The following is a 72,089-nucleotide window of genomic DNA, read 5'->3' as shown; positions in this document are numbered from 1 at the left end:
ATTCGTTCCGGGACCGTGCTTGTAATCCAAATCCACTCTTAAATCAAAGCAAATTTTCCCATAAGAAATCATAGAAATGCAGACAATTGGTTCCATGCTCCAAAATAATGATTTATTATTCTGAATAACATGTAGAACAGATGAAACAAACATTCAGAAACAGCAGAATATGTGATATTATAAGTTACTGTACAGTAATGAAGAGGATGGGAAACACAAGGGCTGACAGAGACTGCAGGGAGCAGGAAGGAATGAGCAGGGCAGATGTGGGCACATACATGCAGCACTCTCTGTCCGTGGGAGAAAGGGGTTACAGCTATGAAGAGATTACCTCCACAATCCTGTCCCCTGATGTAAGCCCCAGCCTGAAGTAGATCTGCTATGATTTGGAAGGTGAGGGAGACTTCCTGGGTCAGAGTACAGTGCTGTAGACCCCGCTATGCAGACCATGCCCCTCCCCCACTCCCCCTCCCACCCAGTACAGGGAGCTCTTACACCAAAGCAATGCTCTTAAACCAAGTCAAAATTTTGAAAAACTGTGAGCTCTTAAACCAAGACGCTCTTAAACCAAGTTACTCTTAAACCAAGGTACCACTGTACTTGCCATGTGTGCACAGGTGCTTCCTACTAATTGGGGTCACATGGGTCTTAGAAAGAGGAGTGCCAACTGCTCAGAAAAGGGAGAAAAGTAAAATACGACATGGAGAGAAAGGAGATGTTGCACATCACATCTATGGCTGACACTAATGCCTCTCGGCTACATTTAAAAACAAACGCCAGGATGTTGGTATATAATTTTATCAAACCATATTGCCCCATGTACCGCGTGCAGGTCTCCTGGTTCACATGAGTCCCTACACTAACTCCACACTGTGTCAGTCAGCAACCGCCAGCCCCGCAAAGCGTGCATTCTATGGCCTCCCTTCCCTGCTTGTGCACGCTTTGCGGGGTTGGCGGTTGCTGACTGACACAGTGTGGAGTTAGTGTAGGGAGTCTTGTGAACTAGGAGACCAGCGACTAGGCTATACACAAGCATATGCACACTCCGGAATACAAGAACGAACAAATATTTTATTAGAAAACCAACATCAACATAAATTGTTGTTAAAACCATTTAAAAAGCCTGAAAAGGCCAAGATGTCACTACACAGGTGCCCCCACAATGAATGGGGCAACAAGTAATGTGACAGGTAGGGTGAAACCCTTACAATACAACAGATCTTGCCGATAAAGCACTATAACATGAAGCAGAAATAAGGAATAAATGAACTAATAATGTTGAATCAAATAATAAAGACAATATCATACAACATCAATAAAGTGCTCCATAATGTAAACAAATGACTGCAAATGCAAGACCACCCTGGCACACAGCACCCACACCCCACGTGTTCCGTTATAGCATCATAACTTCATCAGGAGTTTTCTCCATCTCCATTCTAAATGTGTAGTTTAATCGTTTATTACTATGTGCAATATCATTATCATTGAACCATTAGGAAATGTGTGCGTTAGAAAGTTAATCTTCTGTCATTTATTCCCATATCTTCTGGTCTCTAGGTCATAAATGATAGGTCAACCTTCACCAAATGCACATTTTGCTTTTTTGCCTCTATTAACATAAATCATTTTGCTAACTACCGTAAAAAAAACTATTTTATGCTATTTTCACACAACTATGTTCCATACCAAATCCCCCATGCTACCACTCTGGTTAGCCTTTATCTATGCTCCATGCAAGCCTCTATCTACTACCCCTTGGCTCCACCCATGCTCAATTCTAGGCTGAGTTCTGTCAAATTTTGCACTCCTCTGTGCTGTGCCACTGCAGATGGGCCCTATGAGAACTTCTTCTGGCCACAGTATCTGTATCTGGTTTGGTTTTTCGGTTGTAAATAATGTGCATGTTCATTTTTTGAACAGTGATAATTACGGACATTATAACTTATCAGTATTTTTTATGGATTTGCGGATTTAACAGATATTAATTCTTAAAAAAATTGCGTATCTGGAAAAATTACGGACGCTCCAACAGACTTCTTTGGGGCATAAAACTGCGGACAGTGTGAACAGCCCAATTGAAATCAATGGGCCCTAAATTTGTCCGTAATTGCCAATCCCCAATTACAGACAGCCTTACAGAACCTGTAAATGTAGTATAACCCTGTTGGTAAATAATTTTTATTTTTTTTTTTTTTCCAATCAAATTTTTATTGAAGAAGATGAAACATAGAACAACAAAGAGCGAGTTGAAACATAAAGGTCTCGCAGGACCTTGCAAGTGAAAAAGGCATAATAACAAGCTCTATGGGTCATATATATTTTTTAACAAATTTTGTGCAGATAACTGCTAGAGAAGACAGTTGCTCAGTGTGGGGTAGGAACTATACATAATAGTAAATTCCTATAACAATAACATCATATTGTATGAAGGAAACAATATGTAAAACATAGGAAAACTAAACATAATGAGACGGAACAAAATAACACTGTAGATTAATAAGACGCTATTGTGGAATGTTGCTAAGGGTAACAGAACAAGGTTGTAGATATATTTGTGACATACTTGTATTAGGATTATGGCAACTTCTAAGATTCGGTAGAGGGAGAGGCCAGATAGCCGTTATAGAAGGTAAGCCAAGGGGTCCAAATGGAAAGGAATTTATCATGGGTACCATTTTCCCAACTGCATAGCTCTTCTAAGCGAGCTATTTGTTGAGTCTTTTCAATCCATTCTTTAAATGTTGGGGGTGATTCATCTCTCCAATGGAGAGGGACTAGCAATTTAGCTGCTGTTAGTAAAAATGTAGGGAGATGGTTACGGGCTGGAGTAAATGTAGGTGATGGAACCCATAAGAGTATAAGGGTAGGATCTAAAGGGATATCACAACCACATATGTTGCGTATATGTTGAGTAACTATAGACCAATAATTTTTTAATTTAGGACAAGTGAGCCAAATATGAGAAAGTGTCCCTGTATGGGTTTTACATCTCCAACAATGGTCATTATCTAAAATGTTCATTTTTCTCAAGAGATGGGGTGTTCTATACCATCTAGTGGTCAGTTTGTACGAATTTTCTTGTATTTTCACACATCTTGAAAAGCCATGTTGGTAAATAATTAAGCTTTAGAGGAAAATCCAGGGCATGTTAGCCTGAAGACGGGTGTAGAAAAGCATTTGTGCAGTCACACACTAATTATTGGAAAATATCTAACTGTAAATCCTTTTCTACAATTAAAGAGAACATTTCTCTTCCTTTTAGCAATTAAAACGTGTTCAATGTGAGGATCCTTTCCTACCATCACTAACTGATGGCCCCCTCCTCATGTAGGTAATCGATAACACCCTCAATCATGTGTCAAGAACAGTGCAAAACCCTCAATTTATTGAAAAGGGTTTATAAAATAAATGAAGGTCAGAGCGACACAATGGAAAATGCTCAGCTGCCCACCTTTGTTATGCTTCCAAGATTGGAAATAGAATTTTATCCCCCTAAAAACTAATCAGTATGCTATAGAACAGCACCAAGCCGGCGGGCACCATTCCTATTTTCTGAGCCATTCTAGGTGTAAAATCACAAGATGTGGCAATAGTGCAAGATTTCTATCTTAGCTCCATCATTCCATCATAGCTATCTGCAGAAGACCATTTATAGTGCCAGTTAATGGTGTAACTTTTTTCTTTTTTTTTTTCATGGTAACACAATAGCTTTTGTCTTAGTGCTGGCAGAATGTGAGGAGCAGGAAAACCACAGGTCTGAGTATACTAAACCTCTATGTAAATGTTGGAGATATAAATGTCTACAGGATAGAGACGTTCCTTACATACCACATACCTGAGGAGAATACTACACATGGCTCTTTTATTAATTACATTTACACAGTGACTTCATATATTTGAGTTATGAACTGCGTATACTAGGGTCACTGTGTAGACTAAAGCTGGCTGTATGCACATGGCTTGTATAATTTGCACTAGAGACTCCTTTCAAAGATTCTATCAGTACTTATGTCAGATGTGAGAGTATGAACAGCGCTGTATGATACACCATGCCATGAAAATAGCGGAAACCACAAAAAAAAACTTATACAGACCTCATTCATTTAGTGGAATTAGAGATTAGAGTAAAAGCCCTATGTTATTATACCAAGCGACTATCTCTGGATTTTGCCAACTATTGGCCATTGTGGATAGCGATGGTCTGCTGGCCATTGCTCTGTGTAATGGGAGTGGCAGCTACAGTGGGGGAAAAAAGTATTTAGTCAGTCACCAATAGTGCAAGTTCTCCCACTTAAAAATATGAGAGGCGTCTGTAATTTACATCATAGGTAGACCTCAACTATGAGAGACAAAATGAGAAAACAAATCCCGAAAATCACATTGTCTGATTTTGTAAGAATTTATTTGCAAATTATGGTGGAAAATAAGTATTTGGTGAGTAACAAAATTTCATCTCAATACTTTGTTATATATCCTTTGTTGGCAATGACAGAGGTCAAACGTTTTCTGTAAGTTTTCACAAGGTTGGCACACACTGTTGTTGGTATGTTGGCCCATTCCTCCATGCAGATCTCCTCTAGAGCAGTGATATTTTGAGGCTGTCGCTTGGCAACACGGACTTTCAACTCCTTCCAAAGGTTTTCTATAGGGGTGAGATCTGGAGACTGGCTAGGCCACTCTAGGACCTTGAAATGCTTCCTATGAAGCCACTCCTTCGTTGCCCTGGCGGTGTGCTTTGGATCATTGTCATGTTGAAAGACCCAGCCACGTTTCATCTTCAATGCCCTTGCTGATGGAAGGAGGTTTGCACTCAAAATCTCACGATACATGGCCCCATTCATTCTTTCATGTACCGGGATCAGTCGTCCTGGCCCCTTTGCAGAGAAACAGCCTCAAAGCATGATGATTCCACCCCCATGCTTTACAGTAGGTATGGTGTTTGATAGATGGATTATTTTTCCTCCAAACACAACAAGTTGTGTTTCTACAAAACAGTTCCACTTTGGTTTCATCAGACCATAGGACATTCTCCCAATACTCTTCTGGATCATCCAAATGCTCTCTAGCAAACTTCAGACGGGCCCGGACATGTACTGGCTTAAGCAGTGGGACACGTCTGGCACTGCAGGATCTGAGTCCCTGGCGGCGTAGTGTGTTACTGATGGTAGGCTTTGTTACATTGGTCCCAGCTCTCTGCAGTCCTTTCACTAGTTCCCCCCGCGTGGTTCTGGGACTTTTGCTCACCGTTCTTGTGATCATTTTGACCCCACGGGGTGAGATTTTGTGTGGAGCCCCAGATCGAGGGAGATTATCAGTGGTCTTGTATGTCTTCCATTTTCTAACTATTGCTCCCACAGTTGATTTCTTCACTCCAAGCTTGTTGCCTATTGCAGATTCAGTCTTCCCAGCCTGGTGCAGGGCTACAATTTTGTTTCTGGTGTCCTTTGACCGCTCTTTGGTCTTCACCATAGTGAAGTTTGTAGTCTGACTGTTTGAGGGTGTGCACAGGTGTCTTATTATACTGATAACAAGTTTAAACAGGTGCCATTACTACAGGTAATGCGTGGAGGAAAGAGGAGACTCTTAAAGAAGAAGTTACAGATCTGTGAGAGCCAGAAATCTTGATTGTTTGTAGGTGACCAAATACTTATTTTCCACCATAATTTGCAAATAAATTCTTACAAAATCAGACAATGTGATTTTCGGGATTTGTTTTCTCATTTTGTCTCTCAAAGTTGAGGTCTACCTATGATGTAAATTACAGATTTAGATTGTAGATTACAAGTGGGAGAACTTGCACTATTGGTGACTGACTAAATACTTTTTTTTCCCCACTGTATCTTCTATGGGCTGCCCAGACCATCTAAAGATCGTGTGAGGAGAGCCCCTCCTGCAGCTTCCCGTGGCCCCTCCGCTCGCTGTCGGTCCATGTAATAGTGCTGGTAGCAAGGAAAAATGAGCAAGCGAGCGCTGGTTTGACAGGTCAGCGTTCCCTTTCTCCTCCCAATTAGACAAAAAAAACTTGGACTGAAGCCCAGGGTACTAAACTTCTATTATTACAGTTACCGCATCCCTAAAATATAACTTTTAATAAGTGACTAATAAAAGAAGTATAGACATTCAAAAGCACAATATGAGGTGAGTAGTATCAACAAAAATACAAAAAGTGCAACAGCAATCCACAGTGTATACTCCTCCCAGTGTACACATGATAAAAACCTGCTCTGTAGATATATAAAATGAGGATCTTAGCGAACTATTTGATCAGAGTATACTATGTCACACAGTCGTGTCACAGAATGACCTCTGTCAGTGAAGTTAATCCTCGTGGGTACTGCAGTGCTGGCCGAATGAACTTCATTTCTTTTTAATTGGAATGCATGCTAATTCTGTGCAACAGCCTGGTTAAAACAGAGGTAGGCATAGGGACCACCCAAAAACTCAGCCTGACACAGCATGGCATTGAGAACACAGGGAACCATTAAAACAGAGGTAGCTTTTCATGAACCACCCAAACATTCAGCCTGACACAGCATAGCGGTGAGGACAGAGTGAACAAGGTAGAAGCGGTAGCCAGTCAGCCTTCCAAAAATTATACCAGACCTAGCATGGCAGTGAGCTCACAGAGAAACATTAAAAGTGAGTGAGGAATAAAGTGAGCCTCCCCAAAATTAGGCCAAACACTGCATGGCATTGAGCACACAGAGAACTGCCGGGATCAGCAGTAGCCAACATGGAGGCCAGGCAGGAGCAACAGTTACCAACATGGAGGCCAGGCAGGAGCAACAGTAACCAACATGTAGGCCAGGCAAGAGCAACAGTACTTAACATGGAGGCCAGGCAGGATCAGCAGTAGCCAACATGGAGGCAAGGGCAGGCACACCAGTAGTCAGCAGTAGTCAACATGGATGCCAGTTAATGCCCAGCAGTAGCCAACATGGAAGCAAGGGCAGGCACCACAGTAGTCAGCAGTAGTCAACATGGATTCCAGTAAAGGCCCAGCAGTAGTCAACATGGATGCCAGTTAAGGCCCAGCAGTAGTCAACATGGATGCCAGTTAAGGCCCACCAGTAGTCAACATGGATGCCAGTTAAGGCCCAGCAGTAGCCAACATGGAGGCAAGGGCAGGCACAACAGTAGTCAACATGGATGCCAGTAAAGGCCCAACAGTAGTCTACATGGAGGCCAGTTAAGGCCCAGCAGTAGCCAACATGGAGGCAAGGGCAGGCACACCAGTAGTCAGCAGAAGTCAACATGGATGTCAGTTAAGGCTCAGAAGTAGCCAACATGGAGGCAAGGGCAGGCACCACAGTAGTCAGCAGTAGTCAACATGGATGCCAGTAAAGGCCCAACAGTAGTCTACATGGATGCCAGTTAAGGCCCAGCAGTAGCCAACATGGGGGCAAGGGCAGGCACACCAGTAGTCAGCAGTGGTCAACATGGATGCCAGTTAAGGCCCAGCAGTAGTCAACATGGAGGCAAGGGCAGGCACACCAGTAGTCAGCAGTAGTCAACATGGATGCCAGTTAAGGCCCAGCAGTAGCCAACATTGAGGCAAGGGCAGGCACAACAGTAGTCAACATGGATGCCAATAAAGGCCCAGCAGTAGCCAACATGGAGGCAAGGGCAGCATGGTGGCTCAGTGGTTAGCACTGTAGCCTTGCAGCGCTGGAGTCCTGGGTTCAAAGATGACCAAGGACAACATCTGCAAAAAGTTTGAATGTTCTCTCCATGTTTGTGTGGGTTTCCTCCGGGTACTCCGGTTTCCTCCCACACCCAAAAACATACAGATAGGTGAAGCGCTGCGGAATCTTTGTGCGCTATACAAATAATAAAAAAACAAACAAACAAGGGCAGGCAGAGCAGTAGTCAACATGGATGCCAGTTAAGGCCCAGCAGTAGTCAACATGGATGCCAGTAAAGGCCCAGCAATAGTCAACATGGATGCCAGTTAAGGGCCACCAAAAAGGAGGCAAGGGCAGGCCCAGCAGTAGTCAACATGGATACCAGTAAAGGCCCAGCAGTAGTCAACATGGATGCCAGTAAAGGCCCAGCAGTAGTCAACATAGATGCCAGTTAAGGGCCAGCAAAAAGGAGGCAAGGGTAGGCACACCTAGTGAGGCTCCCCAAAACTAGGCCAGACACTGCAGGGCCTTGAACACACAGAGAGCCATTTCAAGTGAGTGAGGAAGCTAGTGAGGCTCCCCAAAACTAGGCCAGACACAGCATGGCATTTAGCACACAGAGAGCCATTACAAGTGAGTGAGGAAGCTAGTGAGGCTCCCCAAAACTAGGTCAGACAGTGCAGGGCCTTGAACACACAGAGAACCATTACAAGTGAGTGAGGAAGCTAGTGAGCCTCCCAAAAATTAGGCCAGACACTGCATGGCATTCAACACACAGAGAGCCATTACAAGTGAATGAGGAATCAAGTGAGCCCACCCAAAAATTGGAGTGAGTCCAGGGGCTGGGATATGTAGTGGACATGAACCCGGGTGCTGACAGCTAACTGGCTAGACCTGCTCTCACTCACCACTCACCATCAAGAGTACACTTGATGCCTCTTGACCGAGGGTGGTGAGGCCCCCGCCATGGCTAGACAAAAAAAACAACAAAAAAAACAGCTGGCAGGTTGGCGGGGGCGTGATTGGCGGGCCCCTGGCAACCAGTCCCGTTCCTCTGCAGACGTAGTGTGACGTCAGGCAGTGAGGACACATAGAACAATACAGTCTTAAGAGGCCCTGGAATTTGAGAACACGGGGAACCATTAAAACAGAGGTAGCATATCATGAACCACCCAAAAATTCAGCCTGACACAACATGGCAGTGAGAACAGAGCGAACAAGGTAGAAGCGGTAGCCAGTTAGCCTTCCCAAAATTCTACCAGACCTAGCATGGCATTGAGTACACAGAGAATCCTTAAAAGTGAGTGAGGAAGCACGTGAGCCTCCCAAAAATTAGGGCAGAAGCAGCATGGCATTGAGCACCCAGAGAACCATTACAAGTCAGTGAGGAAGCAAGGGAGCCTCCCAAAAATTAGGCCAGACACAGCAGGGCCTTGAACACACAGATAACCATTACAAGTCAGTGAGGAAGCAAGAGACCCTCCCAAAAATTAGGCCAGACACAGCAGGGCCTTGAACACACAGATAACCATTACAAGTCAGTGAGGAAGCAAGTGAGCCTCACAAAAATTAGGCCAGAAGCAGCATGGCATTGAACACCCAAATAACCATTACAAGTCAGTGAGGAAGCAAGTGAGCCTCCCAAAAATTGGAGTGAGTCCAGGGGCTGGGATATGTAGTGGACATGAACCCGGGTGCTGACAGCTAACTGGCTAGGCAAGTTGTCAGTCAGCACTCACCATCAAGGGTACACTTGATGCCTCTCGACCGGGGGTGATGAGGCCCCGGCCACGGCTACACAAAAAACAATAAAAAATAAAACAGCAGGCTGGTTGGCGGGGGCGCGATGGGCGGGCCCCTGTCAACCAGTCCCGCTCCTCCGCAGACGTAGTGTGATGTCAGAGCATGGCAGTGAGGACACAGAGAACCATTAGGAGTGAGGAAGCAATTGAGACTCCCAATAATTAGGCCAGACCCTGCATGGCGGAAGCAGACTTGGCAGCTGGCTGAGAATTGTAGGAAGAGGAGGGGGAGGAGGAGGAGAGGAGATTCCAAGAATCTTCATGTTTAGCTGCTTTCCCCGGGTGGACAGTTGAATTCAGGTGAAATCTAGGCTTTGTTCATTTTTATAAACGTCAGCCTGTCAGCGCTGTCAGTGGACAGGCGGGTGCACTTATCAGTGATGATGGCACCAGCTGCACTGAAGACCCGCTCTGACAACACGCTAGCGGCAGGGCAGCCCAGCACCTCCAAGGCGTAAAGCGCCAGTTGGGGCCATGTATCCAGCTTTGAAAAACAGTAGTTGTAGGTAGCAGAGTGATCGGGAAGGACGGTGGTATGGTCAGCAAGGTACTCCCTCACCATCTTCCTGAAGGCTTCCCCCCTACTCTGTCTAGACTGGGGACGGTTGACATAGTCTTGCTGGGGTGCCATGAAACTGTCAAAGGCCTTGGAGAGTGTTCCCCTGTCCCTTGACAAGCTGCCTGCTCCACTGCTCCTCTCCCCCACTCTTTGGCCCACAGAACTACGTCGGTTGAGTCTAAATCCAAGTGGGCTAAAGGACCTGGTCCCTCTGCCCACTTGGAAATAGCTGACTCTCATGTGAAAATGCTAAATCCAAGTGGGCAGAGGGACCAGGTCCTTTAGCCCACTTGGATTTAGCATTTTCACACAGAGTCAGCTATTTCCAAGTGGGTAGAGGGACCAGGTCCTTTAGCCCACTTGGATTTAGCACACCCACATAGTATAAGCTATTTCCAAGTGGGTAGAGGGACCTTAGCATACCCACATAGTATAAGCTATTTCCAAGTGGGTAGAGGGACCAGGTCCTTTAGCCCACTTGGATTTAGCATTCTCACATAGTATAAGTTATTTCTAAGTGGGTAGAGGGACCTTAGCATTACCACATAGTATAAGCTACTTTGTAGTGGGTAGAGGGACAAGGTCCTTTAGCCCACTTGGATTTAGCATTGTCACATAGTATAAGCTATTTCCAAGTGGGTAGAGGGACCTTAGCATTACCACATAGTATAAGCTATTTCCAAGTGGGCAGAGGGACCTTAGCATACCCGCATAGTATAAGCTATTTCCAAGTGGGTAGAGGGACCAGGTCCTTTAGCCCACTTGGATTTAGCATTCTCACATAGTATAAGCTATTTCCAAGTGGGTAAAGGGCCCTTAGCATACCCGCATAGTATAATCTATTTCCAAGTGGGCAGAGGGACCTTAGCATTGCCACATAGTATAAGCTATTTCCAAGTGGGTAGAGGGACCAGGTCCTTTAGCCAACTTGGATTTAGCATACCCGCATAGTATAAGCTATTTCCAAGTGGGCAGAGGGACCTTAGCATTACCACATAGTATAAGCTATTTCCAAGTGGGTAGAGGGACCAGGTCCTTTAGCCAACTTGGATTTAGCATACCCGCATAGTATAAGCTATTTCCAAGTGGGCAGAGGGACCTTAGCATACCCACATAGTATAAGCTATTTCCAAGTGGGTAGAGGGACCAGGTCCTTTAGCCCACTTGGATTTAGCATTCTCACATAGGATAAGCTATTTCCAAGTGGGTAGAGGGACCTTAGCATTACCACATAGTATAAGCTACTTTGTAGTGGGTAGAGGGACCAGGTTCTTTAGCCCACTTGGATTTAGCATACCCACATAGTATAAGCTATTTCCAAGTGGGTAAAATGCCCTTAGCATACCCGCATAGTATAAGCTATTTCCAAGTGGGTAGAGGGACAAGGTCCTTTAGCCCACTTGGATTTAGCATTCTCACATAGGATAAGTTATTTCCAAGTGGGTAGAGGGACCTTTGCATACCCGCATAGTATAAGCTATTTCCAAGTGGGTAGAGGGACCTTAGCATACCCGCATAGTATAAGCTATTTCCAAGTGGGTAGAGGGTGCTTAGCATTACCACATAGTATAAGCTATTTCCAAGTGGGCAGAGGGACCTTAGCATACCCGCATAGTATAAGCTATTTCCAAGTGGGTAGAGGGACCAGGTCCTTTAGCCCACTTGGATTTAGCATTCTCACATAGTATAAGCTATTTCCAAGTGGGTAAAGGGCCCTTAGCATACCCACATAGTATAAGCTATTTCCAAGTGGGTAGAGGGACCAGGTCCTTTAGCCCACTTGGATTTAGCATTGTCACATAGGATAAGCTATTTCCAAGTGGGTAGAGGGACCAGGTCCTTTAGCCCACTTGGATTTAGCATTCTCACATAGGATAAGCTATTTCCAAGTGGGTAGAGGGACCTTAGAATACCCACATAATATAAGCTACTTTGCAGTGGGTAGAGGGACCAGGTCCTTTAGCCCACTTGGATTTAGCATACCCACATAGTATAAGCTATTTCCAAGTGGGTAGAGGGACCTTAGCATTACCACATAGTATAAGCTATTTCCAAGTGGGCAGATGGACCTTAGCATACCCGCATAGTATAATCTATTTCCAAGTGGGTAGAGGGACCAGGTCCTTTAGCCCACTTGGATTTAGCATTCTCACATAGTATAAGCTATTTCCAAGTGGGTAAAGGGCCCTTAGCATACCCGCATAGTATAATCTATTTCCAAGTGGGTAGAGGGACCAGGTCCTTTAGCCCACTTGGATTTAGCATACCCACATAGTATAAGCTATTTCCAAGTGGGTAGAGGGACCTTTGCATACCCGCATAGTATAAGCTATTTCCAAGTGGGTAGAGGGACCTTTGCATACCCGCATAGTATAAGCTATTTCCAAGTGGGTAGAGGGACAAGGTCCTTTAGCCCACTTGGATTTAGCATTCTCACATAGGATAAGCTATTTCCAAGTGGGTAGAGAGACCTTAGAATACCCACATAATATAAGCTACTTTGTAGTGGGCAGAGGGACCAGGTCCTTTAGCCCACTTGGATTTAGCATACCCGCATAGTATAAGCTATTTCCAAGTGGGCAGAGGGACCTTAGCATTACCACATAGTATAAGCTATTTCCAAGTGGGTAGAGGGACCAGGTCCTTTAGCCCACTTGGATTTAGCATACCCGCATAGTATAAGCTATTTCCAAGTGGGCAGAGGGACCTTAGCATTACCACATAGTATAAGCTATTTCCAAGTGGGTAGAGGGACCAGGTCCTTTAGCCCACTTGGATTTAGCATACCCGCATAGTATAAGCTATTTCCAAGTGGGCAGAGGGACCTTAGCATACCCATAATACATTAAGCTACTTTCTAGCAGATAGAGGGACCAGGTCCTTTAACCCACTTGAATTTAGCATTAAATCCGTACCGTCCATTCCCTCACTTGAAAATAGCTTACTCAATGTGAGCATGCTAAATCCAAGTGAATCTACGTACCTGGTACACTGAGTAAGCCATTTCCAAGTGAGGGGGATGGACAGGGTACATAGATCCACTTTCCAAGAGAGCAGATGTACCTGGTACGTAGATCCACTTGTATTTAGCATTCTCACACTGAATAAGCTATTTCCAAGTGAATCTACGTACCCTGTCCATCCCCTCACTTGGAAATAGCTTACTTAGTGTGAGAATGCTAAATCCAAGTGGATCTATGTACCTGGTACTTCTGCTCTCTTGTAAAGTGGATCTATGTACCAGGTACATAGATTCACTTGTAAATAGCTTATTCAGTGTGAGAATGCTAAATATAAGTGGATCTATGTACCCAGTAGATACCCTTTCCAAGAGAGCAGATGTATCATGTACATAGATCCACTTGGATTTAGCATACTCACACTGAATAAGCTATTTCCAAGTGGATCTACGTACCTGGTACATCTGATTTCTTGGGAAGCGGATCTATATACCTTGTCTATCCCTTACTTGGAAATAGCTTATTCAGTGTGAGGATGCTAAATCCAAGTGATTAAATGTACCTGGTACATACAGTAGATCCACTTTCCAAGACAGCAGATGTTCCAAGTACGTAGATTCACTTGGATTTAGCATCCTCACACTGGGTAAGCTATTTCCAAGTGGATCTATGTACCCAGTACATCTGCTCTCTTGGAAAGTGGATCTGTGTACCCTGTCCATTCCCTCACTTGGAAATAGCTTACCCAGTGTGAGGATGCTAAATCCAAGTGAATCTATGTACCTGGTACATCTGCTCTCTTATATCTATGTACCTGGTACATCTGCTCTCTTATATCTATGTACCCAGTACTTCTGCTCTCTTATAACGTGGATCTATGTACCTGGTACAGCACCTTATAACAGGTGTAATGACTGGGCCTGTACAACACCTTATAGTGGGTGTAATGACTGGGCCTGTACAGCACCTTATAGTGGGTGTAATGACTGGACCTGTACAGGACCCTATAGCGGGTGTAATGACTAGGCCCGTGTGTAAGGATTGGTATAGATTTTATTTTGGATGTTATCTGATCCATGTCTTCTAATGTTCCTTGCATTTACCATAATTCATCCATTCTATGTTCTTTCAGCTACTACTATGCTGTAGTTAGGTGGCTGCTGTTTATGGAAATGGAGGGACCCTACACACCTTTTTTTGTTAAATTAAAATGAAAAGTGTAGGGGCCCCTCCCATTTCCATGACCAGCCAGGTTAAAAAAAAAAAAAAAAAAAAAGCAGCAGCCTAGTTGTACCAGGGTGGGAATGTGCATCTATTTTGGCCCTTCCCACCCTAATAACACCAGCCTGCCACCATCCAGTCCAGGAACACCTTGTCTTATTCTGTGGGACTGCTGGCACCCGATTCTTCACAGGACCAGGTACTGGCCATGGCTTCCACTACTAAGCCTGTAAACGTAGGACCAAAAAAATAAAATCTCTATTTTTAAATTTTTTGGGGGAAGATTCTCGCTTTTTCTCCTTGCAGCGTCAGATACTATTTTAATGACGTGAGAAAGTAACAGTGCTCCCCGTGTCCCCATGTAGTAGACAAGCCTCCTTTGTGCCTTATATCGTATAGGAGATCTTGTTTGTGCCTCCATCAAGGTAGGGTGTAGTAGTGGAGGTATAGTGGTAAGGGGTGTAGTAGTACAGGAACAGATGAGGGGTGCAGTAGTAGTAATAATACAGGAACAGATGAGGGGTGCAGTAGTAGTAATACAGGAACAGATGAGGGGTGTAATAGTAGTACAGGTATAGATGAGGGGTGTAGTAGTAGTAATAATACAGAAACAGATGAGGGGTGTAATAGTAGTACAGGTATAGATGAGGGGTGTAGTAGTAGTAATAATACAGAAACAGATGAGGGGTGTAATAGTAGTACAGGAACAGATGAGGGGTGCAGTAGTAGTAATAATACAGGAACAGATGAGGGGTGTAGTAGTAGTAATAATACAGGAACAGATGAGGGGTGTAATAGTAGTACAGGAAAAGATGAGGGGTGTAATAGTAGTACAGGTATAGATGAGGGGTGTAGTAGTAGTAATAATACAGGAACAGATGAGGGGTGTAATAGTAGTACAGGTATAGATGAGGGGCTGGTGCGTAACTAGGAGTCATGATATCCCATAGCAAACAACTTCATGGGGCCCCATGAAACCTTGAAAAGGGGCAGACTGGGGGAGGAGAGCACACACCTGGTTTACTCCTCCTCTCACTCCGGGCACGCACGTTCCCCTCCCAGGCAAATATGGAGGCCCCAGGCTCTGGAGCAGGCCACAGGATAGGGTCACTGCGGTTACTGGAAGTGTACAGCAGGAGCGGGGGAGCAGTGCATACCCCGATCCTGTACAGCTCCAGTAATCACAGCGACGCTACCATCTCTGCCCCAGTCACCCTATCCTGCAGTACCTGAGGCCGCCTCTTCCAGAGACTGGGGGCGTGTGCGGCTGGGAGTGCATATACTCATCCCGCTATGGGGGCAGGTCAACAGGAGGAACAGAGGACACTGCTGGGCGCTCTCCCTCCCCAGGCTCTGCTTCAGCAGCTGAACCCGCCAACAACGCTCCTCCGTCCAATGATTTATTTATTTTTTTTGAAGATCAGTTTAAAAAAAATTAATTAAAAATCAAATCAATTATCAAATTTTGGGTGAATTAATTTGATTTATCGCCCAGCCCTACTGTAAAGTAAACACAAAAAGACAAGACACAAGTTAAAAATATGTTTTATGCAAATAAAAACACAATGAGCATTTTATTAAACCAAAACATCGATCTAGTCCATGGAATACGGAATGCTCTGGATAAAGAGATCTGAAAAAACAAAAAGGAGAGAAAGATACTAGTCTACTACTACTCCCAATACTGCTCTACTATTCCCCCAATACTAGTCTACTACTCCCCATAGTACTCTACTACAATCTCAATACTGCTCTACTATTCCCCCAATACTGCCCTACTACTCCTCCCAATACTAGTCTACTACTCCCCCCAATACTAGTCTACTACTCCCCCCCCAATACTAGTCTACTACTCCCCCCCAATACTAGTCTACTACTCCCCCCCAATACTGCTCTACTACTCCCCCAATACTAGTCTACTACTCCCCCCAATACTGCTCTACTACTCCCTATACTGCTCTACTACTCCCCCCAATACTAGTCTACTACTCCTCCCAATACTGCCCTACTACTCCTCCCAATACTAGTCTACTACTCCTCCCAATACTAGTCTACTACTCCCCCCAATACTAGTCTACTACTCCCCCCAATACTAGTCTACTACTCCCCCCAATACTGCCCTACTACTCCTCCCAATACTAGTCTACTACTCCCCCCAATACTAGTCTACTACTCCTCCCAATACTAGTCTACTACTCCTCCCAATACTAGTCTACTACTCCCCCCAATACTAGTCTACTACTCCCCCCAATTCTAGTCTACTACTCCCCCCAATACTAGTCTACTACTCCCCCCAATACTGCTCTACTACTCCCCCCAATACTGCTCTACTACTCCCCCCAATACTAGTCTACTACTCCCCCCAATACTAGTCTACTACTCCTCCCAATACTGCTCTACTACTCCCCCCAATACTGCTCTACTACTCCCCCCAATACTAGTCTACTACTCCTCCCAATACTAGTCTACTACTCCTCCCAATACTAGTCTACTACTCCTCCCAATACTAGTCTACTACTCCCCCCAATACTAGTCTACTACTCCCCCCAATACTAGTCTACTACTCCCCCCAATACTGCTCTACTACTCCCCCCAATACTGCTCTACTACTCCCCCCAATACTAGTCTACTACTCCCCCCAATACTAGTCTACTACTCCTCCCAATACTGCTCTACTACTCCCCCCAATACTGCTCTACTACTCCCCCCAATACTAGTCTACTACTCCTCCCAATACTAGTCTACTACTCTCCATAGTACTCTACTACAATCTCAATACTGCTCTACTACTCCCCCAATACTGCTCTACTACAATCTCAATACTGCTCTACTACTCCCCCCAATACTAGTCTACTACTCCTCCCAATACTGCTCTACTACTCCCCCCAATACTGCTCTACTACTCCCCCCAATACTAGTCTACTACTCCCCCCAATACTAGTCTACTACTCCCCCCAATACTAGTCTACTACTCCTCCCAATACTGCTCTACTACTCCCCCCAATACTGCTCTACTACTCCCCCCAATACTAGTCTACTACTCCTCCCAATACTAGTCTACTACTCCTCCCAATACTAGTCTACTACTCCTCCCAATACTAGTCTACTACTCCCCCCAATACTAGTCTACTACTCCCCCCAATACTAGTCTACTACTCCCCCCAATACTGCTCTACTACTCCCCCCAATACTGCTCTACTACTCCCCCCAATACTAGTCTACTACTCCCCCCAATACTAGTCTACTACTCCTCCCAATACTGCTCTACTACTCCCCCCAATACTGCTCTACTACTCCCCCCAATACTAGTCTACTACTCCTCCCAATACTAGTCTACTACTCTCCATAGTACTCTACTACAATCTCAATACTGCTCTACTACTCCCCCAATACTGCTCTACTACAATCTCAATACTGCTCTACTACTCCCCCCAATACTAGTCTACTACTCCTCCCAATACTGCTCTACTACTCCCCCCAATACTGCTCTACTACTCCCCCCAATACTAGTCTACTACTCCCCCCAATACTAGTCTACTACTCCTCCCAATACTGCTCTACTATTCCCCCCAATACTAGTCTACTACTCCCTCCAATACTGCTCTACTACTCCCCCAATACTAGTCTACTACTCCCCCAATACTGCTCTACTACTCCCCCCAATACTAGTCTACTACTCCCTCCAATACTGCTCTACTACTCCCCCAATACTGCTCTACTACAATCTCAATACTGCTCTACTATTCCCCCAATACTGCCCTACTACTCCTCCCAATACTAGTCTACTACTCCCCCCAATACTAGTCTACTACTCCTCCCAATACTGCTCTACTACTCCCCCCAATACTGCTCTACTACTCCCCCCAATACTGCTCTACTACTCCTCCCAATACTAGTCTACTACTCCCCCCAATACTGCTCTACTACTACCAACCCAATACTGCTCTACTACTACCAACCCAATACTGCTCTACTACTCCCCCCAATACTAGTCTACTGCTTGCACTGCCATTGCTGCTACTATTACCCCCCCCCCCACACACACACACACTTCTGATATCACAACTACTACAGCCCTTATCTTCTAGTCTAGTTATCTACAAGTACCCTTGAAACCATACCCCCCCCCCCCCTTGGAGCCATATATGTTTTAGGGGCCTCCCCTCTGTGCCCCCAATGAGTTTTAGGGTCCCCCTATGCCCCCAATCAGTTTTAGCCCCACCCCCTCTGTGCCCCCAGTTTTAGCCCCCACCCCTCTGTGACCCCAATCAGTTTTAGCCCCCTCTCTATGCCCCCAATCAGTTTTAGCCCCCCTTTGTGTCCCTAATCAGTTTTAGCCCCCAATAAGTTTTAGCCCCCCGTGCCCTCAGTTTTAGCCCCCCCAATCAAATTTATGCCCTCCTCTGTTCCAGATATATGCTCCTCTGTGCCCCCAATTAGTTTTAGGCCTTCCTCTGTGTCCCCCAATCAGACTTGTGCCCTCCTTTGTGCCCCAATTAGTTTTTTTATGCACACACACCCTCTCTGTGACCCCCAATCAGTTTTAGGCTTTCCTCTGTACACCCCAGTCAGTTTTAGCCCCCCCAATCACTTTTAGCCCCCCCAGATATATGCCCCTCTGTGCCCCCAATTAGTTGTTTTATGCCCCCCCTCCTGTGCCCCCCATCAGATTTATGCCCTCCTCTGTGCCAGATATATTTTATTGGCCCCTGTGTCCCCAATTAGTTTAAAAAAAACAAAACAAACTTCAACTCACCTGTCACCTGTTCCCTGGCAGCATTCTGATGGCAGCGCGTGTCTCCTCCCCCGGCACCTCCTTCATCCTCTCCGCGCTCTCCTCTCCCGACACCTCCTTCGTCCTCTGCACGCTCTTCTCTCCTGGCACCTCCTTCGTCCTCTGCACACTCTCCTCCTTCTCCTTTCGGTGCAGGCAGCGTTGGACAAGGACATGGCCTGTGCCAAAAGATGAAGGGAGAACGAGGAGAGCGCATCAGCTCATTCAGGAGAACTGGAGAGCGATAGGAGGTGGTGAGGGGGCATCCAGGCCTAGTCGTCTAATGTGGCCCCTATAGCTATGACACTGGCTCTCACAGATGGTGACTGCAGAACATCGCAGAACGCTCCCACACCCCTGACCCTGCAGACCGTCGCATAACACCATTCCTACAGACCCCTGACCCTGCAGACCATAGCATAATACCATTCCTACAGACCCCTGACCCTGCAGACCGTCGCATAACACCATTCCTACAGACACCTGACCCTGCAGACCGTCGCATAACACCATTCCTACAGACCCCTAACCCTTCATAACATCCCATAACAATGCAGCCAAAGACCCCCTGACCCTCCATAACAGTGCAGCCATAGACCCCGACCCTCCATAACAGTGCAGCCACAGACCCCCTGACCCTCCATAACAGTGCAGCCACAGACCCCCTGACCCTCCATAACAGTGCAGCCACAGACCCCCTGACCCTCCATAACAGTGCAGCCACAGACCCCCTGACCCTCCATAACAGTGCAGCCACAGACCCCCTGACCCTCCATAACAGTGCAGCCACAGACCCCCTGACCCTCCATAACAGTGCAGCCACAGACCCCCTGACCCTCCATAACAGTGCAGCCACAGACCCCCTGACCCTCCATAACAGTGCAGCCACAGACCCCCTGACCCTCCATAACATCCCATAACAGTGCAGCCACAGACCCCCTGACCCTCCATAACATTCCATAACAGTGCAGCCACAGACACCATGACCCTCCATAACATCCCATAACAGTGCAGCCACAGACCCCCTGACCCTCCATAACAGTGCAGCCACAGACCCCCTGACCCTCCATAACATCCCATAACAGTGCAGCCACAGACCCCCTGACCCTCCATAACATTCCATAACAGTGCAGCCACAGACCCCCTGACCCTCCATAACATCCCATAACAGTGCAGCCACAGACCCCCTGACCCTCCATAACATCCCATAACAGTGCAGCCACAGACCCCCTGACCCTCCATAACAGTGCAGCCACAGACCCCCTGACCCTCCATAACATCCCATAACAGTGCAGCCACAGACACTCTGACCCTCCATAACATCCCATAACAGTGCAGCCAGAGGGTGCTTACCTCATGTGTATCATATTTCACTGCACAGAAACTGAAAACACCTCATAAACAGCCCCATAGTGTGATAACACAACAGCCAGCCTGACAGGATCCTCTGTAGTGAGAAGAAAGCCCGGGAAGTTACTGCAGACTGAGATTAGCTCCTCCCACACAGGAGTCTGGTCACATGGGCATGATGACATCACAGGGCCTTTAGCCCACTTGGAAATAGCATCTACCGAACTATGTCCTCTGGCGCTAGGGTGTCAGATGGGAAGTATATTTTCAGCTTCTGCACCAGGGCCTGTTGATATTGATTCACTCTCATACTGCGTTCCTCGGCAGGAATGAGAGTGGGAAAGTTCTGTTTGTACCGAGGGTCCAGGGAGGGTGAACACCCAGTAATCTGTGTTGTCAAAAAAATTTTTAACCCGAGGGTCACAGGAAAGACAGCCTAACATAAAGTCAGCCATGTGCGCCAGGGTCCCAACATGCAAGAACTCCCTCTCCTGACTAGCCTCAATTTCCTCCTCCTCCTCCTCCACCAATTAACCCTCTTCAGGCCATACACGCTCAACAAGTAAGGATTGAGCATGGGTACCCTCTTCAGAGGCGGCACCAGTCTGCTCCTCTTCCTCTTCTTCATCCTCCTCATCCTCTACTCGGTGTTGAGAAACTGACGTCAGGGTGGTCTGGCTATCTAGCAGCGGCTGTTCTTCACCCGTCTCCTGAGGCGAAGGCAAAGTGTCAGACTTCAGGTTGGGCAGGGAGGTTTTAAGCAGACACAGCAGCAGGATGGTGAGGCTGATGATGGCGTCATCTCCGCTGACCATCTGTGTTTAATCCTCAAAGGGGCCCAGTACCTGACAGATAGCAGACATCCACGTCCACTCCTCATTGTAGATTTGAGGTAGCTGACTGATCTGACTACCACTTCGCACCGAGGTTGACATCTGGCATTCCACAATGGCTCTGCGTTGCTGGTAAACCTTGGCTACCATCTGGAAGGTGGAATTCCACCTCGTAGGCACGTCACACAGCAGTCTGTGAGCCGGCAGTTGCAAGCGCCTTTGCACTGCCCTAAGGGTGGCAGCATCCGTGGTTGACTTGCGGAAATGCACACAGATGCGCCGCACCTTGGTGAGCAAGTCAGCCAAATTGGGGTAGGTCTTAAGAAACCGCTGCACCACTAGTTTGAACATGTGGGCCAGGCATGGTACATGTGTGAGGCTGCAGAGTTGCAGAAGCGCCACCAGGTTTCGCCCGTTGTCACACACAACCATGCCTGGTTTGAGGCTCCGTGGAGCCAGCCAAAAATCTGACCGTGATGCCCTGCAACAGCTCCTGGGCCGTGTGCCTCTTGTCGCCTAAGCTCAGCAGTTTCAACACCGCCTGTTGGCGCTTACCCACCGCACTGCTGATGCTACGAGATGGAGGAGACCTGCTCGTGGAGGGTAATAGAGAGGAGGAGGAAGAAGAGGAGGAGAAAGAGGTGTACAACTCATGAGAGACCGCAACCAAGGTAGGCCCCACAATCCTCGGAGTGGGCAGCACATGAGCGGAACTAGGGTCAGACTCTTTCCCAGCCTCTACCAAGTTGACCCAATGTGCCGTCCGGGAGATATAGTGTCCCTGCCCGCCAGCACTTGTCCACGTGTCCGTGGTTAGGTGGACCTTGTCGCTGACCGTGTTGGTCAGGGCACGGATGAAGTTATCCAACACGTGCTGGTGTAGGGCTGGGACGGCACACCGTGAAAAGTAGTGGCGGCTGGGGACAGAGTACCGAGGGACAGCCACCTCCATCAGGTTCCTAAAAGCCTCTGTCTCTACCAGCCGATAGGGCAGCATCTCCAAGCTCAGCAGTTTGCCTATGGGCACATTTAGGGCTTGTGCATGCGGGTGAGTGGCAGTGTACTTGCGCTTCCGTGCAAAGGTCTGCTGCAGGGACAGTTGAACGCTGCGCTTGGACACCTTGCTGGAGGGTGTGGAGCATAGTGGAGGTGAAGGGGTGCGTGTAGGGTGGGAGGCGCTCGTGCCTGGGGCCTGGGCGGGGGGACTGACAGAGCCAGCACCTGACACAGGGGAAGGAGCAGGGGTGCGACTTGCAGTCACTGAACGGCCTTGGTTCCACTGAGTGGGGTGTTTAGCACTCATATGCCTGCACATGCTGGTAGTGGTTAGGCTGGTAGTGGTGGCTCCCCTGCTGATCCTGGCGTGGCACACGCTACACACTACAGTCCGTCGGTCATCCGCAGTTTCTTTAAAAAACCTCCAGACTTCGGAACATCTAGCCCTGGCTACGGGAGTTTGACTCCGTGAAACAGTTGCTGATCTACTCGCTCTGCCCCTGCCTCTCCCTCTGCCTACCCCTCTTCCTCTTCCAAGCGGTCGTGCGGGTGAACTTGCCTCCACCTCAGAAGCACGGTCTTCACTAGGCTTATCCACCCAGCTCGGGTCAGTCACCTCGTCCTCATCCACCAGCTCCTCACTCTCCTCCTCACTTTGAGTTACATCCATGACAACAACCTCACTGTCTGACAACCGGGTCTCATCGTCATCATCAGACACCTCTTCCAACCCTGCTGGCAAGTCCCCACTCTCATCACCCACTGACTGCGTGAGCTGCATAGTTTGGGCAACAGGACAGATCGACTGCTCCGGTTGCTCTGACTCAGGGAAGGGTCCAGAAAAGAGTTCCTGGGAGCATGGTGGTGGATCTGAATCCTTTCTTTCCCTGGAGGGGCCAGGCTGTGGGGAAGGAGGCTGAGCTTATGGAGCAAGGGTTCCACTCCCTTGGGTAGCGTGGGCGGACTGCGTTGAAGACTGGGTGGTGGATAAGTTACTGGACACATTATCCTGCGATTTCAATAACGGTCTACCTTGAGACCCTGTAAGTTGGTCAAAGAAGCTAGGGAGTGGACGTCTGTGGTGTGCCACTGCTACCTCCTCAACAGGTGCTGCTGTGTCACCCTGCCCTGAAACCTGCCCCCCAGCAACCACATCACTTGGAACCCCACGCCCACGCCCTCGACCCTTACCCCTGGGCTTCACCATTTTATGGACACTGCACAGTATGGAACTGAGATAGGCCTTGCGCATGAAATACAGATATCTTGAAAAATAGTTGTAGTAACCAATGGTTTGGTGGGGCTCTACGGTGCTATCTGGTATGGGCACCAACTGTACACACTTTGTCACCCCAATACAATGAGCAGTGAAGAAAGTTCTATGCAGGATGCACTACAAATCCCAGCTATACAGTGCAATACACACTATTTTAGGGGGGCTTGTTGGTGCTATCTGGTGTGGGCACCAACTGTACACACTTTGTCACCCCAATACAATGAGCAGTGAAGTAAGTTCTATGCAGGATGCACTACAAATCCCAGCTATACAGTGCAATACACACTATTTTAGGGGGGGCTTGTTGGTGCTATCTGGTGTGGGCACCAACTGTACACACTTTGTCACCCCAATACAATGAGAAGTGAAGTAAGTTCTATGCAGGATGCACTACATATCCCAGCTTTACAGTGCAGTACACACCTGTTTAGGGGGGGCTCGACGGTGCTATCTGGTATGGGCACCAACTGTACACACTTTGTCACCCCAATACAATGAGCAGTGAAGTAAGTTCTATGCAGGATGCACTACAAATCCCAGCTATACAGTGCAGTACACCAGGACCACCAGCCCCAAAATCAAAAAGGAGTACACTGAGCACTTCTTAGGGGTTTGTATGCAACAACTAACGCCCCCTTTCTGCCAGCAGCCGGTCACCACAGTGTGCTGGTTAAATCGCGGTAGCAGCACTGCAACTCCCAGCCAGCAGTCTGTAGTAATAGTATTAATAAAAGCTGTTAAGCCCTGAAAAGGGCTGTTTGTTTGTATTGCTAGTATATACCCTGCCTACTGGAACGCTAAATCCCACACTGACACTCTCCCTGACCAGCAGCAGCTCTGTCCCTAATCTCTCACAGCATGCGTCTGAAGCGAGCACTGCAGGCGCCGAGTTTTATATGGCAGGGTCATCTGATCTGGGCAACCAATCGCTGCTATCGACATGTATGGGTCCCACATCATCGCATGATGTACCAAAGAGTCTCCTGCATGTTTATTGGCTGCGAAAAAGCGCGCAAACTTACAGGAAACGGATGAAGAGATTTCCTTGAGTATCGCGAGATGCTCGTCCGAGTAACGAGTACCATCGAGTACCAAGCTCGGACGAGCATGTTCGCTCATCTCTATATAATAACCGCCGATGTTGCAATCTGCAACAACGGCCATTATTAAATGAAAAAATATGTTGTGCGAACTTTGTGAATTGTGAAATGCAATGGAGATTTTTGCCATGCAGATGTTTCCTGATAACATGAAAAACAGAAGTATATGTGTGACAAATACACCAAACTCAGTTGGTAATAGACTCTAATCAGAAATTGTCCACCCCCCATCCTGCTGGATTTATTGAGAGGTGCACATCCCTCAATAAATCCAGCACATCTAAGTCTTTGGGTATGTTCGCACATGTTGGAGTTTCACTGAAGTAACACAATAAAGGACAGCTATACAGCAATAAAATGATTAAAGGGGTACTTTTTCTTTCAAATCAATCAGTGTCAGAAAGTTATATAGATTTGTAATTTACTTCTATTAAAAAATCTCAAGTCTTCCCATACTTATTAGCTGATGTAAGTCCTGCAGGAAGTAGTGTTTAATTTTCCGTTTCTATGGGAATTCATAGAAAACCGAGGCAAAGTTCCTGTCCCGACCAGAGATGTCAGCAGAGAGCACTGTGTCAGACTGAAAATAAAACAACATTTCCTGCAGGACATACAGCAGCTAATAAGTATGGGAAGACTTGAGATTTTTTTAATAGAAGTAAATTACAAATCTATATAACTTTCTGACACCAGTTGATTTGAAAGAAAAAGATTTTCGCTGGACAACTCTTTTAAGTACCGCAATTAATTGATGCAGTAAGGCTATGTTCACAGCGTTAAGTTAGCGACATTTTTCAGTGAATTGCACAATTGTCTTAAAATAGTACTAAATTTGCCACAATTCTGTCAAAATTGTGGCAAAAGTAGTACTATTTTACAGCGAATTGAACATAGCCTAAAGTGTTTCGGTGTTGATTTAAACAATTTACGCCTGCATGAATAAATTGTAAGAAAACTTGCACACTGGGAGACCATGCCCCTTCACACAATGGATTTCCTTCTTATCACTGATAAAGAAAATTATATTTTTAATGGGTTTGGTCTAGTAAAAGAGATGGCCCTGCAGTGGTTACACCATCTTTCTCTTGGTATACTGCTATACTACAGACATAATGTAATTTTCTAATGTGAACTTAGCCTAATATTTTTCCTTTAATCTCATTTTTGTTTTGTCAGTGTACATAAAGATATTTTCTAATTTCCCTTTTTGGAATGTAATACTTTCATTGGTCTATTATGCATAATATGATTTAGAATAACTGCTGAGCTATGTATAGTGATCTGCATTATTCATGTGACATGGATAATATTAGCTTTCCCAGGTTCCAGGCGTACTTTACTAACATTAAACAAGATGAAATAGATAGTGTAAGAATAGCAGGCTGTTAACCCAATGGAGATATGACTCCATCTGTTTAACACAGTCAGTGCTGATCAGGTGACTGCCATTTCTAGACACAGCATATGGGAATAGCAGGATATAATGGGATTATCAAAAATCCTAGACTATACAGTTAAATAAGGTTGCCTTATCTATTTAAAAGTAAGTCATTGAACTTGAATTCTTCATTAGAGAGATAGATAGATAAATAAATAAATAAATACATTACAAAAAAAAACCCTTCACAACAGTGGTGCACCATGATCAAAGTGAAGAAAACTGTGTTTTTTTCATACAGAAAGCAGGTAATGTGCAACATTCAAGCATGAAAAAGGCTCTAGTTGAGAGCTGAAACGTTGCACATTACCTGCTTTCTGTATGGAATAAACAAACATTTTTTTCACTTTAAATTGGAGTACCATGGACGTTCTGTGTTTTTTTTTTTTTTTTTTTTAATATATACCACTTTCCTTAGGAATCTTCAGTGCAATACAGCTTAAAATGAATGTACCATCAAGTACATTGCTGCTTTTTTACCTTAATTCCTTAATTGATCAGCGCGTGGATGCTGGTGGCAAGGTTTTTTTTTTTTTTAAACACGAGTGGTTTGCGCGCTCAGCTTCATTCTTTTCCAAGCACCCGCCCACCCTGGAGCATTGGGGGCAGGCCCACTGCCCCCCAGTGTGAGTATAACCCCCTACCCTCTGTGACGCAGCTCCATTAGAATCAATGGAGCACCGTCACAGAGGGTAGGTGATATCGCCACACTGGAGGGTGACAGGCCAGCACTTTAAACTTGGAAAAAAAACTTTAAATTAAATTAAAATTGAATTTATTAAAATAATAAACTTCAAATTAAATTGAAAAAGAACTAACAAATTTGAATTAAAATCAAATTGATAAAAAAAATGTAAGTTAAACTTCAAATTAAATTGAAATCAAATTGAAAGTTGAAATAAATGTAATTTAAATTGAAATAAATAAAATAAAATTGAATTAATTGAAATCCAAATAAACTTGTTACTTAAATTGATGCCACTTAAATTGAGTGGGGAGACAAAGGTTGCCGCACAAGGGGAGGTGAAAGAGTACTTGAAGGGGGATTGGAATGTGTGAAATTTTTTATTAGAAAGTTTTCCGATTTTATGCTGGTTATCCACTGCTGTCCATGCCAGAAATTGAACGATTGGGTGATTGACATTTCTTTTAAATTGTTTTTTGTCCAAATTGTCCAATTCTTGACACTGTAACAACAACATCTGTTGAAAAATTTGCTACTTTGTAACCATCCCACTATAGCTCTAATAGTCTGCCTGTTTTAATGAGATTTGTTTGTATTTGATTTGAAAAGTTTTATGAATTCATCCCAAAATTCATAATCCTCGCAAAACGAAATTTCAGCTGCTTCGCTCATCTCTTTTTATTGCAATAGGGTAGTTACTTCCAAAAATAGTTAAAAATATCAATTCTCTTCCCCTGAGGGAAACAAAACATCACATGAGCTAACTGCACAGGGGCCCAGACCAATAGAGGGGCCCACCAGGCTCAGACTCTAAAGTGTCAGCTCAGCATGATACATGTCTGTAGTGGGCCCCCCAGGCAGTATCAGACCCCGGTAAGTGCGGGCTCCCTGCTCCTGTGGGGCCCACTTAGTTACTGGATGCTGTGCCAAGCCGGGGCTGGTTCTCCTCTCTCCTCCTCTACGATGCTGCTGTTGACACCCCCTCCTGTACTCTACTGCCCGCCATACCTTGTGTGAGGAGGAGAGGAGAGAGAGCATGTGGTGAAAGGGGCTGAAGGGATCCTGCAGGGTTGTGACTGCAGGGTTGAGACTTGAAGTACAAATGAGCAGACAACTCAAGGGGTTGTCCTCTCAGAAACTACAACTCCCAGCATTCTCTGGGCTTTAGAAGTGTAATGCATTCTGAGAGTTATATTTATTGTTATTCTGGGAGTTGTGGTTACAGATACATCAGTACAGGATGGGACAAGGTCAGCATATTGCTTTTGACGGGTTCTTTATTTGGGTGCCCCCCATGATCAGTTCTCTTGGTGGGCCACAGGCACGCCCCCCCCTCACACACACACACTGGGGCCTGCACAGACTACAGTACAGTCCTTTAGTGGGCCCTGGCATCTGTACTTTGCTGTAGGGCTCTCTCGAGAAACCAGGACATGTACCGGATACCTGGGTGTACATATGTGTTCGCCTTTAAGGCAGAAAGGTGGAGAAACTGGTTATGGCGGTCCAAACACATTTTTTGCACAGGGGCCCTTTGAAGTCCATTACAAAGTGTATTGTTCCTGAAAAAAATCAGTCCTTACATGACACTGTAGATGGAGAAATAAAAATGCTATAGCTCTTAGAAGGTGAGAAGGAAAAAAATGAAAATGCAAAAATGAAAATTGGCCTGGTCATTTAGGCCATTTTTGGCTGGGTCATTAAGGGGTTGATTGAGGCTCTGTGGACTCTTTTGCATACTTGTATTTCCCAGGGGGCGATGCACCTAGATTTACATTGTGTTGAATGAGAGAGCGATTTAACGAGTGAACTATAGTGTCTTCTTTAGATGGTGTCCCTGAGATCAGAGATCATTTTGCCTTATAAAAAACAAAGCCAGGTATGAATTTAATAAAAAGTTTGTGCTTTATACCTCTCCTCCATTTATGATCTGTTCATGACTTTGTATACAATAATTGCAGTTAAAAACTGGAATGTGTGAACATAACCCTGTAGGGTGCCATCCAGACCCTCCTCTTCACCACTCTATGTTATGTAAATTACTCTCTTCGGCTAGGTTTAAGTTTCTTATTGCAGTTAGTATATGAAGGAATCCAGGGTTCAGCCTATAAGAGTTGTTGAAAATGGTGAGGAACACGATTTATACCATGAAATATACATAGCGGTGCCAAGAACAATGTATTTTTTTACATTCAAAGTAGACATTCATATTTACAGTATATGAGCAAAAAACCATCACATATCATATTCAGATTTTTATTTTTTTCTATGAAAGTACATTCTACCTTCATGCAGCACTTGTTTGGTGTGTGTGAACTTCCTTGTTAGTATAGCCTGCCATCTAGTGTCGTTTCATAAGTAGTTTCTTCTCACACTGCTATTTTTTATTTTTTTTTTTGTCAGGTTTCTCTTGCTTTGTTCACAGCCAGCATGGTAATCTTATCTGCTATGCTATACTTTGCTTTTAAGAAAAAAAAAAAAGATTCATTATTTAAGGTAACAGGGTAAACGTCTATCGGTATGCACAGGGTAACTAGTGGACTATGCAAGAACCTTCTTGTGATAGGCAGAGCATGGTATAAAAGTAGTGTTGGACAGAGATGTCGAACTGACCTAGAGACTTTTAGTCCCCCTGCTGAACAATAAAGTGTGACCCTCAAGGGAAATGTATACTTGTAAAGGGGAAAAAAGTTCCAAATTCAAAGGAGGCATCTCAGCTTCTATAAGTGAAGCATTTTCTTCATTTTCTTCTGGTGAAATACTTTTTTGTTGCACCCAAAACCTCTCCATATGGCATAGCCATTAAAAGTAAATGTACCACCAGGTTCATCGCTTTAAAGCGAATGTACCAGCAGTACATTCGCTTTAAGTTTTTCACATGGCTAGAATGGCAACGGCATGGGAAAGCCAGCGCCATGGTCCTTTCTTTGAACCGCCGCCCATTTCCCGCATACAGCGCCATTCTATTCAGCTGAAGCACTGAAGGCGGGCCGGCCTGCCCCAAGTGGGAGGGAACCCCTGTCCCTAAATGATGCGTTTCCATTGATTCTGATGGAGCTGCTTCAGGGAGGGGAGGGGGTTTCCTCGATGAATGCATCCATGGTGTACCCTGAGGGAAACATCAGTCATTGACATCACTATAGCCCATATAATCTCTGTACCTGCCTTTGAGGGAGTATGATAAGGCCATTTCCCTGTAAAATCCTCATGTCTAGCAATGACTGTGAACTCTGGCTGTGGAGCCAGCCAGTCCACAAAAAGTGCATCATTCTACCATCATAACTCGTAACCCTCATCCAAGTTAAGTGCTAACCAACAAACTCCCTCTTGAGCCGCTACAATTTTAAAGTCCCAGCCAGCCGAAGGTGCATCCTCACCACTATAGCTTGTTACTCTTGTCCGAGTAAGCGCTAAACCAACCATTCCCTTCCCGGGCTGCTACAAGTGTTCAGGTTAGCTGTTTATGTCTCCTGTTTGCACTTGGATACGATGTGGCTATAAGATTCACGTGATTTGGCAACAAAAGGGCTATGTGGTGTCCCACCATGGGTGTTGTTATAAGTGCACCCCAATAAGTCGTGCACTTAGATAAAAGTGGGTGATGAGGTACCTTATTTTCTCCACTAGATGTCTCCACTGTTTTTTATGTATTACTCCTATGCACAGCTGAAGCTAAAGGGTTAACTGTTTTATGTCATGTAATGTGTGCTGACCACTCACAGGTGCTCTTTATCTCTGTCCTATCCTGTCTGTCCTCTCTTAAACTCAACCCTGTAGGAGGAGTTAGCTCCATGTTGGAGGAAGTAGTTAGTTGTGCGAGGTTGCAGGAGAGACTAGCTCCTACAAAGATTGCTTCTACAGCAGCGACCATTACTTTCACTATGCAGTGCTAAGCACGGCAGACTGCTGAACCAAGAGAAGTTGGCCCCAGTAGGACAAAGCTACCAGAGTAAAAAGTCTACGTATCCTACTGCGCAGCTCAGGTTGACTGGAAAGTCTCGGGCACCTGCTACACCCAGATAGCCGATGACTGGTGCTCATGCTACCCACCTAGCACAGGTTCTATGACACCAGGGGGCAGAAGGCGGTAAGACATAGGTCTAAATGTGAGTACAAGTATCACTTATCTACTTATATCTACTCTTCAGTTCTAGCAGAGTACATGATCTACATTGGGCAAGGGCTCCTCTGGCAACTCCTCTTCTCTCTAGATCTACAAAGCACTTCTACCAAGCACTTATTCCTCAAAAGCACCTGTTTCTTCAAACGTACTTATTCTATCCTATTGTCAGCAACTAAGTTGTACCAAGATTTGCACTACTGGTTTTGAGTGTACAGTCTACCTGCAGCATTATACAGTAAACCGTTCTATTTTTGTACAAAACTCACGGGATTCTGTCTTTCTCTGTTTGCACCTGCACCCATACACAAACACCACTTTCTACCTTGGGTTATTTTTCCCCTTCTCTGTGGGTGGAGGTGGGTCTACTACCACTCATGGCTGCAGGACCCAAGGGACCTGCAACAAGCCCGGAGATTGACCAACCATTCGGTGACAACAAATCACCCATACAAAGCAGGTATGGGTGATCACACCTGTGAACTATTAAAGTGCTGGCGTCATGACAAATAACATCATCACTACTGGCCAAGTACCATAGCTGTGTTTCATGGGCTGAACATGAATATGTGTTTTAAATGGGTTGTCTGGGATAAACACATTATCAGGGATGCTGCCAGGAATGCGGTGGGCATGACAGTAATTTATTCTTACCTGTCCAGCTCGGTCGCAGCTGCCGCAGTTCCCAGGCTGTCCACTGTCTGCCCCTGTCAGCATTTCCACAACATCCACCGACATCCTGCTCCCACCAGAAATGGCCACTCAGTCCACGGCCATTTCTGGTGGGAGCGGCACATCTCTGGATATTGTGGAAATGCTGACAGCAGCTTTAGAGGAATGGGACAAGTAGAATAAACATCACTGTTATGTCCCCCACAGCCATGGAAGCATCCCTGAATATGATTATGTGTTTATCCCGGACAACCCCTTTAAGCCTCAATAGGAATAAGCAGGGAGCCCATTGTGAGACTGGAATTGGTGAGAATCTGATAAGTGGCTGTATTAGTACAGCTTTAAAAAAATGTTTTCTGCTAAAGGTCCCCAGCAGAGGGCAGTTTAACTTTCAGATTTCTTATAACCATAGTAAAATGCAGAACATCTGCTCTCATAGAGACATTCTTCATAGGGGAACGTCAAGCATATGTCAGTAAATTTGCTGGGACAATGCTGTGATTGTGCCGTGAATTTAATGTGCCATACCTTACATTTCCCATGAACATGGAATGCAGCATACTAGTATAGTAGTATGATAAACAGCTGCATATGGGAGAGCATATACTTGTCTTTCTGTTGTCACACTAGTAGCTGCTTTTCTCTGGAAGAGGTTAGTTTAATGTATTTCTGGATAATTATTTTCTATATTTTATTTTCATGTTTTATACAGGATAATGTACAGTACATTGTAGTGCGAGCACCGCTAGGAGCATTGCCCCGCACTCATTCCACAAGCCAGCCACCTGATTCATTGATTATCATTAGAGGAGTGGACTGGCTTGCGTGATTGGGGTGGGGTGGTGCTCCGGGCAGAGGATTACACTGCTAACAGCCCAGGAACAGCACTGAGAAGAAAGGTAAGAGGGAAACCTTCATCCTCTGCACCCCGTGCACAATAGGGGGCTATCAGCAGGTTAAATTTGTCTAACCTGCTGATAGTTCCCCTTTAAGCCTTCTGTAGAATAATAAATTCCTTTTCAAGTTTCATTCTTCCCCTTTTCTAATAGGGTTTTTACTTTCCTGTGACAGACATGAAAGAGAAGTACCCACTGGGTCTTGTCTCACATTGTCAGTAGGGAAAGATTCAGTAAGGTGAAGATACTTTTGAGGCATAGCTAGAACTTTATATGCTTATTATGTGTGACATTTGCATGTAACCTTTTGGAACGGATAACAGATTCAGATAAAAATAATCAGAAATAATTTTTAGAAGAGGCTGTGGTGCTTGTGCAAGTGCTGAAGACTTCTTAAAGGGGTTATCCAGTGAAAATCTTTTTCTTTCAAATCCACTGATATCAGATTTGTAATTTACTTCTATTAAAAAATTTCAAGCCTTCCCATACTTATTAGTTACTGTATGTCCTGCAGAAAATGTTGTTTTATTTTTAGTCTGACACAGTGCTCTCTGCTGACATCTCTGGCTGAGACATGAACTCTGTTTTGGTTTTCTATGAATCTCCTGCTCGGCCAAAGGTGTCAGCAGAGAGCACTGTGTCAGACTGAAAATAAAACAACATTTCCTGCATGACATACAGCAGCTAATAAGTACGGGAAGACTTGAAATTTTTTAATAGAAGTAAATAAAAAATCTGTATAACTTTCTGACACCAGTTGATTTGAAAGAAAAAGATTTTCCCTGGACAACTTCTTTAATTTCCAGCCTGGTCACAACGGGCAGTGTCATACATAGTGTGAACCCGGCCTAAATTTGAACGCTTTAACACTTTTTCCCATGGTAGTCTTTAATTTCTACTGCATTTTGTCCTGCAATTGTCAGAGTACTTTAAGTAGTGGTGGAACTGCAGTGTTGTTCTATTTAATGCAGGACAAGCAGCAGTAAACATTGATGCTTGCAACAGCAGTGCAGCCGTTTCACACAGCTGAGAGTTGACCTTGCCAATGTGATATGGGCTGACTATCGGGAGCAGAGGCCATCAGGACTTCCTTAATCTAATATGTAAGATTAATATTATGGAGCCACTAGGTAGCGATAAAGTACAGCTTTTTTTCCAGACAGACCAAATAGTAAGGGTCCTATCAAACAAAGCGATTTTTGGTTTCCTTTGATTAACGATAAATTGCAAACGAGCGCTTTTGGGAATTACCTAAATTCATTCACCATAATACATGGAACGATAGTTGTTAGTTATGATTGCAATTATGATCGTAATTTCAATAGCTTTTACACTCTAGTATATGAATGATCATAATTACCGACGAATGATGTGTACATACATCAAAACATTTGTGAACAATTAACAATGATTTTATGGTCAGCTCAAAAGATGCAATCATTGACATATGAACGAATCTTACTTGGCCGTTTCATCATTGCCTGCATACACAGGGAAAGATTATCGCTTAGGGCTAAGTTTACACTATGTATAATTTCATTAAACAGCCGCCGTAGTTGCAGTTTTGCAACCACGGCTGTTACTTAATGAAATTACAGATCACATTAAAGTCTATAGAATCCCAGCCAGAGTGTATACACTCTATATACATTCCTCCTGGGATTCCAAGCGGACGCACAAAAATCTGACATGTCAGTTTTGTGCGCCCTCTATTCATTGAATAGCGGCAACACAAGACTGACACAGCAAACAATGTAATGTGCAGCTCTGGCCGCACATTACATTGTCAGCTATGGTGATTTGAAATGCTGACACACCAGAACGTGCCCGCATTTCAAATCTAAAGAAATTAGGTTTATCCGGCCTGGTCACAACGGGCAGTGTCATACATAGTGTGAACCCGGCCTAAATTTAAACGCTATAACAATTTTTCCCATGGTAGTCTTTCCGTGTAATAGGGCTCCAACATACAGAGCATTATTTGCATGTTGGAGTACCTTGAGCCCATACAATGATGCTGCACTGTTCTTGAACAGCAACATCTTGTCAGCTGTCTATATCCACACTTCCTGATTAAATTTTTTCCATTCTGGTTTATTTTCTTTTTCACTATATTTCCCATTATTAAAATTAAACAGTTGATTGATGTTTTACTTAAAAATGTCACCAAACCAGCACATCCTTTGCTCTACGGATTTGTTTTTTCTTTCTCACTTATTGTCCTAGCCTCGTCTACATGCCTTTATCGCTCTTACTGAGCAGCAATTCAATTTCAAGGACATTTCTGTGATTAGGATTTAGCAAAGAATGAGCAGCTTTATTCTTTCCTCTATAACAAGGCTTTGTATGACTATACACAGTATTATGTCAATTACTCGTTTAACAACCAAACAATTGTGTTGTATTTTACCCTTTCTTTTTATTGGCCAAATTTACATTTATCATTGTTTCAATGTCAGTTCTCATTCCTACAGACATACTGTATAAGCTGTTGCAGAGGCTTGATGTTGGATTGATTCCTCATGGTCACTGATATGGGCAAACACATGCATTTTTTCAACAGTAAAGCTACCTATGAAGTGACTTTGTCTATTAACACAAAATGCATTGCAGGTGGCATAAAACATCTTTTGTGTGTCCAAAAAACGAAAAGTTCCATCCACGGCTTCTGGAAGCTGTGGATGGAACTTTTCGTTTTTGGGTGACTTATTGGGTGGCGTCCCGCAATATCATCCTACGAGGTCCACATACGCAATTTTAAGTTATAACGGCTGAAGTTTGGGTGAGCTGACATTGATTTTTTTTATCTTTTGAGTTTGCACACACCAGTCTCGGGTCGAAAGTAAACTGTATGTGCTTGGAATGGCAATGTATGGGTATCATCAGATAATGGTTGGATAGGGTGTTCTTTTATAAAGTTTAGTTTTAGTAATCACACTGGACATTGGATCTGGAGCTTTAAAAGCAATACATACAGAAGGTGCTAAGGACACATCAATATATGTTAAATGATTTGAGGACCGTCAAGCCAGCCCCTCCTGCTGCTTTCCGTGGCCCCTAACGCTGCTCCCTGCTTGCTGTTGGTGCATGTAATAGCACTGGCAGCAAGCGGGAAACAAGGGGGAAGCAAGCTCTGAACTGATAGCTCGGCACTCGCTTTCTTCTTACAGCGAATGTACCACCAGATACATCCCTTTGGGGTTTTTTACATTAACAGACCAGCACCAGCGCAGGGATGCTGGTGACACATTCCTTTTTTTTAACTGCTGCCCGATTAAAAAAAGGACTGCCCCACTGGCATCCCTGTGCTGGCACCGGTCTGTTAATGTAAAAAAAACAAAACAAAGTGATATACCTAATTGCTTTTAAAAACAGCTTAGGCAAGATGGAAGCCCCCATAATAATGTACCGTACTACAAATAAAGTAAAAAAATATATAATCAGAAAATCTAAACAGATTTTTAAAAAAGCACATATCACAGTATCTGGATCAAATGAGTAAAAAATACTACAAATAAAGTAAAAAATATATAATCAGAAAATCTAAACAGATTTTTAAAAAAGCACATATCACAGTATCTGGATCAAATGAGTAAAAACAAATCTAAGAAATACATTTCCTTTAAAACCCATGATTACATATAAAAATAGCCTAGTTAGACCTTGTCTGTATTTTTCCAATAATTGCAGGCGCATAGGTTTCTATGGCCCTATTTACAAGTCTGTAATTTTGCGCATTTATGATTTGGCCTAAAAATTGCAGATATGATATACAGTCTGCAAAAAAAAGGAATGTAGCTTTAATGCTTGCAAAGGAAAATAAAAAGCTAAAATGCACATGCAATGTCCTCAGGTCACCCACTGACCGATTTCAGCAGTGACAGGCTGCTTAGCCAATCACTGACTGAGACTGGACAGTCCCTCTCCACAGAAGTAGCGGCAGCAGCGGTCAGACACTGCAGGAGGACACTGGGTTGCCTTTAAGCAGTTCCCTTTAAGCTGCACGGTCGCTAAGACCCTGCTCACTGCCGCCAGTTGCCTGCCTGGGATCTCTGAGTGGCGGGGGGCAAAGCTCACTGTATCTGTGTCCTTCTCTGGACACAGATACAGTTGTAGAATGGCAGAGCAGGTGCTGCTAGTACCTGCCATTCATTCTCATAGACTGCAGGAACCTCTGTCCTGCAGCCTATAAGTAACAGGAAAGAGGTCCCCCAGTATTGGTCAATGATATCATCGTGCCTGACCGGGGATCCCATCCCTGCAGCAAGAGACTGGAGGGTGGGTCCAGAAATCCATCCAAATCCTTTACACATCCGGATTTTCTGGTCGTGTGAAGGGGCCTAAGACTTTCTAAGGGTGGTATTAGATGGACCAATCAATATAGTAAACAGGTGCCAATCTGCTAGACCTGGGCTCATTTACTGAGCTTATTACATGGCTCGATTATCAAGCAGCAAGGGCTGCATGGAGATTGTTAGTGATGTCCGCGCAGCCCTTGCTTTAGAAGTGTAATAAAGTATATACATTTAACAAGCAATAGGAGAAAATCCAGCACTCACCAGTTGAAGTCTTCATAGATTTATTGCGTGGAAAACATATGCAGGGAAGGGGAGATGGAACAGTGAAGGTGCAGGCGCATCACCTGGGATAGCTATTTCGGGACTCCTCCCTTCGTCTAGCCAGGCCAATACGTCACACCCGGGAGTGCTTTATATACACAGTGGTCAGTGATTGAGACATGCTATAAAAATGTGAACACTTGCGGTATAACAGAAAATACAAATATCAATATGGTATAAAGGCATAACGCTGATTACATATAGCTGATGTTCAAGGCATCATAAAAATACGCTAAGATCGTTGCGTTCATTTAAGCCCCCAGCACCTGTGGCATTAAGTTTGGAGATCCACAGTGACTCCCTCTGTAGGAGGAACTGATGGCGTTCAACCCCTTCTGGGGCGTGGTGAACTCTTTCAAGCCCAACAAAACGTAGAACCCCTGTGTCGCCGCTGTGGACAGTGTGAACATGCTCAATGAGTCTAGGAACTCCTTTTTTTGTTCTCACTGAGTAGCAATGTTCCTTATAGCGCGTCCACAGGGGCCTCTTTGTTTTGCCAATGTAAAATCGTTTACATGTGCAAATGATAGCATAAACTATGAAGGACGTTTTGCAAGTGATAAGCTCTTTTATCCTGCAGTCTACACCGTTAAGGTTAATGTATGAGACAGTGAGCATTTTATTGCAATAATTGCACTGACCGCACCGCCGATTACCGGTAATTGGTGCTTTGGTCAGCCATGTGCTAGTGGGGGCGCTATGACTAGTAGTGCTAAGCGCATCCCCTATTGTGCTATTTTTTCGGAATGCTATAACTGGTTGCTGGAGCGTATACATATCGAGGTCTGCGTCTTGCTGTAGTAGATGCCAGTATTTTTTAATGGCTTTTTTTATCACATTATTTTGGGGGGAGTTCTGAAAGGCAAAAGAAAAGACCGGTTGCGTTGTATGTTTAGTATTTTTGTTATACAGGAGCTGCTTTCTATCAAGACTCAAGGCTCGTCTATAAGCTGTTTGTACTAATGGTCTAGGGTAAGCACGGGCAACCAGCCTTTCTTCTAAATCTTTAGCCTGTGTGGTGAAGGACTCGTTGGTACTGTTCACACGGCGCAGACGGACCATTTGGCCATAGGGGATGGCTTCGCGGACATGCTGAGGGTGCGAGCTAGTGTAGTGTAATAGGGAGTTACAAGCCGTGGGCTTCCTATACACTGAGGTAGAAAAAGCGTCATTTTTTATATCTACCTGCACATCTAAAAATTCTAAAGATGTGCCCCCTATTTTATAGGTGAAAAGCATGTTTACATTGTTATTCTGATTTAGATAATCTACGAACTGGGCAAACTCACTTTCTAGGCCGTTCCATACTATGAAGACATCGTCAACAAAGCGGAGGTAGGTGACCAGCCTGTTGACGAAGGGGTTCTTCATAGAGAAGACGATGTCATTTTCTAGTTTAGCCAGAAAGAGATTGGCATAGGTACAGGAGACCGGCGTGCCCATTGCAGTGCCGATCTCCTGACCATACCAATCTCCCTCAAACATAAATACATTATTGCGTAAGACAAAACATAATGCATCACAAATAAAGTCTCTCTGGGCCGTGGGTTTCTGGCAGCGAGACATAAACCAGTTGATCGCCTCTACACCCGCATCATGTGGGATGCGGGTGTAGAGGCTCTCCACGTCGATGGATGCCAGGAGGTAATTGGGGGACCAGTGGATGGAGTCAAGGGTCTTAATGAAGTCGCCAGAGTCCTTAAGGTAGCCCATAGTTCCAGGGAGGATGGGTCGAAGTGCCCAGTCCAGATATTGCGATAAGGCTTCTGTAGCCGATCCAATTGCCGAGACAATCGGACGCCCAGGTGGTCGTTCCAGGGACTTGTGCACCTTCGGTAGGAAATACCACCTGGGCGTCCTAGGCATATGGGGCAATAATTTTTCAGCCATTTTCTTATCTAAACCTCCAGTGCTGCAGTGTTTATAAAGCATGCTTCTGAGACGGCTTTGGACGCCAGGGATAGGGTTACTTGTGAGCTTCTTATAGGTGGAGTTGTCATTAAGTTGCCGGTGGGCTTCTTCCATGTAATAAGTTCGTGGCATCACCACGGTAGCTCCGCCTTTGTCGGCTCTCTTTATTATCAAATCTGGCCTACTTTTGAGCCATTTAAGCGCATTCTGTTCCGAGGGGGACAGATTACTAGCTGCTCTGGGGTAGATCAAGGCCTTAACCTCTTGTGAGACCATTTTGTGGAACAAGTCCAAAGGGCTCCCGGGTGTTACTTGCGGGCAAAAGGTGGATCGGTTGCCTCCCATGAATGCTTCATTATTAACTGGTTCATCCGGTTGGTGGCGATCGTCCATGTCAACTAAAGCCTCCATGCATTGAATTTCTTCCGCATTGAATTCTGTTGGGGGAAAGAAACCTAGAGGGCCTATGTTACATCTCAAGGACGATGAGACTGCGTGATGTTCATTAGTGTTTTTATTTTTGAAAAACTTCTTAAGATTCACTTTACGTACGGCTTTAAATAGATCTATATCGAAGGTGGTAGGCGAGAAATCTTCAGCTATGCCATAGTTGAGTCCTTTCTTTAATAGTTGCATGCATTCAGGGGGTAGTGTGACATCAGAAATATTGATTACATTGGTCAGGGTAGATGTTAACGCCAACTGACTTGCTTCCTCTTTTTCTCTCCTCGCCCTCTGTTTCCGTGCCCTCCAGCCTCCTCTCCTGGTTCTGCGCCTAAAGGGGCCGTCTGTCGTTGACTATGAAAGCCTCTGGCATTTGCCGTAGGTCCAGTAGTAGGTGCGTCATCTGAGAGGCTTGTATCTGAGTCCGTGGTAAGAAACTCTGAGTATTTTTTAGGTTTATTTTTGTACACTCTTCTGGCTTTAGATTTAGTTTGCCAATCAAATACTCTGTTATGGTCATAGTCCATTTTGTCTCTCATAAATTTATCTCGTTTCTTTTCTTTTAGTTCTTTTTGTGTAGACACAAGTTTTTTGTCTAATTTACTCATAAAAGACGCAGCCTGTTCGGGAGGTGTCCTGCTGCGGTACTCATGTTTGGTCCTGCAAAGCTCAGTAGTCACTTGTTCGTACTCCTTGCGGTTTCGTTCTAACAAAAGGGTCATTAGATTAAAAGAGTGTTTCAGATGGGCTTGTTGCCATTGTTGGGCCTAAGACTTTCTAAGGGTGGTATTAGATGGACCAATCAATATAGTAAACAGGTGCCAATCTGCTAGACCTGGGCTCATTTACTGAGCTTATTACATGGATCGATTATCAAGCAGCAAGGGCTGCATGGAGATTGTTAGTGATGTCCGCGCAGCCCTTGCTTTAGAAGTGTAATAAAGTATATACATTACCTCTCCACACGTGTCTTCCCCACACTTCCTGCAGCCTCCAGTGGAACTTCAGAGCTGGACTCTGAAGTGACAGGCCAACCATTGGCTGCGGCAGTCCTGTCCCTGCCAATGATTGGCTGAGCAGCTTGTCACTTCAGAGACCATTCTAAAGTTGCACTGGTGGCTGCAGGAAGCGTGGGGAAGACAGGAAGACATTGAGAGGTAATGCATGATGATCGATGTCACAATGTTGACACAATTATTCCGTGTGAATATACCCTAATAGGGCCCTAAGGTTATGTTCACATACTCGGTGAGTGGGCTGTCACTGAGCGGAGGAGCCAGAGCCCCAATAAGGAGAGCTCCAGGGGAATGCGGACAGGTAGGGACAGGGTCTCTTTATTAATACTTTGGGCTTCTTTCTTGTAGTGGAATGAAAATCTGCTGAGAGAGTGGATTGCCATAGACTTTAATTGTAATCAGAAACACAGCATATTTCCCTGCAAGAAACTCACAGCGTAAAATCTGCTATGATACAATATGTATGAAAGTACCCTAATGCAAAAGAAAAAAATAGGATCCATAATGCCCTCCAAATGTTTTTGAGCTATAATGAAAGAGACCACCAGAACTGATGAAATCTGAGGAAGTTATCGTCTGTGGCTGAGAAGAAGGAGACAGGGCAGACAATACATGCTGTTCTTATGTTGCATCTAGTAAAATGCACTGTTGATGTGAAACACAACAAGAAATTCAAAGGTTATGGTTATGTTTTACAAGTGAGGCAGTTGGCTATTCATGAAAACTAGTTTCTCTTGTTTGTTAAAGGAACTACCTGACAAAAGCATTTATCACCTATCCACAAGGCAGGTGATAGATGTATAATCGCTGGGGGGGGCCCATAGCTGCTTTCTCAAATTTCCCATCATGGAGGATTTTGAAGGGTCATGGACGTACATTTTTGCTCCATTCACCGTCTGGGACAGAGCGCTGTACAATGCTCAATTGTCTGTGATGCTGTTCTGATGGTGTGTTATAGGACTGAACCAAAAACCTACAAGACACTTAGGGATACAGTCTCTTTAGTTCTCTTCGGCACATCTATTACAAGACAGAACTGTTGCTTTTATAAACCGTGCGCTGTATTAAAGACCATGGATTCCTTCTTTGTTCATATAATAAGCGATATTTCACTTTGATATTAAACATTCTACACCAAGCCTGATCTCCTACAGTAGGAGTAATGAAGGTGAATATGGTACATTGATCATTCTCTGTATACTACATTGCTGATGGAGGTTTCTGTTTATAGTGAATTAACCACTCCCAGGGCTGGAGGCCTGCCCCAGTGCCAGTGACTCACATCAGCCAGCTCCTGCTCCTCCACCTACAATCTGCAAGCTTGCTTTCCACCACTTTGTTAGCTCTTTCATATGGCGCGCATGGTTTACAGAATAAGACAGACTTAACTGTTTGCACTCCAACCCAGAAGTGTCTGTAAGTTTCTGATATGAGTGTCTGTTTAATATAATAATGATGCAATGTTATACTTGTTTCTTTAACGTGACCCTTGGTGATGAGTTTGTAAGCTCCTTAATTGTTCACAGCTCAGTATACTGTATATCTATTGGCAGATGTCGTTCTGCATATGGTTAACTGTAATAAACCTTGTTGTATCCGTCAGCAGTGATACGTGTTCTCTCACCTTTAGCACTGCAGCTTATCTGAAGGATGTTTATACCACTGTAAAGAAAAGGACTAGAGCATAAGACTTATTTGCAGCCGGGTACTCTTGCTTAGAGTTGTAGTTCACATCAAGGAGTGGTCAGAGCTGGTTAAAGACATTCCTGGGAAAATTAACCATTAGTTGTTACTTTACTATGTTCACACACAGTGAAGATATCCAACAGTAAAATACTTATAAAACGTGGCTGTGTTCTAATGATGTTCTGGATTAATGCTAAGTTCATAAAGTGTATTTCAGTATTTCCCAGCATGCCCTGACATGTCTTGGTGTCTTAAAAGCCACAGGCTGTTGGGACATGTTGGGTGTTGTAGTTGGAAGGTTGGAGAGCACAGTCTTGATGTTGTTAGGAGCTACTACTACTCACAGTGAAATCCTTCTTTAAGACTTAGGAATTTTGCACTTAATTTGAAAGATTCTTTGTGGACATACCTGGGACACCTATAGGTAGCTCAGCAGCTTCTGACCTGCTCTGACCTGCTTGCTTATTAGTTTGTGTGTACTGCTTTTATTATGCACGCTTATACATTGCTATAGCTGGAGTTACTCAGATTTAGTAAATATCTAGTTAGTGCTCTGCCATGCCACTGCAGGTTTTCTCATAAATGAGCTTGTTTTGTACTGATTTTATACAGTTCCCTGTATACAAACTACACTACTGTATAAGCGACTGCAGGACAAATCTGAGATGTGAAAAATAATCTTTAAGGGGTATTCCCCCCCAAATCTTTTTTTACATTATGTAATAGCCCACACATAGCTTCACATATTGGTAAATGCAAGTTATTATGTGTTCTGCACTATTTCGGTACTTTTTTCCTCTTTTTCTGCCCTCTCTGACACTGCTCCTTCCTCTTGGCCCGCACTGTACATGTTGGGGATCATGTGTCCTCCCTCAGTGTGCCCAGCAATGTGTGATTGTAACATACTCACTGCAGAGATGATTAAGTCCTTGGATCAGTGCTGGATAGAGTTCAGTGTCATGCTGATGGTGGCCACAGTTTGTCAGTCTGCAGGGGGGGGGGGGATTCGGGGACCCTGGGCGAGGGGGAGTTGCTGTCAGTGTTGGGGGGGGAGCTGTCAGTGGCCAGGAACAAGGGATGTGGTGGGGGGTCCAGTTGGTGGTGGCCACAGTCTGTCAGTGTGGGGACACATACATGCAGAGCTGCTAGTGCGGATCATTGCCACAGGCTGTCAGTGTCTCGAAAAGCATGGGGGGTGGGTAGGGGTTCGGTCAGTGTCCAATTAAGGGTAGCTGTTAGTTTCTAGTGAGGGCGGCCATCAGCTGATGGTAGCAGCATTCTGTCAGCATGGGTGGGGGAGTCCTGTCAGTGTCTGTGGCGGGTGGGCGATTGCAGTGGCAGTCTGTCAGTGTCTGTGGCGGGTGGACAAACCTGACTCCTTCTCCTGATAAACTGCTCTTTTCTTTCTATTGTTGACAGCTCATTGATTAGGGTACTGGTCACCTCTCTGCTCTACAAGCAGTGGTCTGGCTGCCCGACCATTCCTTTTGGAGCAGAGCAGTGATCGATAACTTAAAGGGAACCAATCAGTCCGTTTGAGTTGATATAATTCCCTTGAGCATTGTATAAAGCACCTGGAGCGGCCCCGGCACGTACCGGCCGCGGCCGCAGCAGGTGCTTTATAACGGAGCAAATGACTTTTATTCCCCGGCTCGTGACTAGATACGAGCGGGGAAGTAGTCATGGTGGGCGGCTCCCCGCTCGTATCTAGTCACTGCGCTCTGCCTGTCAGCGCGCTCAGAGGGGATGATTGACAGGCAAAAAGGTCCGTTACTGGCCTCTCTGCCTGTCAATCATCCCGCCGATGGCAATTTTGCACAAATCAGGACATCATGACATTATCTATCCTGTACTATGAACGCCAGGCTAGTGCTTCCATAGTTACAGTGGGGTGGGGGGGCCCAGGCTTGGTGAACAGCCCGGGGCCTATGGTAAAGTTAATCCGCCCCTGCTCATGCCAAACGGGAGTATCTGTGCCCTAACTATGCACCACCCCTCTGCCCCTCCTCCCCACCCTCTTCATCATTAGGAATGCCACTGGAACATTCTCTCCATGTTGAACATGGGCAGGTCCTTAATAATCCAGCCCATGTGCCGGGCTAAACAGGTGGCGAATAGGAGGAAATCTGCCTGGAGCATTCCTAATGATGAGGAGGGCGGGGAGGAGGGACAGAGAGGTTGTGCAAAGTTAAGGGGTTATCCAGCGCTACAAAAACATGGCCACTTTCCCCCTACTGTTGTCTCCAGTTTGGGTGGGGTTTTGAAACTCAGTTCCATTGAAGTAAATGGAGCTTAATTGCAAACTGCACCTGAACTGGAGACAACAGTAGGGGGAAAAGTGGCCATGTTTTTGTAGCGCTTGATAACCCCTTTCGGGCACAGATACTCCCATTTGGCACGGGGCTTCAAGTTTAAAAGTATTTTTTCGGACAATAACTGCATCATCTGCCAAATGGACCACAGGACAGATCTTAGATTAAAAGCAGCTATCCGAAGGTACAAGTGGTTTGGGGGGGGGGGGGCAGATTGTGGGTACAGAGTCACTTTAAGTTGACTTTTAAAAAAATAAATTTTAAAAGAGCATTATGGAGGGAAAATTATCTGATAACCCTTGTGGGGTCAGGATCAAATGTACAGATTTAGCCACCACCAAGATAATTGTCATAACATTACAATACTTTGTTCCTTGGTGCTTTTTGATAATGGCATAGGGCAGCATGGTGCAGAAGTTGGTATAGAAGCAGGCACTCCTGCTCAAAGTCTCTCTGCTTCTGTACGCTGAGCAGCAATGAGCAGAGCATTGCCACATACCTCATTCATGCCATTAACTTTCGCTAAGTGAGTTGCAAAAACACCTGGCCCTGCAAATATAATCAGCATATGCACAGAGTACAATATATGCATTACTGTCCATATACACTTGCCTAGATTTAGCCATGGGCTTATTTACACTTCTGTTTTCCCACTGACAGGTCTACTTTAACCAGAGATGAGCTTGCGTCTCTGCAGTATGTATATTATTGTCATCAGACTGGTTAGTCTGTTATAAGAAAGGAACGGGGTGTGTGTTAGCTTTGTAGTCTTGTATAGTTTAGGTTTACAATTTTTATAATGTTTATTCATGTTTTGTGTCTGGCTACATAATAAATATATTTTTGTAATTTTTCCCATTAGAGAGACAAGATGAAACATGCATACTTATTCCCTGTGTATGTGGTATGCACTATGTGTATCATAATCCTGATACCTATTAAGGCTGAACATCACTGTAAGGTCACAGCAGAGAAAGCTGATTGCAGTCACTTGGAATTATCTACTATACCTTCTGACCTTCCATCAACCATTACAATTTTAGACCTTTCCCACAATCGACTGAAGACATTGCCTGTAGCCAATCTCTCCAGATACGACAAACTTCAGCATTTGGATGTTGGTTATAATACTCTCCATGACTTGGAAACAACCTTATGTCAACAATTGTCATTGCTTAAAATACTAAACTTACAGCACAATGAATTTACCAAGATCCCACAAAAAGCCTTGCATTCCTGCACTGGTCTTGATGAGCTGAGACTTAATTCTAATGGAATAAAAGAAATTACTGGAAACCCATTTCAGAACCTCCAGGTATTATTCATTCTGACATTCAGGATGTTAGTTGCAGTTCCATGTACATTCCCATTTGCAAAACATTGGGACCTTGTGTGACATGTAAATAAAACAATGCTATTATTTGCAAATCTCATAGACTCATATTTTATTCACTAGAATATAGAATTTATATCAGATGTTGTAGGTGAGACATGTTACCATGCCATGGAAAAAATTAACCTGGTCAAACAATGGCTGATGTCTGAGATTTTCACCCGGCCCAAACTGTATTTGAATTGAAATGTGGGCACATTTGGGTGTACCCACACTCCAATTTGCCATAGCCCACAATATAAAGTATGTCCGAGAGCCGTACTTTACACTGTGAGTACAGGCTATCTTGTATGGCCACTGTTCACTGAATAGCGGCTACACAACATGTCAGTTATTTTGTACAGCCGCAGAAAACCACGGCCGTAGTATATACAGTGTATATACAGTAGTTCCAACGGACACAACAATTAACACTGGTCTCTGCTTTGCAGAGTTAATTTACCATAATGTAACCGGTCCAATTAAAGTAATTAATTAGCTTTTTAAAAGATAACAATTACACCACAACAAAGCTAAAGTTTTAAATATAACAATTTTTATTGATATGATTAAAAATCACATAAAAAATCTTTTTAGTGCAAAAGGAATCCAGTAGTAAATGACAGCCAAGACACCTTGGTCTTACAAAATGTTGGAATATACCACTATATTATGTAAACATCAAAGAAAGTCAATGTATGTAACCATGCGGTGTATCCACACAGCCTCGCAGGATTACTAAATACACTATCCGCCTAATCCCACAAATATCTAAAGTGATCATACAAGATGCTTACCCATCGTATGTCTGGCGCCCTACAGCCACGTTTTCATACACTCTAATATAATAAATCAATGTTGTTAAACAATGGCTATTGTTTAATTTCAAAATACAGTGTGTGAACATGGCCTAAAATGGCACAGAGCCATTTCTTTCTTTTTTTTCCCAAAATTTTTTTTGAGAAAGTTGCCAAATAGACCAATTGCTGGAGTTTTAGGAAAGGAACATTGCCCCATTCTTGTCTGTCTTCTATTTGCTGATACGTTTAGACTGTATGCAGACCTGTTCAGCATCGGGACTCTTCTATTATGTAGCCATGTTGTGGTGCAGAATGCAGTATGTGTTTCGACATGGTCTTACCTAAAAGAGACTTTGTCTGGATGTGGGCATATGTTGTTCCTCTCCTCTTGAGTCTACAGGATACGATGACAGCGATTTTCAAAAAGAATTTCAAATTTTATATTAGCTGACCATGAGCTTTGGCCCAGAGAAGATGACGGTGAAGAAGGTGGACTTTGCTACAAATTGCACCTACAGTTGTTTTTATATTAGTACCATTTACTTTTTAAGCCTTTTCTTGCCCTGTTCCAACATTATTGAGGTGAATTGCTGCCATTTCTAGATGCATTGCTGCAAGTTCTAATTATAGTAAAAAATTTTCATGACATGGCAACATTCTCAATTTCAACATCTGATGTCTTCTATGTTTTACACATTACACATGTTTGTACATAGTTTTTTTTTAGAATTGGGGTTGTAGATGTTGTTATCAATGTAATTAAAGTCATGATTTTATTCTTGACAGATCTTGCGCATTCTTGATATGTCTCACAACAAAATGACATCTACAGCTTTAGGAGACAAACCACAACTATCAAACCTCACTGAGCTTTCGTATTCTCATAATATGATTAAAGAACTGAAAAAAGAGGATTTTATATTTCTTGGGAACATGTCTTTGCAGAAGCTTGATCTCTCAACCAATCCTGTGAAAGAGGTAAGGTGTTACATATACAGGTGGTCAGGGGAACCCTCCTGCTGCTGGTTAAAGAAGAACTATCAGTAAGTTAGATGAACCTAACCTGCTGATATCTCCCTAGTGCGCACAGGACACTGAGGTACAAGTTATGTCTCTCATCTTCATCCTCTGTGCCATTTCTGTGCAGTTTTAAATCTAGCCTTGTGTCCGTGTGTGTACTGCCATTCTGGTCTATCCCTGGCCGGCCCACTCAACTGATAATCATCAGAAGCGTCAGGATGGCTGGGTATGGATCCGTATTATGGGGACGGGCAGTGCATCAATAGTTATTTATCTAGCTATAGTATGCAGATTATAAAGGTACAGTCAGTTTTTATAAGCACTTTTTTGTTTACTCAGCCTTCACTTTGCCATAATTTCTGATCTGACAGCTAAGTATGCATATGAGCAAGATTTTGGCGAGTAAATTAAGACCATTGCCCTTTAGAGCTTCTAACCCTGAATCTGTGCATACCTTTGTTTTGATATTTTATCTCTCCATTGTGGAGATATCATGTTTTTAATTGGTCTGCAAAGTAGCAATAAAAGCCCAAGGGGGTATTCCCCAGGATTTCAAAAATCCAGCAAAATGCATCCCATTCACTTGTTAGCAATGCTTGTCAGGCTGCTTGTAGCCTTTTTTTAAGAAATGTTGCTAACAGGTTGATGGGCTGTATTTTGTTGGGCTTTTACAGCCCAGGGGAAAACCTGGTGGGCCTTTAGGGCTAATTTGCTTATCAATTAAGGCTGGGTTCACACTACGTATATTTGAGGCTGTATTTTTGAGGCTGTATAGCAACCAAAACAAGGAGTGGATTGAAAACACAGAAAGGCTATGTTCACATAATGTTGTAATTGGATGGCCGTCATTTAATGGCAAATATTTGCTGTTATTTTAAAACAACGGCTGTTGTATTGAAATAATGGAAGTTATTTACCGTTATATGGCTGCCATCTACTCAATTTCAACATTGTGTGGACAGAGCCTTTCTGTGTTTTCAATCCACTCCTGGTTTTGGTTGCTATGAGGACCTGACATGAGGACCAAATACAGCCTCAAATATAAATAGTGTGAACCCAGCCTAAAAGTGTGACATTTCCACGCTGGAGGGTTCAATTATTGAAATAAAGGTATGCACATATTTTCAACAGCAGTTGTTGCAGGTTTGCAGGTCTGCTGGGGCTAATTGGAGCGCGGGCACACCCTAAAGTACCCGCATTCCAATTAAAAAGAAGTGATGTTAACCCAGCTGGTATTGCAGTGCGGGCCAGGTTGAACATTTCAAACAGTGGCCGTTTTTTGACATGGCCGTATCACAGAAGGGCCTCTATCTCTCAATGTGGGAACTTGGCCTAAATCTGTATATTTGAGGGTTATGACTACCGCTACTGCTCTGAAGACACACTTTTAAAAGGGGAACTCCGGCGGGGGGCATTTTTTCCCTGGGACCGGGGGGGGAGGTGGCTGAGGGAAACGACGTCCACTCACCGCGAGGCGATGCGGGACCCGCCGCTGGAACCAGGGAGGTGAGTGGACATTGTTTCCCTCAGCCACCTCCTCCCTGGTGTCAGGAAAAAAATGCCCCCCTGCCGGACTACCCCTTTAATTTGTGCATTTCTGCATGGCAAAATTGACTTGATTTTTCAGATTTTTAATGAAGGTTTACTCCATTCATATATTCATTCACATCTAATCTAATCTACAAGGTTTTCTCTTTCACAGATTCAAGCGCACTGTTTTCAACAACTGACCTATCTTCATACACTGACAATGGCTAACATGACCCTTGGGCCCAAGTTAACAGAGGATCTTTGCTCACAGTTGGCAGACACACAAATTAAGGTTCTTGTTCTGGTTAATTCCCAGATTAGTAAAATACACAATGCAACCTTTAAAGGCTTGAATTCTACAAATTTAATAAGTCTGGATATTTCTAAAAACAGTTTGTCACAGATTGATGACAATTCGTTTATTTATTTGGATCATTTGAGAAGTCTAAACTTGGAAGAAAACCAAGTCAACCATCTGACCTCTGGAGCGTTTAATGGTTTATCAAATGTGACATACCTGAATTTGAAAAGGTTTTTTAGCAGTTCAAAGGACCCCAGAATTGAGGACTTTTCATTCAAATGGCTTCAAAACCTGCAATACCTCTACATGGAACAAAGTAAAAACGTTAACTTTTCCGAACATACTTTCACCGGTCTGAGAAGCCTAACGCATTTAAGCCTCAGCGATTGCACATTTCAAAGTTTTACCAACAAAACCTTTTCATCTCTTTCAAAGTCACCCATAATATTACTGAATCTGACACATACTGGTTTAACTAAAATAGAATCTGGAGCTTTTTATGGTCTGGAACACCTAGAGGTGCTTGATTTAGGGATTAACCATATCAACCAGTACCTTACTGGTCGGGAATTTGAAGGTCTTCATAGTATTAAACAGATTTATCTTTCATATAACACAAATTTGACCCTAACAACCAGTACATTTTGTAATATTCCTTCCCTTGAAAAGCTGTATCTTAGGAAGACTGCATTAACATTTAAAAGCCTAAGCGATTCCCCTTTTAACTGTCTACGCAACCTAACCCATCTGGATCTTGGTAACAACAATATCGCCAACATAGAAGAAGATTTATTTAGTGAGCTTCATAATCTAAGAATTCTGAGTTTACAGCACAACAACCTCGCTCAATTGTGGAAAAAGGCTAACCCTGGTGGTCCTGTATTTTTTCTAAAAGGGCTTCATAAACTTGAAATTCTTGACTTGCTTTCAAATGGCTTTAGTGAGATACCTGCTGAAGTTTTTAGGGGCCTCTCAAATTTAAGTATCTTGAACTTGGGGGAAAATAATGTTAACATACTGCCGCCATCCCTGTTTGCAGATCAGAGATCACTAACTATTCTTGATCTACATAAAAATCGAATAACGTCCGTTGAAGAAAACATTTTCAAAAATGTTTTTAATAACCTCAAGACTTTAAATATGTTCAATAACCCATTTGATTGCACATGTGAAAGCATAGCTTGGTTTGCAAACTGGCTTAATACCACAAATACAAGTGTCCCAAATCGAGACACACAGTATATCTGTAATACACCTAACGGATACCATGGGGTTATGGTCGAAAAATTTGATAATTCACCCTGTAAAGATAATGCACCTTTTCAGCTATTATTTATGGTTAGCTTTACTGTTGTGAGCTGGCTGCTGGTTTTATCTTTGCTGCTACACCTTGAAGGCTGGAGAATAACATTTTACTGGAATGTTTTAGAGAGCAAAATACTTGGGTTTAAAGAAATTGACCCAGGTAACCAAAGGTTTGAATATGATGCTTATATCATTCATGCCCAGAAAGACATGCAATGGGTCGATCAATATCTGCTTCCTCTTGAAGAAGATAAGAACTGCAGATTTAAATTCTGTTTTGAGGAAAGAGATTTTGAAGCTGGATTACCACGTCTAGACCTGATTGTCAACAGCATTAAAAAAAGCAGAAAGCTCATTTGTGTTATAACACGTTATTTCCTGGATGACCAGTGGTGCAGTAGGTAGGTACTCCATTATTAAAAAAAATTCAAAGAACTATGTAAAAAATCTCTCTCTCTCTCTCTCTCTCTCTCTCTCTCTCTCTCTCTCTCAAAGTGTGTTGGGTATATATATTTAGTGGGTGAAATAGGTATTGAACACATCACCATTTTTTAAAGCGACTCTGTACCCACAATCTGACCCCCCCCCCCCAAACCACCTGTACATTCAGATAGCTGTTTTTAATCCAAGATCTCTCCTGGGGTCCGTTCGGCAGGTGATGCAGTTATTGTCCTAAAAAAACAACTTTTAAACTTGCAGCCCCGTGCCCAACAGGAGTATCTGTGCCCTAACTTTGCACCACCCCTCCGTCCCTCCTCCCCACCCTCTTCATCATTAGGAATGCCACTGGAACATTTTCTCCTGTCTGAACATTGCACAGGTGCCTTAACGATCCAGCCCATGTTCAGTATTCACAAAGCTGAGGAATAGGAGACAATCTGCCTGGGCCATTCCTAGTGATTAGGAAGGTGGGGAGGAGGGAAATAGAGGTTGGGCACGGGGCTGCCAGTTTAAAAGTTGTCTTTTAGGACAATAACTGCATCACCTGCCGAACGGACCCAAGGACAGATCTTGGATTAAAAGCAGCTATCTGACGGTACAAGCGGTTTGGGGGGGGGACAGATTGTGGGTACAGAGTCACTTTAAGTAACTATATTTAGTGTTTGCTATTCACATGGAATTCACACCAGATGTTAGTAACAACCCATCCAATCCACATAGTCAAAAAAGAAAAAAAAAGGAATCAAACCATAGAAGTCTATAAATGTATGATAAATACAAAGTTATGTTTATTAATGAGAAATGACACAGGGAAAAAGTATTGAACACGCTGACTGAACTAATACTTCATACAAAAGCCTTTGCTGGTGATGACAGCTTCAAGACACTCAGGTGGGATTTTGGCCCATTCTTTCACACAAACATTCTTCAAATCCTGAAGGTTCATTAGGATCCTTGTATGAACTCTGAGCTTTAGTATCTTCCATAGATTTTCTATTGGATTCAGGTCAGGTGATTGGCTGGACCGTTCTAGCAGCATTGTTTTTGTCTCTGAAACCAGTTGAGAGTTTCCTTAGCTGTGTGTTTGGGATCATTATTTTGCTGAAATGTCCACCCTAGTTTCATTTTCATCATCCTAGTAATGAGATACCTTTTTATAGGTTATCAGGTGACGCAGCTGAGGGTTGTTTTTTTTTTAATATCACTAAGTGGCCTATTTATAATGTGTGTGTGTTATGTTACTGATTCAGACCTTTTGTATATATGTTTTTGAAATTCAGTTTTGTTACACCTATGAAATATGTTCTTTTCATGCACTGACATCTATTAACCAGAATAGCTTTAGGGGACATTCAGGTGTCTCCAGAAACCAGTCTGGAAACTGATGGTGTCCTGCAGAGTGGACCTCAGAGACTTTGTCAGTAGGTTTAGACTGTCCTATCTAAGGGTAGCATATACTAGTGACAGAGAAGCTGAATAGAAAGATGTATCACTTACATTGTTCTGTACAGCTGATCCAGAGATATCCTCCTGAATTACCTGGACAATAAGTAGTCCTCTCCATTATGTGCATGAGCTCAGTAGTCCTCAGTATTCATGAGAAGCAGAAAACTCTGCCCACCAGCTGCTGATTGGCAGTTATCCACCCATGCTGTGTATAGGCAGTCAACTGTCAATCAATCAGCGGTTGGAGGGCAGGGGGGGGGGGGGCTGTTGCAAGTTTCCTATTCTCCTGCATATTAGGAGAACAGCTGAGCAAAATGATGTAAGTAATACACTGATCTGTTCAGTAGTTCTGTCACTAGTTCATGCTGCCCTCATTTAAACCTAGTTATTCTCAGCACACTAGCACAAACTTAAAAAGAGTTACGGAGCTCCCCAAATCATAATTAATGATCATGATGCTGTGAGCTCCGAGGTCCACTCTGCAGGATACCGTCCATTCACAGACTGGTTTCTGCGGACGTGTGAATGCCCCCTTACTGCATACTGGTATCTTGTTTAACAGGCTTCTATAAAATGCTATAACATAAAAAGTGGTTCTTTCAACACTCCAAAACATACTCATAGATTAATCTAGAATTGTGAGTCTCAGTGGTGACAGGGATCAGTGGGAGTGATGACAATTTCTGTACAGCACTGCAGAATATTGGTGCTATATAAAAAAAATAAGTAAATAGGGGCAGTATAGGTGGTACTGAAAAGAGGAAACAATACTCACCTGTAGGTTTATACCCACCCACTACTCTTGAGTAGCTGCATGGGGGCTCCAAAGTTTCACCTATATTCATTTTTCGAACTAGAAGGTTGAGAAACCTAAAAGAACAACTCAGGCAGGGACAAAAGTAAACACTTTTTAGTAAAGACCTAAAGTGAAAATATATTTTGCACCATAATAAGTACAACTTAAGAATGAATAAAATGTCTTTCAAATGTGTCTATAGCCTTTTAAGTTTTAGTGATAGCACTAATTTATGGAGATGGTTTAGCATTGTATATTTATTTTTAAATACATCTTTTTTTTTTTTTTTTTTTTTTTAATAAGGTTTATGATTCATCAGGCCATCAACCAAGCTATTGAGAAGAGCCAGGACTCCATTGTACTCCTATTTCTAGAGGACATTCCAGATTATAAACTAAACAGCATACACCTGAGAAGAGGAATGGTCAAATCCAGATGCATTTTAGAGTGGCCTGTTCAGAAGGAGAGGTTAAATGCTTTCCAGCAAAAACTAAAAATTGCTCTAGGGTCATCTAATATAGTAAAATAAATATGGACCATATGTACTGAGGGATATGTTTGTCCAGCAAACTGGTGAGAAGAATGAAGAAGATGTCATAGCCTGCATAAACAAGGATAGGGGTTCCAATACATTCTAGAGTTTCCTGTTCAAAAGAAATAGGGAATGCTATTCTGAGAAATCCAAAAGAATGTGTTGGACGACTCCCAATGATCCGGAGTAGAGATGAGCGAAGCAGGCGGAAATTAGTGTAGCAAATTTTTTGCTCAAATACGTGAAGATTCGCAAATCGTATCTTAAGAATTTTTATTAAAACAGCCAAAACTATAGTAGCTACAATACTGGGACTATTACAGAAGGGCAAATTTGTTAAAGCATGTTGTAAAAGTGGAAATAAAATCGGAAAATCACAATTAAAAAAAAAAAGTCAGCCAGTCAATCGTCCAATTTCCGCCATCCCTCTCCTCTCTGTCCCTATATCACTCTGTTAGTCTCTCCCTGCTCTGCTGTAACTGCCTGCTGCCATCCTGCTCTCCTCCACACACAGCCGACTGGTCAACTCCTTAATGAACCTTTTTATATATAGAGGGGGAGAGGGAGGTGCTGACATTACCCACAATCAGCCCTCCTATTCTCTCCTCTCTGTCACTTTATGACTCTGTTAGAGCCCTATTACACAAACAGATTTTTGACCAATTTATCTGACATATTTTTGAAGCCAAAGCAAGAAATGTATTGGAAAAGAGTAGAAATTTCAGTCTTTCCTTTATCACCTGTTTGGCTTTGGCTTTAAAAATCTGTCAGATACATTTGTCAGAAATGTGTTGGTGTAATAGGGTCCTTAGTCTTTCCCTGGTAACTGCCTGCTGCCATCCAGCTCTCTCCTCCACACAAAGCCAACTGGCCACCTCCATTAATGAACCATCTTATATAGAGGGTAAAGGGGAGGTGCTGACATCACCAACAATCAGCCCTCCTATCCTCTCCTCTCTGTCCCTCTATCACTCTGTTAGTCTCTCCCTGCTCTGCTTTAACTGCCTGCTGCGATCCTGCTCTACCCTCCCCACACAGTCGACTGGCCACCTTCTTAACAAACCACCTTATATAGAGGGAGAAGTGGTGACATCACCCAAAATCAGCCTTCCTTTCCTCTCCTCTGTCCCTGTATCGCTCTGTTAGTCTCTGCTCTAGCTACCTGCTGCGATCCTGCTCTCTCCTCCACACACAGCCGACTGGCCACCTCCTTAATGAACTTACTTAATGATCTGCCTTATATAGAAGGTGAGGGGGAGGTGCTGACATCACAGAGGGACCTGCAGCTGATTGGACAGGCACTAGGGGTTATGGTTAATCTCTCCTGCCCTGTGACACTCCAGACAGCCAATTTTTTTGCAGATTTGCAGGGCGATTTTCAGCGCATCTTAATTCACCAGATTTGCTTCGCTCATCTCTAATCCTAAGAATAGGGATGCAATCACTATGTAATAAAGAATGTGCTCAACATGCCTGTACATCCATCTAATAGATAGGGTATGACAAGCCCAGATGAGAATACCCCTTTAACACACATGGATCATATGGACATACATTTTAGTTGATTATTACTTTTACATCAAAAACAACATAAAATGCTTATTTTGTATTTACTTATGGTTTATTTTTGGAGGGTCTTTTTAATAAATAAAAAATGTCTATAAACATTTTCCAGCCAACATTTAAAGGGGTCTCTGGTATTATCTTATTTTTGCCCTTTTGGTCATTAATGCCACAATGTCCTCACCTCTGACATCATTGGCATCAGTTTCATCACTTACTACTGGATTTTTAAAGGGGAAACATCAGGCGGGGTCACTGAAATTACTCATCATAATGCTTCTACATTTGTGACATCATCTGATATCCTTACTAGTACACTTAAGAGCATCTGCTATCTTATATCTCTAACATGAAAATAATGTTAAAGTCTGCAAATCGTCACCTCCTATGGGTGTATAGTAAGGAATATGTTGTATAGTCTTTAGATCCTTTCCTGGGGTTGTTTTTAATTACAGTACTTTGTGTCCTGTGAAGTAGCAGAGGTTTTTATCTTTGAGGGTATGTTCCCACACAGTGGATTGAAAACACAGAAAGGCTATGTTCCCACACTGTTGTAATTGAGTGGATGGCCGTCATATAATGGCAAATAATTACTGTTATTTTGAAACACCGGCCATTGCCTTGAAATAGTGGTTGTTATTTGCCATTATATGACGGCCATCCACTTAATTTCAATAGTGTGTTAACATAGCCTTTCTGTGTTTTCAATCCACTCCTGGTTTTGGTTTAAAAATACTGACCAAAAATATTGTGGAAACATAGCCTTATATGGTAATAAGTTTCTAGGGGAACATTAATGATATTATGAATTACAGAGGTTGGATGTAAGAGCATTGCTGTATGCTTACAAGCCAGGCTTAAAGAGTTATTTTCATCTCAATTAACATAGCTAAACTTGTAGGGTTCAGCAAGTTAAATATTTTTGAAAATACAATAATTATTATACTTGCCCCCTTCTCCTGATATGCTGCTCTTTCCCTCTCATTATTGACAGCTCATTATCTAGGTTACCGACCACCACGCTGCTCTAAAAAGCTGTGGTCTGGCTGTGGTACATATGTATAAATGTAGATTTATAAAGATACAGTGTAAATATATATATATATATATATATATATATATATATATATTATAATGTGTTTATCTATCTATCTATCTATCTATCTATCTATCTATCTATCTATCTATCTATCTATTTCAAACAGACAACAAGCTGCCTTCAATGGGAGGGTAAGGGCAGCATATCAGTAGAAGAAGGCAAGTTTGCAAAAATATTTAAGTATAACTAGTTGAGATTGGATTAACCCTTTAAATTTAATACTTGTATGTTTTACTTGTTTTTTTGGCAATGTTACAAGAATGTTACTGTTACTTCAGATGTGTTTAAAATACACCCTTATTGTTCAGTTCCCATGTAACAGTTGAGGTTTTTGCAGGTGTGGGACAGCATCAAAATACAAGAGTTTCATTTTCTCTTCTCCAAACCATAGCTCATTTAAAAAAATGGAATCTCCAATCTGCACACTTAGAGGATGTTCACACAGTTTTTTTTTTATTTTGGAGCAAATTGGAGAACACAATTCACAGATGCAACCCAAGGCCACGGACAACATGTCTTTTTCTGCCTGTTTGACAGCAGTTTGGATGGCCATCATATCGTGCCCAAATAACGTCTGTTATTCAACAAAAAACAGCCATTATTTAAATGTCCTGAATTTTTTGGAGCATGGCCTTCAGTACAAGTAAGCATAATGCCTTTTTTTTTATTTGTATAACATCCGGAACAACCCTTAAGACTTTTTGAAGATCATCCTTAGAAATTACTTAGTCATGAACTAATATTATTAATAATGTTATCATCATCATCATCATCCTTATAATCTATACCTGATACCATGAATGTTAAGGTCATGATTGCTGTCTTCCCAGGTCCTTTACCTAATATGTAACCCCATATCATAAATGGGTGGAGATATGGGAACGTCTTTCTGTTCAGGAAAGTTCCAGCATCATCATCTTGACGGCTCTTCCCCCTAATGATTATCAATGCTGGGGGCTGGCTTAGCGACTAGCTGAAATGGTGCTCAAGGGGCGGTATCCATGTTCCGAGTGCTCCTAATGGTTTTCCGGGCAGGAGATTTCAAGGCTAACAGCATGGGAATGGCGCAGAGGATGAAGGTAACAGACATACCTTCATCCTTAGCACCCCATGCGCATTAGGGAGCTTTTAGCAGGTTCGTTTTGTTTAACCTGCTGATAGTTCTTATCTAATAATTCAAACCTCCATGCTTTGTGAACTCTTTAACCTCTTTGTTTTCTTCTTTTTAGGTATTGCTGGTGGAATTTAATGAAATTTCTAAATGTGCATCCCATTTCATTCCACTGATTTCTTAACGTTCTTTCACAAGAAATAACCCCAAAACCCCACAAGACACAACACATAATAAGGTTTGTGTTGAAACTACTGTATATATATATATACAGTTTGTTTCTCATAAGCTGTTATAGGTGAAGTAACCCATAGCAGCAAAACTTGTTGAAGCCCTCTATAGAGTGTGACGCTGAGTCAGCGCCCCACAAAACCTTTCCGTTTCTGCTTTGCTGGGTGCTGTCAACCCCGTTTAGCCGCAACCAAAAAAGTTTGATTCTCATAAGCTGCTTCCTCCTCCTCCTGCTGCTCAACTTGTCTCTTCTCAATAATACTGGCCTGGGTGCAATCAAGTGCTGCCTCATCCTCCTCCTCTTCAACTTGTCTGTTCTCAACAATACTGGCCTGGGGGCAATCAAGTGCTGCCTCCTCAACGTGTCTGTTATCAACAATACTGGCCTGGGAGCAATCACGTGCTGCCTCATCCTCCTCAACTTGTCTGTTCTCAACAATACTGGCCTGGGAGCAATCAATTGCTGCCTCCTCCTCCTCCTCAACTTGTCTCTTCTCAACAATACTGGCCTGGGTGCAATCAAGTGCTGCCTCCTCCTGCTCCACAACTTGTCTCTTCTCAACAATACTGGCCTGAGTGCAATCAAGTGCTTCTGCCTCCTCCTCCTCAACTTTTTTTTCTCACTATTTTTGCACTTTGATTTTTTCCACTTTTTCATTGTAATAGCAACTCCAACTAGACAAAATTATACCCTATCAGACTCCCACTATTGTAGCTGCAATTATTCAGCCGTTATAGCAAGGTTTGTTTTAGGTTCGGTTCGTACAAATCCGAACTTCACAAAAGTTCGCCGGATCGAACCGAACCAAACTTTTTAAAAGCTCGCTCATTCCTAATATATATATATATATATATATATATATATATATATATATATAATTTTTTTTTTTATTGGAAATTATATAGGTGATTCCATATTTTTTTTCCTTGTGATTAAGTAATTCCATCCAAGAGTTTTATTGCTAGAAATGTAACCCGAATTCAAGATTACAACATCTATGAACAGGAGAGACAAATGAGGTGGTAACCTAACAGTACTTAGGCAAACTGTTCTTTTAAAACATGCATTACAGAAAGCAGAAAACAACACTTTTCTCCCAGTGTGAACCAATAAAAAATAAAATCCATTGTTTGCAAAAGACGTCTGAAAATGATTGTCATGATCATTATTTTGACATGCGAACAAACAATGTTCGTCATTTAAAGGGGTATTCCCCCAAAAATTATTTTTGCATTAATACGCTGCCCACCCGTAGCTTTCCATCTTTCCCATATAAAGTTATTATGGATTTTGCACAGTTTTGCTGTTATCCAGCTGCATTCACCCCCAGGGATTGCATAGAATCATCAGGCCTCAGTCCACTCCGACACACTCCCTGCTCCTGGCCCCCACCCTCCGTGTCGGCATCACGTGTCCTCAGTCCCAGCACAGTGAAGTGACTGAGAACACTGATGGGGTGGCTGCTGTTACAGAGGGAGACAGTGATCAGCGCAGCTGTGACTGTCTCCCTCTCTAACAGCAGCCACGGGGTCACCCCCAGCCCAGAGCTCACCCCCTGTTTCCAGAGCCTCCCCACCGTCCAGCACTCACCCGCAGCACACAGCCCCCCCCCCCCTCATCACCCGTGGCATCCCTCACTGACCCGCAGCATAGCCTCCGCACTCACCCGCAGCACCCCCCCGCTGCAAGCTCCACCCCTCGCAGTCGCCCGAGACTAGCTCCGCTCCCGCGGCAAGCTCCGCCCCCGCAATCGCCCGCGGCAAGCTCCGCTTCTCGCAATCGCCGCGTCACCGCCAACTCAGCTCTGCTACACCGTCACCGCCAACTCAGCTCTGCTACGCCATCACCGCCAACTTAGCTCTGCTACGCCGTCACCGCCAACTCAGCTCTGCTACGCCGTCACCGCCAACTCAACTTTGCTACGCCGTCACCGCCAACTCAGCTCTGCTGCACCTTCCTCCCAACTCAGCTCTGCTACACCGTCACCGCCAACTCAGCTCTGCTACGCCGTTCCTCCAACTCAGCTCTGCTACACTGTCACCCCAACTCAGCTCTGCTACGCCGTTCCCCCAACTCAGCTCTGCTACGCCGTCACCGCCAACTCAGCTCTGCTATGCCGTTCCCCCAACTCAGCTCTGCTACGCCTTCCCCCCAACTCAGCTTTGCTACGCCGTCACCGCCAACGCAGCTCTGCTATGCCGTCACCGCCAACTCAGCTCTGCTACGCCGTCACCGCCAACGCAGCTCTGCTACGCCGTCACCGCCAACTCAGCTCTGCTACGCTGACACCGCCAACTCAGCTCTGCTACGCTGACACCGCCATCTCAGCTCTGCTACACTGTCATCATCTCCTTCATTGTCTCAGCTCTGCTACATCGCCATCATCATGCAAAACAAGAGTCCGTGGAGCCTCAGTTACGAGTCTCAAAACACGGGATAGCCAGATATCTCTAGCCTGTTGCCAACGGGGTGCCTCCATGATGGGGAGAGCACCACACCACCCTGATAAATAACCCCTTAAGTCCCACTCGGTTGCGAGTATTGGAACATAGACAGGGAAACAACAGGGTGGCCCCTTTTGTTTTGTCAGTGTCTAACTCAAGGTGCGAGTATTGCGATCATGACAAGGGCTTGCAAAGGCAGGCTTCCACCCACAGACAGCCGTTTCGGGGTTTTTGCCCCTCGTCAGTGTGGGGTAGGATTCTGGCTAGTTGGGGCAATGAAAAATCAACCAACAAACACAGTAATCACTGAACTCAAGGAGAACAGCGAAAAAAATTCCAATGGAGTACTCAATCAAGAGTCTCCACTGATGCCCCCAAAAATTTAAATATGCAAAACAAGAGTCCGTGGAGCCTCAGTTACGAGTCTCAAAACACGGGATAGCCAGATATCTCTAGCCTGTTGCCAACGGGGTGCCTCCATGATGGGGAGAGCACCACACCACCCTGATAAATAACCCCTTAAGTCCCACTCGGTTGCGAGTATTGGAACATAGACAGGGAAACAACAGGGTGGCCCCTTTTGTTTTGTCAGTGTCTAACTCAAGGTGCGAGTATTGCGATCATGACAAGGGCTTGCAAAGGCAGGCTTCCACCCACAGACAGCCGTTTCGGGGTTTTTGCCCCTCGTCAGTGTGGGGTAGGATTCTGGCTAGTTGGGGCAATGAAAAATCAACCAACAAACACAGTAATCACTGAACTCAAGGAGAACAGCGAAAAAAATTCCAATGGAGTACTCAATCAAGAGTCTCCACTGATGCCCCCAAAAATTTAAATATGCAAAACAAGAGTCCGTGGAGCCTCAGTTACGAGTCTCAAAACACGGGATAGCCAGATATCTCTAGCCTGTTGCCAACGGGGTGCCTCCATGATGGGGAGAGCACCACACCACCCTGATAAATAACCCCTTAAGTCCCACTCGGTTGCGAGTATTGGAACATAGACAGGGAAACAACAGGGTGGCCACTTTTGTCAATGTCTAACTCAAGGTGCGAGTATTGCGATCATGACAAGGGCTTGCAAAGGCAGGCTTCCACCCACAGACAGCCGTTTCGGGGGTTTTGCCCCTCGTCAGTGTGGGGTAGGATTCTGGCTAGTTGGGGCAATGAAAAATCAACCAACAAAACACAGTAATCACTGAACTCAAGGAGAACAGCGAAAAAAATTCCAATGGAGTACTCAATCAAGAGTCTCCACTGATGCCCCCAAAAATTTAAATATGCAAAACAAGAGTCCGTGGAGCCTCAGTTACGAGTCTCAAAACACGGGATAGCCAGATATCTCTAGCCTGTTGCCAACGGGGTGCCTCCATGATGGGGAGAGCACCACACCACCCTGATAAATAACCCCTTAAGTCCCACTCGGTTGCGAGTATTGGAACATAGACAGGGAAACAACAGGGTGGCCCCTTTTGTCAATGTCTAACTCAAGGTGCGAGTATTGCGATCATGACAAGGGCTTGCAAAGGCAGGCTTCCACCCACAGACAGCCGTTTCGGGGTTTTTGCCCCTCGTCAGTGTGGGGTAGGATTCTCGCCATCATCAGGCAGAAGCATTGCATGATGGGAAATGTAGTTTCCTATCTTGGATATAGATCGGCTTTTAGAAAAACTTGTAACTCAGGAACGGCAGCAGCTACAAAGACAGGAAATGGCTCAAAATACTCAGGGGGACTTAGTGAGTAAGACCAGCTAGGTTTGGGAGCATTTCATTTTTTTAGCTCTTGGGGGGAATACCTCTTTAATACACTGTGTGCAGCAGGCAAACGTCATTTCATTTACTTTAATGTATTCGATTGAAGTCAATTAAAATGCTGTAATAACGGGCATAATTTTAAATATAAAAAGTGACGCCTTTTTTTTTTTTTTTTTTTTACTTTATGTGTGAATATAGCCTGTAATTGCATCACACCACTTTCCAATAGTTAGTAATAGGCTATGTTCCTACTTCTGGAATTATTTGGGAAGGCAGCCATCTTTGATAAATAGACGGCCTCTAATACCAATCATTATTAGTGGCTGTCTTTGTAACAAGATGGATGCCTTTCGCCAATATCATAACTTAGCCTATCTCTAGCAAGATATAGAATTAAGATGGACTTTGAATCTACTTGTGAGGGCCACAACGTATTTTCTTTTTTGGACATTGGAGCTATCTTTCTTTAATGTAGAGTACCACTGCATAGTTTATGCCCCTGTGCGCATGTATGTGGAGATGTGGGTGTCTGTAGTGTATTAACAAAAAAATTACATTAAATCACATAGGCTGCCCTTTTTTTACAGTTTCTTCACACTTTCTCCTGTTCTGTTTCTGAGATATGTGTGTTTATAGTTTACATGACAATTTGAGTTATTGTCATATGGAAGTGATCACAATTTATTGTAATAATAAGAGTGAATATCATGAAATGGGTGATTATATAGTCAATGGGTAAGTGTCAATCATACACTTCCCTCAATGTAAAACATTTACACCCCTGACTGTATAATCATTGATATTCACTCTCATTGTTAAAATTATGTTCACGCCCATCTATTCCCACATATCTTGGGAACAGGAGGGCATATCAAGAAATTGTAGAAAGGCATGTAATCAGGGCATTATAAGCTATTTAATTATAAAAACATCTCTTTTTGGGGGGGTTTGGCTATAGATCCTCTACAAAGGGCCTTATGAAATTTAGGTTTATATGTCACGTTAGAGAAAGCTACTCATCTGCAGACAGCTGTTTCTGGGTCCTTGCCCCTCATCAGTACAGAGCAGGGTGTTGGCTGGTCTGGTTGAGTGAGCTGTTTTATACATGAGATTAATGTAAAAGTATGCAGTGTAGCTTTCCTTCTGATGAAACTAACTTGCTCCACAGTGCCACTTACTGGAGGTAGCTTCCCTTTAAATCAACATTCAATTAACACTTATGACTGTGGATTATTTTCCAAGGCAGAGGGGCAGGAACGCTGAAATGGTTTGATACACATTGGCATCTTTCCCATCTGGGAGCAATCATCGCTTGATATACAATCCCTAATGATTTTTAAGGCCCTTTAACAGTCTAACATCAATTTAAAGGGAAGCTATTTCAGTAGGTGACTGCGCTGAGCGATTGCCTTTCCTTTTGGAGGCGAGTTGCTTTGCATGCTTTTTCCCCATGGAGCACTATATGGCTAAAATAACTTGATTTGCTAATTTAGAGATCTCCCTAAAGAGGTATACTATTACTTGGTCACATATTAACCGAGAAATCCACCACAGACTTGTGTACTGTATGACAAACCTGTATCATGTGAAAGGGGCATTATACTGCCTGCACACCTTAGATAGCAGCCTACAGAATGATTCCTACTGATTCCCACATACACATGCACTCTTGCCTTGGCCAAGTGTGCAGGTGTTTAAGTCGGTGGTGGGGAATAAGCCAGAGATAGATCCCTCTGATAGCTTGCTTATCGCCAGGGGAGATAAACCATTATAACATTTAATGGGGTTATTCAGGATTAGAAAAATAGAGCTGCTTTCTCCCAAGAACAGTGCCCAATCTCTCCTCAGGGTATGTGTGGTATTTCAGCTTGGCTCCATTCACTCCAATGGAATTAAGCATCAGTAACACACACACAGACACACACACACACACACACACACAAACTGAGGACAGGAGTGGTGCTGTTTCTGGAAGAAAGCAGCTATGGTTTTCTAATTCTGAATAACCCCGTAACACATCCAATCCTTCGCATTTCCAACATCAGTGGGAAAAGTGGATGGTCCTGCAATCTGCAAATTCATCCAATGATTATTTAATGTGCATGAGTTTATTTGGTAAAATTGTCTACATTCTTTGCACTGGAAGAGAAGAATGTCATGTGTTGGCATCCTCTATATTCTGCTGACAATGAGTGGAGCTAATATTAGGCTGAATTCATGTACCGATCAATCAGTATTTTGGTCAGAATGTTTAGCCATGACCAGGAGTAGGTCCAAAACATAGAAAAAGTTGCAAATCTTTCCCATATAGTTTAACTTTGTCTCGGTTCTACCCCTTGTTTTAAGCTATAAAAAAAAACTGACCAAATGCTTATTAAAATACTGCATGTGAGCAAGCCTTAAGGCCAGTTCACACAGATCAAAAACTGCAGAATTCCCTGGCAGAGCTCTCCACCGCGGAGTCCCACCATGCTTAGTGTCCTGCAGTGTCTGAATGGGAGGACGTGCGCGCCTCCGCTTCCTCCCCTCTCTGCTTAATTCTGCCATTTTTGCTCAGTGTGAATTGGCCCTTAGTCTGAATTCCCCACTGCTGCTATTTTGTTTTTTGTCACTTTTGTCCCTTAGTTTTCACTTACTCACTCCAAATGTCTGTGTTGGTTTAAATTGGAGGAAGTTGTGTGTTTAACATTAGAATTTCTAAAGTCTATTTTTAGGATCATTAGGAAGTACAGTGAAATCAAGTTTGCATTCAGCATTTAGCCGGCATGTACCATATGCTTTACTTCAATTTTCTTCATGTATAAAGGGGTATTGTAGGACAATATGGTTATAAAACTCCAGGAGAAGATGAATATGTCCACTGAAACCTCCCTCACATATGCTTGTTTTTGTGGTGCCAACCATTTTTTTTTATTAGATGTTACACACCTTTTTGTGGTGTTTTTTGGTGAAGTTTTATGATATATATTTAAAGGGGGTGCCAGAGTAAATGTGTTTAAGCAGCTGGTAAACATAAAAAACTACTTAAAAAAGTGCCTCGCTTGACAAGCGGCATTGCTTATTGGAAAATTTGCCCAAATGGTGCCATGGCTGAGGACAGATAAAAATATTCTCCAAAATAAAATCTATAAAAGAAGTGAAAAGTTGGTGTAAATTTAGATTATATAGTGAAAATATAGAATGGGCAATGTAAAGATGTGCCAAGTGTAACCAAGGCAGAAATACCTGCTTGATTGTTTTGCTATTTTCCTGGTGGCAGCCACTACCAGCCTCGCCGTCTGTCAGATATTCCCCCTCATGTATTTGATTACAGATGATCTGCAGTGACACTGGTTTTAATTACTAGTGAGTTCATATGTGATGATTTTCTAATTAGAGTGGATGGATTAACCTTTAAGTGATACCTGCAGCTCATATTCCCTTTTATTTCTTGGTGGCATTTTCTTTCTCTTACAGTGTGTTCACACGTGCTTTGTACACGTGTAAGCTGCATCCTTCTCTGATGCGTGTCACACAAGCAGTGCTAAAATTACACTAACACTGTATCCAGTGTGACGGCTTGTTGTGCTGTTCAGTGAGCAATCCCCGAAGAGTCAGTAGGGATCCAACATATCAACTCACATGGTTTATGCATCATCGGTGATCTGAGAAATTCTCAACATTGTTGATGTTTTTTTTTTTTAAGGAGAAGTAGCTGAGAAACACTTTTATATACGCTACAGCTATAAATAGTCTCACTGCTTGTATAGCAGTCTAGCCATGTAAGCAATTTGGGACGTCTTTTTTGGCTGACAGTTTCTCTTCAAAGGGACTTTCCCATTTTTAGCTGTGGACATCACACTTCTGATCTGATTTGAGCACAACATCAAATCTGCAGCAAATATGTTACATGTGAATCTACCCTAAGGCCATGTTCACATGTCGTAAGAGAGCGGTCGTTCACTGAAAAGGTCATACGGCCGCTACTGCAGTACCGGCCGGATGATCTTTCCTGCTGCAGAGTTCAGATGCGGGCGTATCAGCGCGCGCCCGCATCAGAACTTCCCACAGAACACTATAAAGCGTGCGGCCGGAGCTGTTCGCTTCATAGTGTGCACTGACAGGGTTTCCTACTGCCGCTATTCACTTAATACTGCCGCTATTCACTTAATGTCAGTTCTTTGCGGCGCCGTGAGGTATCCCGGCCGGAGCGTATTCTATGTGTATAGGCTCCGACCGGAATCCCATAGACACCCGGCCAACATATTTTCTCGTATAAAAAAATACGTTGTGTGAACACAGCCTAAGAGAGAAAATGCAAAGAAGATTGTAGCCACTAGTTTTACGCTGACCATACATGCGTTACCCTTCTCTACCCTATCATCTGCCATTGGGGAGAGTTTGGAGATCATCAAACACATTAGATTGTTGCTCAATAGAGTATTTGCCGGCATTTATCTAATGTCCTTGGCCAGTTTAGGACATGACACAGTTAGAGGGTATTTATAGGAAATGGTGGTTCCATGGATGAGAAGGGAGACAGGAGAAATTTGTAAAGGAACTCTGTATGCGGCTTGCATGCATTAAGGAGTTATCCAGGATTAGAAAACATACAGCTACTTGCTTGCAAAAACAGCACCATCCTTGCCCTCAGTTGGTGTAGGGTATTACAATTCAGCTTCATTCACTTCAATGGAGCTGAGCTGTAAAACCATATCCAAACAAAGAAACAAAAAAAACCAAAAATGACGCTGCTGTTTCTGGAAGATAGTGGCCATGTTTTCTAAGCCTGGATAATCTATGTTAATACAGCATGTTTTTTAGGCAAAATAATGGCTGTTTGATAATGACGGTCATAAATAATGTTCATTAACATTATTGACGGCCATCATTGTAAAATAATGGCCTTTTTTTTTAAACAACGGCCATTATTTTTCATAAAAAGACATGGTGTGAACATATCCTTAACAGGCTAAAATATTGACCAAGATAGTTTATGCATTAATATAATAGCACAATGGGGGAGATTTATCAAACTGGTGTAAAGTAGAATTGTCTTAGTTACCCCTAGCAACCAATCAGATTCCACCTTTTATTCCTCACAGATTCTTTGAAAAATGAAAGGTGGAATCTGATTGGTTGCTAGGGGCAACTAAGACAATTCTTCTTTACACCAGCTTGATAAATCTCTCCCAATGTGTTTAATCTGTTGAGCCATATACCGAATCTTTTCTGCATCCATTAAGGCAGATCTATGTAAATGAAAAATAAGATAAAACTCAGATAAGAGTTTACATGGCCCAGGCATGTGACACTCTACACAGACAACTTTGCATGTGACAGGATGGCACCTTTTTTTCTTAGTTTCTCTAAAATACTTTTTAACCATGGTTCCTAAAAATGAATGCAAAAAGCATCCTGCAAAAAGAAGATGTGGTATCACATGAGGCCTTTAAGATGTGGAAGTGATTCTGTGAATAAGGACCCTACACCTGCAGCCCGGCTGGGCGGACGTATCAATGTATTTACACCCTGTCTACCATAGGGGAATCCTTATCATGTCTGGTCATTTCTACAGCTTGCTGTGTATGGCATTATCTGTACATTAAAGGCATGGCTGTATATATTTAAATTTTTTCTATTTTTTTCAATCATTTTGATGTGCAGGTAGGAATTTTCAAGACTGTATTATTGGTGATATTTTTCTTAGTTTAAGAGTCCCATGAGATTTAGTTTAAACATCTGGTAGAAATCAAGGTAATAGTTTTCTTCCTGAAGTGCAGACTGTTTAAAGGCCCCATTACACGAAACAATTATCGGCCATATTTGGCCAATATCGGCGGTTACGGCGGATAATCGTGCCGTGTAATAAAAGACAGCGATCAGCCGGCATGAACGATGTTGGCTGATTTTTGTCTTTCAACATGTTGATAGACAACAACTCAGACAACAACTCAGATACCAACAATATGTTGCCAACGCTTCTTGGAATAGGGGTGACGGTAGCAGACCGCCGCTATCCTCTATGGGCTGCCTGGACAATCTAGCGATCACCTGGGCAGCACAGTCCCCCTGCACTTACACACTTGCTGCCGACGCATGTAATAGCGCCGGCTGCGAGCGGGGAATGAGGAGTTATTTCCAGCGCCAGGTCCCGTCTCAAGGCGGCTCAACCATTCATTGGCTGAGGCGGGACCTCACTACGACCACTGAATGGCTAAGCTGCCTTGAGACGCCACGTCTAAGAGCTAAGACCAGGCGCCGGCGTGGGAGAACGGGGCAGCCTGGAAAACCCCTTCAACTTAACAAGGATTACCTAGACTAAGTACACTGTAACAAACCCTCAGCATTGAAAAAGTATTAAATCAATTTTTCACCTTTTGGATTTAAACAATTACAGAAAGCAGAGAATTTGTAAAAAATAAACTAAAAATAAACGGAGTATTTTACAATGTTGCAGTACTAAAAACAATGAAGAATACAATTCCTTAAATTGTCACTGTCGTTATAACTTTCAAAATCTAAATCAACAGTAGATGTGAAATAAAGAAAGTTTGCAATATACATTCCTTATTTTTGTTGTTATTATCATGCTGTAAAACAAAGCTGAACTTACCAGAAATCCAGGTCCCGTCTCCTGAAGGCAGATTTTCTGACCGGTTGCTGATGAAAAAAACAGACTAAACACAGGAATTCTGGCCAGTACAGAGAGTCACAGCTCATCGTGTCACATGACTGCCTTCTCTGTGAGCTCTCAGATGGCCTGGGATACACAGCACTTCTTGTTTTCTGTCTGTTTCCTGTTTCTTGTAAAAAAAGAGTCAGAAAACAGGAAGTGCTTTTTTCCCCCATAACTAAAAAAAAATAATGAAAGTAAATTGCAGACTTGCTTTACATTACATCTACTGTTGATTTAGATTTTGAAAGTTAAAACGACAGTGACACTATAAAAAGTAGATTCAGCTTAAGGGTGCCTTCACACCTACCGGATCCGCAGTGGATTTTCATGCTGGGAGTTTGCAGCGAAATCAGCTGCGGATCCTGTACTGTGAAGCTCAATGGGTCCCATACACGCAGCGGATCCGCTGCCTGCATTGGACCTGGCCCCTTTCACCCCTGCGCCACCGGCGGCCGCCCGCAGCTTGCAGCCCCGGCCCTCTTAAACCCCTGCGCCACCGGTTGCCGCCCGCAGCTTGCAGCCCCAGCCCCCTTAAACACCCGCACCGCCTGCATGCTGCCCCGGCCCCCCCGCACGCCCGATCGCCGCCCCGGCCCACCCTGTAGGTGTGAAGGCACCCTAAAGGAGAACGGTGAAAAGTTATTTTTTTCAAATCAACTGATGGCAGAAAGTTACACAGATTTGTAAATTACTTCTGTTTAAAAATCTTTCAGTACTTATCAGCTGCTGTATGTCCTACAGGAAGTGGAGTTTTCTTTCCAGTCTGAAATAGTGCTCTCTACTGCCACGTCTGTCCGTGACATGAACTATCCAGAGCAGGAAAGGTTTCTTATGGGGATTTGCTATCGATTTGCTAGATTTTTCCTATTTGTTTCATGCTTTGTACTTGTCTGACCTTTTCAATTAAAATTTGTTTGGAAGGAGATTTTTAAATAGAAGTAATTAACATATATGTATAACTTTCTGGTACCAGTTAATTTAAAAAAAGGAGAATATTTCATTGGAGTTCCCCTTTAAATGGGGGTAAAAATAGATAGTGGAAGGACACGGAAGCAATTGTAATGTGTCAGGGGATGCAACAACAGTTGATGAGTCATGTTATTAACCTTTACTAGAAAATGCCAGTTGTATGGTACATTTACAAGTTAGAAGAAAGGTGGAGCAAAAGGGAGGAACCCAGGATTATAGAAGAGAGAAAATGTAAGTAGGTTATTTGTGAGCTACAGAGTAGAGTAAAGATTTTGTGTGAGGTGATAACTTGACTGGAGAAAATGTAAAAAAGAGAAGTTTAATCAAGTAGGACTGAGTTCCTAATACTGCCGAACCTGCACTTTAAACACTATGGGGGAGATTTATCAAACATGGAGTAAAGTGAAACTGGCTCAGTTGCCCCTAGCAACCAATCAGATTCCACCTTTCATTTTCCAAACAGTCTGTGAGGAATGAAAAGTGGAATCTGATTGGTTGCTAGGGGCAACTGAGCCAGTTTCACTTTACACCATGTTTGATAAATCTCCCCCTAGGGCTATGTTCCACGAGAAAGGTGCCATCTCGTTATAATCAAGGCCACATCATTATCTGTGGCCTAGAAGGTTTAATATTAGAAATTATCAATAGACCCATTGGATAGTGAAATTATCAATAGACCAATTTTTGTGATTTTTGTCCTGATCATTGCACTGACCTGATCATTACACTGTGTATGACTGTATTTTTTTAGCTAGAGATTGGCTGCTCTTTGTGTAATAACCGCCTCTTAATTGCTGACTACAGCATAACAGGTTGTGAAATCTGAGAAGAGGCAGCTGAATGTCTGCAGGGCAGACACATACTGTCAGTCCATTCAGTTCAGGTCAGGATGGCCACTAAAGTTTCAACCTTAATGACAACAGTGATGGATTTATAGGAAAAGAAAAACCTTTCACAAAAACACCGATATGCAGGGAAAGCAAATAAACAGCAGAAGATCACAAAATGTACACTGCACCATGACACATATTTTAAAATGACATGACACACAGTTTTAAGTACAGTATGTAGGTTCAGAAGGAGCCAGCAAAGTTTTATTCACACAAGTAATAATTTTGTGTAGTATTTTACCATTAGGCTATTAACATGTCTGCTAGCTAAAGGCTGACCATTCCTTGCGCCAACAGTGTTCCCTCTCGATCAGGGGCGTAGCTAGGGGTTCAGCCTAGGGGGGGGGGGCGAGTGAGTCTGAGTGGGCCCCCAACCAACCTCACCCATAGGGAACCTCAGCAGGTGACAAGGCTTTCTGAATAATAAAGGGAATATTCTTCTACATTACTCATAGTGGATAAGGATAAAGAGCAGTGTAAGAGGCTTCTGTACATTTCACATATAGAACCACAACAAAAATTTAAAGTGCTTAAGATTAGAAAAATATAGCTGCCTTCTTCCACAGACAGCACCACTCTTGTCCTCAGTTTGTGTGTGGTATTCGACTAGTGAAGAGTGCCAAGCTGTGATACCACACACAACCTAAGAGCAGGGGTGGCGCTGTTTTGGAAAAAAGCAACTATGGTTTTTTTTTCTTAATTCTGGAGAACCCTTTTAACCAGATTATCTTTGCCTAAAAATAATAGTGGTATAGGTAATATGTTTTTAGACATTAAGGCTATGTTCACACTGCGTATGAGTCCAGCCGCATTTCGTACGCCGGCGTACATGTGCGGCTGAAACTACGGACGTGGGAAAAATTGACATGCGCCGGATGCGTACGAACCGTGAACATACACCCGTAGTATAGCTATGCTTCCCTAGCTTGATTCGAAGCGATCTGAAACAGGTAATTTACTTGGAAATCTTTTCCCAGCCCAATAAAACTCACAGAACCTCTTGGATCGAAAAATCAAGTTCAATTTGGCTGAAATAAGTACTCCGTACGGGACCGCATGGAAATCCACGGCCGTGAGTTGGAACATTTCCGTCCTCAAACAATGGTCTTGTTCATTTTTCACGGCGCCGTATACGATCCGGCCGTAAGCTCATACGTAGTGTGCATTGTGCGGCTATATAGCACATGACGTGTTGTAAGGGAAGGTCCGTAGAAGCGCGGTCACGCGCGAAACAGCCTGTCACCGCCCTGTTTGGCTCCTAGCGTTCACCCTGTCCATGTCCGCACGATGTCCTATATGTTTTTTCATCTGAGAAAATAAAGCAATGAAGACTACTCCGGTGAGTGCACTCCATTCTTCTTTCTGACTGTACTGTAATCATTTAGACTGTTCACTATGATTCTGGGAGTTTTTGCACCACCGACTTGGAGTTATTAAGCAGCAGACCATCTCTCCTGATTATATCCTTTGCATGCCATCCTCTGTTGGTCTATAGTGCCGCCTATCTCCTCTTTTTGTTTATATAAGAGGA

The 72,089-nt window shown here is 43.6% G+C and overlaps 1 protein-coding gene across 1 annotated transcript; it reads left to right on the top strand.

Moving 5' to 3' along the window:
- The first annotated feature begins 41,625 nt into the window (after nucleotides 1-41,625).
- TLR3 (toll like receptor 3) lies at nucleotides 41,626-55,637 on the top strand. The gene is made up of 5 exons (XM_069977710.1): nucleotides 41,626-41,716; nucleotides 45,161-45,613; nucleotides 47,257-47,448; nucleotides 49,193-51,027; nucleotides 53,613-55,637. Exons 2-5 carry the CDS (start codon nucleotides 45,170-45,172, stop codon nucleotides 53,836-53,838), a joined length of 2,697 nt encoding a protein of 898 aa, XP_069833811.1. The 5' UTR covers nucleotides 41,626-41,716; nucleotides 45,161-45,169; the 3' UTR covers nucleotides 53,839-55,637.
- Nucleotides 55,638-72,089: the final 16,452 nt, after the last annotated feature.

The sequence above is a fragment of the Dendropsophus ebraccatus genome, chromosome 7 (genome assembly GCF_027789765.1).
Source record: "Dendropsophus ebraccatus isolate aDenEbr1 chromosome 7, aDenEbr1.pat, whole genome shotgun sequence".
Taxonomy (NCBI): domain Eukaryota; kingdom Metazoa; phylum Chordata; class Amphibia; order Anura; family Hylidae; genus Dendropsophus; species Dendropsophus ebraccatus.
Note: the sequence above shows the minus strand (reverse complement) of the source record. Positions and strands in the feature narration are given on the sequence as shown.

Coding starts and splice junctions, on each gene's coding strand:
- TLR3 (XM_069977710.1), top strand. CDS start 45,170: ATGAAACATGCATACTTATTCCCTGTGTATGTGGTATGCACTATGTGT. Junction 47,449..49,192: donor CAACCAATCCTGTGAAAGAG/GTAAGGTGTTAC, acceptor TCTCTTTCACAG/ATTCAAGCGCACTGTTTTCA. Junction 51,028..53,612: donor GATGACCAGTGGTGCAGTAG/GTAGGTACTCCA, acceptor TTTTTTAATAAG/GTTTATGATTCATCAGGCCA.